Source organism: Coregonus lavaretus, assembly GCF_964263955.1.
Source record: "Coregonus lavaretus genome assembly, contig: HAP1_SCAFFOLD_1274, whole genome shotgun sequence".
Taxonomy (NCBI): Eukaryota; Metazoa; Chordata; class Actinopteri; order Salmoniformes; family Salmonidae; genus Coregonus; species Coregonus lavaretus.
In genome coordinates this window covers 60,089-130,184 of record NW_028158400.1, presented here as the reverse complement: position 1 = coordinate 130,184, position 70,096 = coordinate 60,089, and the positions used below count along the sequence as shown (strand labels likewise).

Genomic DNA, 70,096 nt, shown 5'->3' with positions numbered 1-70,096 from the left:
GAACCACAGATGACTGACAAGGGAAGGCGTGAGAAAGAGAACGTCTGATAAACATGCACAGAATCCCAAATGGCTGCTAGTTCCTACTACCTATGCACTTGTGGAGATCTAAGAGGTTTGGTTAGGTGTAATCAACATGGTACTCTGATACACAAGATCAAGGGTGTCAAACTCATTCCATGGAGGGCCTAGTGTCGGCTGGTTTTTGGTTTCTCCTTTCAATTAAGACCTAGACAACCAGGTGAGGGGCGTTCCTTAATAATTAGCAACCTTATTTCATCAACTACAAGGGAGGAGCGAAAAACCATAGACACTCAGCCCTCTGTGGAATGAGCTTGACACCTGCACTAGATCATATGAATGAGTTTGACACGTGCACTAGATCATATGAATGAGTTTGACACGTGCACTAGATCATATGAATGAGTTTAACACGTGCACTAGATCATATGAATGAGTTTGACACGTGCACTAGATCATATGAATGAGTTTGACACGTGCACTAGGTCATATGAATGAGTTTAACACGTGCACTAGATCATATGAATGAGTTTGACACGTGCACTAGATCATATGAATGAGTTTCCATATTCCCTATGTGTCAATGTACAGCACAGGGTGTCAGGTTTACTGTGTTGTTAATGTGTATGATGTATATAATGGGAGGTTTTTTCATTTTTCTAAAGTGATGCCAAAGGAAAAGTTCCATCCTTGGATGGACAATAGAATTTGTATTGTATTCTATATGCAAATGTACTACATGCAGGGGAAAATGCATAAATGTTTATTAAACTATGCATCAGTTTGAAATAGTCATGTTACAGCAGGTGTGAGTCAAATAAACCACTTCCTCATGGCTAAGAATGGAGGTACCCTGAGAACTGAGTTGTAATGTAAACTATGTGCTGCCCTGCCCTCCTGTGTTCAAACAGAAGTGCAGTGAAACATGTTGCAGGACCAGATTTTATTGTAAAGGTAAAACAAAATAATTAATTAAAAATCATAAAATAAAAACAGGAAAAAGCAGAAATGAACAAAAGATACATTTGAACTCACACCTAACAAGGTGCACAATTAATGTCACACCATTTACAGTAGGAAAGTGGATACATTGTAGTAAAATATAGTAAACATATACCTTAAATAAACATTGATTAATGTAATTCACAAAAAGCATTTTCACATAAGGCACTTCATTGATACAGCCAGACAGAAAAAACATGGATTTGACAATACAAAGCTACTCTAAGTTTACTATCACCCTCTGATTAAAACAATAACACACAACTATGAGATTAATAAAGAAGACGGAATATCTAGCAGTTCAAATCTAATTAATGAAATATAATCGAACTCCTTCTAGATGCAATTATTTCTGAAAAATAACCAACATGGCTTCCTGCTTTAAAGTCTCTATATGGGAAGATCTCAATTGCATGCTCTCATCTCCTTCTCAAAACCCATTGGAGGAGAAGGTCAGAGGGGAAGGAACTCTGGCTTTCTCATCCAATAGGTTTTGAGAAAGAGACGAAGAGAGAGGATGCGAGGAGTATGCATTTGACACCTTCTCAATGACTTTGGTGCACCTTCTCTTATCACACCTCCCTTCAGATCTCCCTCAGCAGAATCCCATAGGCGCTCCACAATCCTCCTCCCTTCTTCCTCAGATGTGCCGTCATTAACTGGAACAAGCCAGTAGTCAACTCTCTTACAGATCTTCCGTTGGCCTGGGTTGATGCGGTTCTGAAGGACCATCCTGTAGGTTTTCCCGTTCGCCTTCGACAGAAAGTCTCTAGCGTAGCCGCTGGCTTGGCTGAGGTCAGGAGTGGAGTAGATCCTGTAGTGTCTGAGGGTCTATGATTTTGCTGACGTTTGCAAAAAAGTGTGTTAGAGGGAACTTGGCTCTGCTTGCGGAAACATCTGGAAAGCATTACTACATAGGCTTCTTGGAATAGAGGATATGGGGAGATATGTGGAAGGCCAGGGATTGGTTTATTAAAATCACGCCATATTATGTTACTTAGGATATAAATACCAGGTTCTGAACAAAGGGAGAGGGGGAGACAACATATTGGATCAACAGATTGGCCGTTTCTCTCCAGATATAACTGCAGATATCTGTAAATTAATACTGTGAACTTTGATACAATAAAATCTTTATAATCAAAGAACAGTGTAAGCGGACTTCTTATCATCACAGCATAATTAGCAACGTTGTCTTGGACACCACAATCCCTCTGCCGTAGAGCTGCCTAGCTCCTGCTTTATAGTGGGACTTGATGATGCCTTTAGCCCCGTCCTCGCTGGTACCGTGATACGACACTGGCCACTCCCCGGTAACCGAGTGTGTCCGGAACCCGTTAGGACCGAGCCACGTGTTATCTTCGTATTTGTCCAGAACCTTCAACGCGATACGTTTCCATCCACACGGTCGCTTGTAGCCCTCACCGCCTCTCACAAAACACTCGGAGTCGGAAATGTTGGTGAAGTCATAATCAAACTTCCTATCAAAGAATTCTGCCTCGTCCACGTAGAGTTCAGTGTCTGTTGCCTTGCTTTTGTCCTCACTGAAGAAAAGCTTTGACACCCCCCATGCCAACCATGACACAGGGTTGAGCCACTGCAGGAGAGAGGTGACGCCCAGGACAGAACCGATGAGAAAGCCCTCCACAGTCAAAAGGTTGTCAGGCATCTTGCCAGGGTTGTTCCTCTGAAAGTTGGACAAGGGCCTCACCGTGGCTCCCAAGGCCACTGATAGGGCCTCATAGCGTACACCCTCGTCAAGCATGGCTGGTCTGAGAACAGTTGTTAACAGTGAAAGCCTCTCAAACATGTAAGGATATCTGTTTGTAGCTGATTGAAAAGCAGTCGTTAGCAGCTAACACCTCAAACTTATCTCAGGCGCTCCGTTTGTATCCAATCTCAGCAAACTAACCAAATGAAAAGCCTTCTGGCTACTACACAGGTACTGCCTCCACCAACAAAATCATTGACAGACTTTCAGTTTCATTTTTAGGTTTGTTAGAATTGGGAGGGACATGCCATTGGTCTTGGGCAGAGGACCAGGCTTATAAACATGAAGTCAATAACAGAGTAGCTGGAACGTAACTTTACTCTGAATACAAAGAAACCAAATGAAAACAACCTCACCAGGCCTGTAGACACGGTAGTTTCATCTGATAACTCCTCTCTATCTCTCTCACTTGTATGTGGTGTAGTGTTGTTTCTCTCTGTGTGAATAAAGATCACTTTTTGGATTTAATTTGCAAAATAGGGGAGGGGAGATAGATAATTCTGGTGTGTGTGTGTGTGTGTGTGTGTGTGTGTGTGTGTGTGTGTGTGTGTGTGTGTGTGTGTGTGTGTGTGTGTGTGTGTGTGTGTGTGTGTGTTTGTGTGTGTACTCACCGGCCTGTTGGCCTGGGCCAGTACCTCTGGGTTTGGTTCACTAAAGTTTGGCACCTCAGAGAAAACCATGCTAAACCTACAGCACAACACAGATCAATACCTGAACTAAATCTACAACACATTAACATCCAAGCCAACCGTTTGTGTGTCTTACTCTCCTATCTTCTGCAGGTCTCCTCCTCTATCGAGAGAGAGAGAGGGGTATGTATCAGATGTTGAACATGCTCTGCTCACACATACTGTGATGGTCCGGTTCCTAAACCACACAAAAACAACACCAGACACTATCGAACACAAAGCTTTTACTATCTCATCCTGGAATATACAAGGTCTGAGGTCATCTGCCTTTGGCCTAAAGAGCAGGAACCCGGACTTCACCAAATAAATTGGAAACACAGACATTGTCATCCTACAAGAAACATGGTATAAAGGAGATGGACCCACTGGTTGCCCTCTAGGTTACAGAGAGCTGGTAGTCCCATCCACCAAACTACCAGGTGTGAACCAGGGAAGACTCAGGGGGTATGCTAATTTGGTATAGAGCAGACCAAACCCACTCTATGAAATTATTCCAAACAGGAACATTTTACATCTGGCTATAAATGAATAAGGAAATGATCTCAACAGAGACAAATGTCCTCCTGTGTGCTCCCTATATCCCCCCAAAATAATCCCCATACTTTAACGATGACAGCCTCTCCATCCTAGAGGGGGAGATCAACAATTTCCAGGCTCAGGGACATGTACTAGTCTGTGGCCACCTAAATGCCAGAACTGGACAAGAATCTGAAACCCTCAGCACACAGGGGGACAAACACCTTCCTGGAGGTGACAGCATTCCCTCCCCATATGCCCCCCTAGACACAACTACGACAACATAGCCAACAAAAACGTGTCACAACACCTGCAGTTACAACCTTTATAGAAAAGTACGTCCTCCTGAGTCTTCTTGACAAACAACAGATGTGTGGAATGGGTCTAGAGGTGAAGTTTTGTATGTAAGAAAGGAGTAACCCCCCAGCCAGATAGCATTTGCTGTGTTGGCTGTTCTAATTGTATAGAAACCAGGGTTTGGCCCCAAAGACAAGGTTTTTCTTATCAGCTGTCCACACCAGAGACATCTCCTCCATGGAACCTCATAGTACACAAACACCAACTCTTTCTATGGAATGCAGGCTGTAGGTTTTATCACCAAGCCATCATAAATCAATTGCCAGCGCCAAGCCCCAGAGGCCCAACTCAGTCCACACAGACACAGATGAGAGAGTACTGAGCAACCTTATTCGATGCATAAACAGTATTAAAATGTAATCTTGTAATTTTCTACCATACACCCCTATCAGATCACAGCAAAATCACACTCTACTTGAACAGAGCTATGCTCAATTTTGAGGCATCAAAGCCAAAGGAACTGAATAATATTAAGAAATGCTATAGATGGAAGGAAAATAGTGTGGAAATCTACCAAAAAATAATTAGACAACAACAAATTCAATCCTTTCTAGACAATTTCCTGGACAAAAGGTTTCACTGTAATAGTGAAGGTGTAAACTTAGCAGTAGAAAACCTAAACAGTATGTTTGACCTCTCAGCTTCCCGATCAAACCTAAACATTTCATGCAGATAACCTAAGAAAATTAACAACAATGACAAATGGTTTGATGAAGAACGCAAAAACCTAAGATAGAAATGGAGAAACCTATCCAACCAAAAACAAAAAGACCCAGAAAACCTGAGGCTACGCCTTCACTATGGTGAATCACTAAAACAATACAGAAATACACTACGGAAAAAGAAGGAACAGCACGTCAGAAATCAGCTCAATGTATTTGAAGAATCCATAGAATCTAACCACTTCTGGGAAAATAGGAAAACTCTAAACAATCAACAACACGAAGAGTTATCTATCCAAAATGGAGATGTATGGATAAACCACTTCTCCAATATTTTTGGCTCTATAACAAAGAACAGTAAAAACATATACATGATCAAATACAAATCTTAGAATCAACTATTAAAGACTACCAGAACCCACTGAATTCTCCAATTACATTGAATGAACTATAGGACAAAATACAAACCCTCCAAACCAAAAAGGCCTGTGGTGTTGATGGTATCCTCAATGAAATGATCAAATATACAGACCACAAATTCCAATTGGTTATACTTAAACTCTTTAACATCATCCTCAGCTCCAGCATCTTCCCCAATATTTGGAACCAAGGACTGATCACCCCAATTCACAAAAGTGGAGACAAATTTGACCCCAATAACTACCAGGGGATATGCGTCAACAGCAACCTTGGGAAAATCCTCTGCATTATCATTAACACGGGGGGCCAGTATGAAAAATGTATGGACTCACTAATTGTAAGTTGTTCTGGATAAGAGCGTCTGCTAAATGACTCAAATGCAAAAATGCAAATTAACAGCGAAAACAATGTACTGAGCAAATGTCAAATTGTATTTTTACCAAATTACCGTACAACAGACCATGTATTCACCCTGCACACCATATTTGACAAACAAACAAAACAAAACAAAAGCAAAGACTTCTCATGCTTTGTTGATTTCAAAAAACTTTTTGACTCTATTTGGCATGAGGGTCTGCTATACAAATTGATGGAAAGTGGTGTTGGGGGAAAAACATACGACATTATAAAATCCATGTACACAAACAACAAGTGTGCAGTTAAGATTGACACACACATTTCTTTCCACAGGGCCGGGGGGTGAGACAGGGATGCAGCTTAAGTCCCACCCTCTTCAACATATATATCAACGAATTGGCGAGGGCACTAGAACAGTCTGCAGCACCCGGCCTGACCCTACTAGAATCTGAAGTCAAATGTCTACTGTTTGCTGATGATCTGGTGCTTCTGCCACAAACCAAGGAGGGCCTACAGCAGCACCTAGATCTTCTGCACAGATTCTGTCAGACATGGGCCCTGACAGTAAATCTCAGTAAGACAAAAATAATGGTGTTCCAAAAAAGGTTCAGTTGCCAGGATCACGAATACAAATTCCATCTAGACACTGTTACCCTAGAGCACACAAAAAACGATACATACCTTGGCCTAAATATCAGCGCCACAGGTAACTTCCACAAAGCTGTGAATGATCTGAGAGACAAGGCAAGAAGGGCCTTCTATGCCATCAAAAGGAACATAAGATTGGACATACCAATTAGAATCTGGCTAAAAATACTTGAATCTGTTATAGAACCCATTGCCCTTTATAGTTGTGAGGTCTGTGGTCCGCTCACCAACCAAGAATTTACAAAATGGGACAAACACCAAATTGAGACTGCATGCAGAATTCTGCAAAAATATCATCAGTGTACAACGAAAAACACAAACTAATGCATGCAGAGCAGAATTAGGCCGATACCCGCTAATTATCAAAATCCAGAAAAGAGCCGTTAAATTCTACAACCACTTAAAAGGAAGCGATTTCCAAACCTTCCATAACAAAGCCATCACCTACAGAGAGATGAACCTGGAGAAGAGTCCCCTAAGCAAGCTGGTCCTGGGGCTCTGTTCACAAACACAAACAGACCCCACAGAGCCCCAGAACAGCAACACAATTAGACCCAACCAAATCATGAGAAAACAAAAAGAGAATTACTTAAACAGAGAGTACACAGTGGCAGAATACCTGACCACTGTGACTGACCCAAACTTAAGGAAAGCTTTGACTATGTACAGACTCAGTGAGCATAGCCTTGCTATTGAGAAAGGCCGCCGAAGGCAGACCTGGCTCTCTAGAAAAGACAGGCTATGTGCACACTGCCCACAAAATGAGGTGGAAACTGAGCTGCACTTCCTAGCCTCCTGCCAAATGTATGACCATATTAGAGACACATATTTCCCTCAGATTACACAGATCCACAAAGAATTCGAAAACAAACCCAATTTTGATCAACACCCTTATCTACTGGGTGAAAAACCACAGTGTGCCATCACAGCAACAATATTTGTGACCTGTTGCCACAAGAAAAGGGCAACCAGTGAAGAACAAACACCATTGTAAATACAACCTATATTTATGTTTATTTATTTTCCCATTTGTACTTTAACTATTTGCACATTGTTACAACACTGTATATATACATAATATGACATTTGAAATGTCTTTATTCTTTCGGAACTTCTGAGTGTAATGTTTACTGTTCATTTTTATTGTTTATTTCACTTTTGTTTACTATCTACTTCACTTGCTTTGGCAATGTTAACACATGTTTCCCATGCCAATAAAGCCCTTAAATTCAATTGAATTGAATTGAAATTGAATTGAGAGAAAGAGGGAGGGAGAGAGAGATACAGAGAGAGAGAGAGAGATACAGAGAGAGAGATAGAGAGAGAGAGATACAGAGAGAGAGAGAGAGAGAGAGAGAGAGATACAGAGAGAGATACAGAGAGAGAGAGATACAGAGAGAGAGAGAGATACAGAGAGAGAGAGAGAGAGAGAGAGAGAGAGAGAGAGAGAGAGAGAGAGAGAGAGAGAGAGAGAGAGAGAGAGAGAGAGAGAGAGAGAGAGAGAGAGAGAGAGAGAGAACCATGGCTGTGTGGTTGGAGCAGCACCAGAAGGAGGTAGTGATCCTGTCCTGTTCCCACTTCCACCTGCTGAGTTACTCTGAGCACCAGGCCCTGGTCTCCTACATCACTCAGCTGTTTAAAGACAAACTCTGCCCCCAACAGGTACAGGATAGACAAGACCCCACTACTGGCTGTCTCAGTCAGGGTTGGGGTCAGTTCAGTTTTCAGGAAGTGGTGTCAGTTGGGGGTGAGTTCAGTTTTCAGGAAGTGGTGTCAGTTTGGGTGAGTTCAGTTTTCAGGAAGTGGTGTCAGTTTGGGTGAGTTCACGTTTTCAGGAAGTGAAGTGCCCATTGTTTTCTGTCTTTATTGGCATGAAAAGTGAATAACCTCACAGATGTGTGCGTGTACATGTTTTACTATACTTGTGAGTACCAAAAGTCCTCACAAAAATAGTAAATTAAATTAAATTCAGAGAAGTGAGGACATTTTGCCAGTCCTCACTTGTAAAAAGGCTATTAAGGGGTTAGGGTTTAGGACATTTTTTATTTTGAATGGGAATCAATTGGTCTCCAAAAAGTCCTCAAGTATAGTAAGCCATAGCAGTGTGTGTGTGTGTGTTCTGACAGCTGAGCTCTTTGATTGACAGCTCATTTCTTCACCTCGGGGCTGAACCTGACGGAGGATACTGCTGTGGTGGTCTGCAACCCCTGTCTGACGATGAGGAAGTTAACGATGAAGAGTTTCTCCCTGCTGCTGGACTGGGTGGAGGAGCAGACTCCTGGACCGGACCTGACCGCTGTCAACATCATCTGTGGAGACTTTGTGGGTCTCAACAACTTTGCCTCTGTGGTTATTGGGCTCAATAAGAAACTGCTGAAGACAGAGAACCACAGATGACTGACAAGGGAAGGAGTGAGAAGGAGACCGACTGATAAACATGCACAGAATCCCAAATGGCTGCTAGTTCCTACTACCTATGGAGATCTAAGAGGTTTGGTTAGGTGTAATCAACATGGTACTCTGATACACTACACCAGGGGTGTCAAACTCATTCCATGGAGGGCCTAGTGTCTGCTGGTTTTTGGTTTCTCCTTTCAATTAAGACCTAGACAACCAGGTGAGGGGCGTTCCTTAATAATTAGTGACCTTATTTCATTAAGTACAAGGGAGGAGCGAAAACCCATAGACACTCAGCCCTCTGTGGATTGAGTTTGACACGTGCACTAGATCATATGAATGAGTTTGACACGTGCACTAGGTCATATGAATGAGTTTGACACGTGCACTAGGTCATATGAATGAGCTTGACACGTGCACTAGATCATATGAATTAGTTTGACACGTGCACTAGGTCATATGAATGAGTTTCCATGTTCTCTATGTCTATGTACAGCACAGGGTGTCAGGTTTACTGTGTTGTTAATGTGTATGATGTATACAATGGGAGGTTTTTTCATTCTTCTAAAGTGATGCCAAAGGAAAAGTTCCATCCTCGGATGGACAATATAATATATTCACAAACCTTCCATAACAAAGCCATCACCTACAGAGAAATTAACCTTGAGAAGAGCCCCCTTAGCAAGCTGGTCCTGGGGCTCTGTTCACATACACAAACAGACCCCACAGAGCCACAGGGCAGCAACCAAATCATGAGAAAACAAAAATATAATTACTTGACACATCGGAAAGAATTAACAAAAAAACAGAGGATGATGTCTATTTTTTTCATTTTTCTAAAGGAAAAGTTCCATCCTCGGATGGACAATATAATTTATATTCTATTCTACACTGCTCAAAAAAACAAAGGGAACACTACAATTACACATCCTAGATCTGAGTGAATGAAATAATCTTTTTAAATACTTTTTTCTTTACATAGTTGAATGTGCTGACAACAAAATCACACAAAAATTATCAATGGAAATCAAATTTATCAACCCATGGAGGTCTGGATTTGGAGTCACCCTCAAAATTAAAGTGGAAAACCACACTACAGGCTGATCCAACTTTGATGTAATGTCCTTAAAACAAGTCAAAATGAGGCTCAGTAGTGTGTGTGGCCTCCACGTGCCTGTATGACCTCCCTACAACGTCTGGGCATGCTCCTGATGAGGTGGCGGATGGTCTCCTGAGGGATCTCCTCCCAGACCTGGACTAAAGCATCCGCCAACTCCTGGATAGTCTGTGGTGCAACGTGGCGTTGGTGGATGGAGCGAGACATGATGTCCCAGATGTGCTCAATTGGATTCAGGTCTGGGGAACGGGCGGTCCATAGCTTCAATGCCTTCCTCTTGCAGGAACTGCTGACACACTCCAGCCACATGAGGTCTAGCATTGTCTTGCATTAGGAGGAACCCAGGGCCAACCGCACCAGCATATGGTCTCACAAGGGGTGTGAGGATCTCATCTCGGTACCTAATGGCAGTCAGGCTACCTCTGGCGAGCACATGGAGGGCTGTGCGGCCCCCCAAAGAAATGCCACCCCACACCATGACTGACCCACCGCCAAACCGGTCATGCTGGAGGATGTTGCAGGCAGCAGAACGTTCTCCATGGCGTCTCCAGACTCTGTCACGTCTGTCACGTGCTCAGTGTGAACCTGCTTTCATCTGTGAAGAGCACAGGGCGCCAGTGGCGAATTTGCCAATCTTGGTGTTCTCTGGCAAATGCCAAACGTCCTGCACGGTGTTGGGCTGTAAGCACAACCCCCACCTGTGGACGTCGGGACCTCATACCACCCTCATGGAGTCTGTTTCTGACTGTTTGAGCAGACACATGCACATTTGTGGCCTGCTGGAGGTCATTTTGCAGGGCTCTGGCAGTGCTCCTCCTGCTCCTCCTTGCACAAAGGCGGAGGTAGCAGTCCTGCTGCTGGGTTGTTGCCCTCCTACGGCCTCCTCCACGTCTCCTGATGTACTGGCCTGTCTCCTGGTAGCGCCTCCATGCTCTGGACACTACGCTGACAGACACAGCAAACCTTCTTGCCACAGCTCGCATTGATGTGCCATCCTGGATGAGCTGCTCTACCTGAGCCACTTGTGTGGGTTGTGACTCCGTCTCATGCTACCACTAGAGTGAATGCACCGCCAGCATTCAAAAGTGACCAAAACATCAGCCAGGAAGCATAGGAACTGAGAAGTGGTCTGTGGTCACCACCTGCAAAACCAGACCTTTATTGGGGGTGTCTTGCTAATTGCCTATAATTTCCACCTGTTGTCTATTCCATTTGCACAACAGCATGTGAAATGTATTGTCAATCAGTGTTGCTTCCTAAGTGGACAGTTTGATTTCACAGAAGTGTGATTGACTTGGAGTTACATTGTGTTGTTTAAGTGTTCCCTTTATTTTTTTTAGCAGTGTACATGCAAATATACTACATGCAGGGGCAAATACATACATGTTTATTGAACTCAGATCATCAGTTTGAGGAATCTTTATTTCAAACATTAACACTAGCAACACCTTGAAAAAGTCATATTACAGCAGGTACCCTGAGAACTGAGTTGTAATGTAAACTATGTGCTGTCCTGCCCTCCTGTGTTCAAACAGAAGTGCAGTGAAACATATTGCAGGGCCAGATTTTATTCTGGAGGTAAAACAAAATAAGACTTAAAATAATAAAATAAAAACAGGAAAAAGCAGAAATGATGGCAGATCACTGAACAAAATATACATTTGAACTCACACCTAACAAGGTGCACAATTAATGTCACAACATTAACAGTAGAAAAGTAGATTTATTGTAGTAAAATATAGTAAACATATACCTTAAATAAACATTGATTGATGTAATTCACAAAAAGCATTTTCACATTAGGCACTTCATTGATACAGCCAGACAGAAAAAACATGGATTTGACAATACAAAGCTACTCTAAGTTTACTATCACCCTCCGATTAAAACAATAACACACAACTATGAGATGAATAAAGAAGACGGAATATCTAGCAGTTCAAATCTAATTAATGAAATATAATCGAACTCCTTCCTTCAAGAGGCAATAATTTCTGAAAAAGAAGCAACATGGCTTCCTGCTTTAAAGTCTCTATATGGGAAGATCTCAATTGCATACTCCTCACATCCTCTCATCTCCTCAAAACCCATTGGAGGAGAAGGTCAGAGGGGAAGGAACTCTGGCTTTCTCATCCAATGGGTTTTGAGAAAGAGACGAAGAGAGAGGACGCGAGGAGTATGCATTTGACACCTTCCCTATGACTTTGGTGTACCTTCTCTTATCACACCTCCCTTCAGATCTCCCTCAGCAGAATCCCATAGGGGCGGATGGAGCGCTCCACAATCCTCCTCTCTTCTTCCTCAGATGTGCCGTCATTAACTGGAACAAGCCAGTAGTCAACTCTCTTACAGATCTTCCGTTGGGCTGGGTTGATGCGGTTCTGAAGGACCATCCTGTAGGTTTTCCCGTTTGTCTTCGACAGAAAGTCTCTAGCGTAGCCGCTGGCTTGGCTGAGGTCAGGAGTGGAGTAGATCCCTCTGCCGTAGAGCTGCCTAGCTCCTGCTTTATAGTGGGACTGGATGATGCCTTTAGCCCCGTCCTCGCTGGTACCGTGATACGACACTGGCCACTCCCCGGTAACCGAGTGTGTCCGAAACCCGTTTGGACCGAGCCACGTGTTATCTCCGTATTTGTCCAGAACCTTCAACGCGATGCGTTTCCATCCACACGGTCGCTTGTAGCCCTCACCGCCTCTCTCAAAACACTCGGAGTCGGAAACATTGGTGAAGTCATAATCAAACTCCCTATCAAAGAATTCTGCCTCGTCCACGTAGAGTTCAGTGTCGGTTGCCTTGCTTTTGTCCTCACTGAAGAAAAGCTTTGACACCCCCCATGCCAACCATGACACAGGGTTGAGCCACTGCAGGAGAGAGGTGACACCCAGGACAGAACCGATGAGAAAGCCCTCCACAGTCAAAAGGTTATCAGGCGTCTTGCCAGGGTTGTTCCTCTGGAAGTCGGACAAGGGCCTCACCGTGGCTCCCATGGCCACTGATAGGGCCTCATAGCGTACACCCTCGTCAAGCATGGATGGTCTGAGAACAGTTGTTAACCGTGAAAGCCTCTCAAACCAGTAAGGATATTTGTTTGTAGCTGATTGGAAAGCAGTCGTTAGCAGCTAACACCTCAAACTTCTCTCAGGCGCTCCGTTTGTATCCAGTCTCTGCAAACTAACCAAATGAAAAGCCTTCTGGCTATTTTTCACAGGTACTGCCTCCACCCACAAAATCATTGACATACTTTCAGTTTCATTTTTAGTCTTGGCAGAATTGGGAGGGACATACCATTTGGTCTTGGGCAGGGGACCAGTCTTATAAACATGAAGTTAATAGCAGACTAGCTGGGACGTATCAGTACTCTGAATACAAAGAAAGGAAATCCTGCACACTGTAAATGCTGCTCCTAAGTGCTTTATTCCTGTGCCACAATTAAATTGTTTGACAGCAGTAGCCTTCGTCAGGCCTTCATTGCTTGTGTTACCTCACTCCCCCCTCTCTCCCCTGAGCTTTCGCTTACCTCCAGCACACACACACCGCAGACTTTGAACTGATCTGAATTTATATGAAGGCTAGTTAACTTGTGAATCTTATTATGTGAGCTTTAACTCAAACACTTTTAATGAACTAGCATAGGTCTACTATTTATTTATTTTATCTCTGACTTTTATAGCCTACTGGTCTCATAGAGAGCTACTCTCTCACTTTATTATGTTGGGAGGAGTGACTCTTTGAACATCCGCTGGCCAGCCCTAACCCGTTTGGCTTGTTTCTTGTGCTTTTCTTTCCATGACTCCTGTGCGCTTTGTTGACTATGAACTTGCTTGTTTACCCGACCTGGGCCAGACAATGTTTGTTCCCACGCTCGCAACTCGGACTCTCTATTGGTTACACAGACTCCTGGCCTCCCATCCTGTTCTAATCCTCTCTTGCCAGCCTTGTATTCATGTTATCTGATGAAATTCCTGTACAATATGATCTTGTTGCCATCTGATGCACATGAAAATATCATAAGAAATTCAACAGTGCAAAGTCCTCCCTGTCCTCTGCTGTGCCCTGATTGTATTGCTGCTGATAATATCTGGAAATGTTATTGTACACCCTGGCCTGTCTACTGTTGCTAGCACCAATTCTGACTAATGCTCTGATTTCTGCTTCAATGATTTCTGCTCTCGTGAAAGCCTGGGTTTTCTGCATGTTAACACTAGAAGCTTATTACCTAAAATGTGTGGGTTCACAGCTCCAATCCAGATGTGTTAGTCATTACTGAAACATGGTTAAGAATGAGTGTTCTGAACACTGATGTTAACCTTTCTGGTTATAATCTTTTTAAGCAAGACAGATCCTCCAAAGGTGGTGTAGTGGCAATCTTCACCAAGGAACACCTTCAGTTCTCAGTTGACTACACCAAGTTTGTCCCCAAACAATTTAATTTGCTGGTTTTCAGCATCAAGCTTTCAAATAGCTCTTTGTTGACTGTTATCGTCCACCATCAGTTTTCTCCTGGCCCCTTACACTAAGTCTGAATTTGTCCTGCTAGGTGACCTAAAATTGGGACATGCTTAAACCACCTGACCAAGTCTTAAAACAATGGGACTCCCTAAATCTCTCTCAGATCATTGCCAATCCCAGAAGGTATGATCCCAAACACCAAGAAAATGCTACTCTCCTTGATGTTATCCTCAAATAATCCTGATAGGTATCATTCTGTTGTTTTCTGTAATGACCTTAGTGATCACTGTTTTACGGCCTGTGTTCGTAATGGCTGCTCAGTTAAACGACCTGTCCTGATTTGTCAGACGGTTGATGAAAAACTTTAATGGGCAAGCCTTCCTTCATGACCTGGCCTCTGTCTATTGGTATAGCATCAGCTTGATCCCCTCTGTCGAAGATGCTTGGACCTTATTTTATTGATATTTTCAGTAGTATTGTTAACAAGCACGCCCCCATAAAGAAAATTAAAATTAAAAACAGGTTCCGCCTCTGGTTCGACCATGATCTGGCAGAGTTACTCTATGTCAGGAACACCATTTGGTGAAAGGCTCGGCATACAAATACTCAGGCTGACTGGCTATCGTTCATTTTTTACGCGTTACGTGCTTCAGCACTCGCCGGTCCCGTTTTGTGAGCTTGTGTGGCCTACCACTTCGCGGCTGAGCTGTTGTTGCTCCTAGATGTTTACAATTCACAATAACAGCACTTACAGTTGTATGTGTGCAATTCAGAGGGTGAATGGGCAAGACAAAACATTTGAGAGCCTTTAAACGGGGTATAGTAGTAGGTGCCAGGCGCACCGGTTTGTGTCAAGAACTGCAACGCTGCTGGGTTTTTCACGCTCAACTGTTTCCCGTGTGTATCAAGATTGGTCTACCACCCCAATGACATCCAGCAAACTTGACACAACTGTGGGAAGCCTTGGAGTCAACATGGGCCAGCATTCCTGTGGAACGCTTTCGACACCTTGTAGAGTCCATGCCCCGCCGAATTGAATCTGTTCTGGGGGCAAAAGGGGGGCTGCAACTCAATATTAGGAAGGTGTTCTTAATGTTTAGTACACTCAGTGTACGTGAAGGAAAAAGGACAGGAGTCACAGTTAGTCAATGAGTTCTGTGATAGGAGATGTGTTTCTTACTGTTTTTAATGGTTTACTGTCTTTAAGTAGACTTTATTCTGGAAGGTCTGGTGGATGCATGGCCTTTTCCCATCAGGACTGGGTCTTAGTGTGCTTTGGGAGTAGATTCATCTGAGAACTCGCCCCTCTATCTCTCTCAGATCCACGTGGTAGGGTGTTGTTTCTCTGTGTGTAATTCATATGAAAGGACACTTGGTCACATGCATCCTCTAGCATCTGAGGTGTTCCAGAAAAAGGAAAGAGAAAGTCCTCTAACCTGGTGTCACTCTTTTTTGCCTCTTTCCAAGAAACAACTTCTACCTACTCCAAATGAAAGGGGAGCCGGTATGGACCGTGTTGAAATAGTTGGAGAGAGTTGATTAGCCAGGGTAGTTTTTGAACATTACTTCAAACCCCCAAAATCATTTAGTTCTGATTTATTTATTTATTTGAACCAAATATGTAACATGTTATCTTCCTTTGAAAATTATGACCTAGGCCATGTTAACAAAAATTATTTAATTTGCAAAATAAAAACAATACAACAAGGCCCAAGTCAGACGTAAAATAGGGGTTGATTTGGAATCCGACAAGTGTCATTTCCTCTTTAGCCCTCGCCGTGGGTCCCTGCCGTTGCCCATAGATAGTGTGGGCTTGGGGGCGGTGCCAGGACCTCCGGTGCCACGCCCAGTCTGCCGTCCTGCACTCCCATAGGTTGGATTCCGGGAGAGCGGAGAGCATCCATAGGAAGAGTATGTGAGGGTGGGGACTGAGGGGGTGGAGCTTTGACTGACAGAATAACTGTTCTGGGACTCAACTTTAGACTGGAGAGAGGGAAGGAGAAGAGAGGAGAGGAGAGGAACGGAAAGGAGAGGAGAGGGGGATGAGATGAATAGAGAAAAAAGGAGGAGAGGAGATTTAGAAAATAACATGTATAATAACAAAATGTATAGATCATTCCGGTGTGTGTGTACTCACCGGCCTGTTGGTCTGGGCCAGTACCTCTGGGTTTGGTTCACTAAAGTTTGGGACCTCAGAGAAGACCATGCAAAACCTACAGTACAACACAGATCAATACCTTACCTAAATCTTGAACACATTAACATACAAGCCAACCGTTTGTGTCTTACTCTCCTATCTTCTGCAGGTCTCCTCCTCTGCCTGTGTAGAGAGTCAGACAGCCCTTCCACGGGGACGCATAGCTGACGAGAGAGAGAGAACAAAATAAATGACTGTGTAGATAGATAGATAGATAGATAGATAGATAGATAGATAGATAGATAAACATACCCTCGTGTGAGGCGGAGGATGTCTCCTGGCTGGATGAGTCCACCCACCTCGTCCCATACAGACAGGGTGATGCACCCACTCTTATCAGCCACCTGACAGGAGAGAGGGGGGAGGGAGCAATTATCCCACTTTACAGGAGAGAGGTCGAGAAGGTCTGCATTAAGGAGAGAGTGGAAAGGCGGAGGATGAGACTGAAGAAAGATGGAGGATAGGGAGAAAATCATGAGGACATTAACCCCACCTTGCAGGAGCGAACCTCATGCCCATCCTTTGTTTTAGTCACCCTTCCTTCAGGTAGAGGGAAGGAGAGAGTGAACAAAATGTGCATTCATTCATTAATCACCATATGAAACACAGAAAAATGGAACTGTCATTCACCACTCACCCATTTCCAACACGATAAAGATTACATTAACATTTTTCAACCCCGACTTTATGTCTTTTATCAAGAATTGACCATCGTTTGGCACAATGGCGGACATATTTGATAAAGTCACTGAAGCGAGACAAGAGAGACTAGTATAGTGATCGTGTACATCGTTCAAATCAGAATCTAATTAATTTCCAGCTGTCAAAATTAAGGAGACGAGAAAAACACATGCTTTTCAAGGGGGCGTGTTACGTTCAGAGATAATTCCCCCGTAATAAAGAAGAAAGTCTCCATATAGTTATTTCGGAAGCCTATTAAAGAACAAATTGCTTATTAAAGAACAAATTGCTTTTGTCGATGTACTTGCCGTATGTTTTCTTCAATGCAACTGCAAACACTAAAAGCGAACAATCGTCACGAACAGGATTCGAACCTGTGCGGGGAAACCCCATTGGATTTCGAGTCCAACGCCTTAACCTCTCGGCCACCGTGACTGTGCATGTTCTGAGCGACAACATTGCTATAGAAACCTTCTCACGATATTGGAATATTTGGTTAGATATTTTATTAAGAAACTAGTTACGTTAGATAAGCGGTATTGTAAGAGAGCGCTGGTTTCATACTGCATCCTTGCTTTTCTTTGTAGCTATGTACTGTAAATAAACTGAAGGTAAGTAATTTTCCCTTTTCCAGTACTGTAGTTTGCCAAATTGCCACAGGGTGGCGCCTATGCACTGCCGACGAGATGGGTGAGGCCAGGGCCACACAAAAATGCACATTAATTAAAAACAAAATCATAGACCATATCAGGGTTCTATAGCTATCTATGTTCAAAAGGTTTATAATGTAATGTCTACAATGTATATTGTAAAATATGACATACATGTAAATAAAATGTAAAGGAAGAACAACAAAAACAATGAAAAGTTAATCTTTATATCAAAACAGCTGAATCTTTATATCAAAACAGCTGAATCTTTATATCTAAACAGCTGAATCTTTATATCAAAACAGCTGAATCTTTATATCAAAACAGCTGAATCTTTATATCAAAACAGCTGAATCTTTATATCAAAACAGCTGAATCTTTATATCTAAACAGCTGAATCTTTATATCTAAACAGCTGAATCTTTATATCTAAACAGCTGAATCTTTATATCAAAACAGCTGAATCTTTATATCAAAACAGCTGAATCTTTATATCAAAACAGCTGAATCTTTATATCTAAACAGCTGAATCTTTATATCTAAACAGCTGAATCTTTATATCAAAACAGCTGAATCTTTATATCAAAACAGCTGAATCTTTATATCTAAACAGCTGAATCTTTATATCAAAACAGCTGAATCTTTATATCAAAACAGCTGAATCTTTATATCTAAACAGCTGAATCTTTATATCAAAACAGCTGAATCTTTATATCAAAACAGCTGAATCTTTATATCTAAACAGCTGAATCTTTATATCTAAACAGCTGAATCTTTATATCAAAACAGCTGAATCTTTATATCAAAACAGCTGAATCTTTATATCAAAACAGCTGAATCTTTATATCAAAACAGCTGAATCTTTATATCAAAACATCTGAATCTTTATATCAAAACAGCTGAATCTTTATATCAACACAGCTGAATCTTTATATCTAAACAGCTGAATCTTTATATCAAAACAGCTGAATCTTTATATCAAAACAGCTGAATCTTTATATCAAAACAGCTGAATCTTTAATTAATCTGGCCTGTTGGCCTACAAGGTTGTAACATTTCTACTACAGAAAATAAATAACGATTTTAGCTATGTTACAGATACAACTTTCATAAATACATTCATTTATTTAAATTACAACAATTACGTAATCCTACAAACAACTGTATTAAAATTGCACATAATATTGAGTAAATATTTAAGGGGCACAAATCTATTAAAAATATTGAGAGTTCAAGCCAAAACCCGATATTGTGTGTGTGTGTGTGTGTGGATTATATGATGGGGATCTGGGCCTTCTCGTCCTGTTGCTTCTTTACTTCCTGTTGGTACCTAGAAACACAGAGGGACAGGGTTGACCTCCGACCTTAACAAAACAAAACAAAGGTTCAAACAGACTATAATCATAGGTCTCAGAGTGCAAAGACAAGTTGGCAGGCATGCTATCCTTTACATTCAGAAAAGGACCCTGGCAGACTTTATCAATTTATCCATATCTCTGTTTTTAAAGTGTAACCAAATGAAAGAAAATGACCATGATTATAGAGTAACGTATGTTTTTTATATGAACTTAAGTGATCTTGCAAAATACAACTCAAAATGCCAACTTGTCTGTAAAAAGTTTCAAACTGGTATAGACACCATGTCCAAGGACAATGGACTGTCATAAATACTTCTGTTTGTGACCAAACACAGTTTGAACCTCCAATGCAGTACTGTATATTTATTAACAATGTTATTGTCAGACCATGGCATTGATTGACATACACTCCATCAGATTTCTGTGTCTATGTCCCTACTTGTCTCCTTATAGGGTTTGATTGAATAGGGACCCACTGCCATGCATGTCAGTTTGCATTGTTCTGTATCTAACTATGGAGTCTGTCCCACTCACATCCAGATTCTAACAAATTGGTTGGCTCCTGCCAATCCAAGAAAACCGTTGACAAAAAAAAGACCCCAGTTCTTCGGAATGATGACAAGGGAATATCGGGACCAAATGACACCTGGGAAATAGAGGGGTGACAAGACAGGTAAAGAGACAGGTAAAGAGACAGGTAAAGTTGGAATTTGTTACTATTGTATAATGGATGTAAATGTCAAATATTGTCTTTCCCCACTTTCCCAAAATGTCCATTACCTGTGACCATGAGTACTCCAGACTGAGAGACACTCAGTTTATCAGCTGGCCGTGTCATATCAGCCATGCCAGCCATAACCAGGCCCTGTAGAGTTAGAGGTAGAGGTAGAGAGAGAGATACAGATAGAGAGAGAGAGAGACATACAGAGAGAGAGGGAAAGAGAGAGAGAGATAAAGATAGAGAGAGAGAGATAGAGAGAGAGAGAGAGAGAGAGAAGAGAGAGAGAGAGAGAGAGAGAGAGAGAGAGAGAGAGAGAGAGAGAGAGAGAGAGAGAGAGAGAGAGAGAGAGAGAGAGAGAGAGAGAGAGAGAGAGAGAGAGAGAGAGAGAGCGAGAGAGAGAGAGAACGACAGGGGGGATCACACAACCATGCATTTTTTTGTACTACATCATAGGGCTATTATATAATGCCCAGCATAGGAGACACTGTTTAAATGTGTAACACATCATTTGGAGGGTCGGAGAGTGAAACATTAACTGTATGGAATATTAAGATTAGACAGAGGGAGAGAGAGAGAGAGAGAGAGAGAGAGAGAGAGAGAGAGAGAGAGAGAGAGAGAGAGAGAGAGAGAGAGAGAGAGAGAGAGAGAGAGAGAGAGAGAGAGAGAGAGAGAGAGAGAGAGAGAGAGAGAGAGAGAGAGAGAGTCACACAACTATGCATACTTTTAGCACCATTATAAGATGTCCAGCACATGAGACACTTCTTAACTATATCAACTCTTACCCATTTACACACTGGTGCCCAGAAGAAAACTGTCTTTGGACCTACAAAGGGAAACATAACAGTGTTTATTTGGAAAGGTTAGAAAGGAAAGTTGAGTACAATTACACAAGGTTACAATGATTCACGTGAGAGTTAGTTTTATATAAACAATTGGTTGATACCGCAACAGAGAGATCACACTGGGCCCACACTGTTTGAATCAACGTTGTTTCCACATCATTTCAATGAAATTAAGTGGAACCAATTTGGAATAGATGTTGAATTGACGTCTGTGCCCAGTGGGATATACCGAAGCAGTTAGGCCTGAAGACGTTCCATAAACAGATAAACGTTGTGCAGCATTAAACTGCGAAATCATTTGATTTGTTGCTGAGGAGTGAAATATAAAGATACAGCTCAAATAAAAGAGATAAAGTGAAAGTGAAAGTGACTGGTATCAGTATCTTCCTAAGGTTTTCTCCTGCCCTCATCTTGCCAAGGGCTAAAACATGGTGGTTGGACGTCATTTAGCTTCACACCTATTGTCCATTCATAGTCTTCCCTTCTCTCGTCTATTTGATAGCTAGACTTGTTGTTTTATAAACTATAATAACATGGTTTTACTTAACTGATTTCCTTTTAATCTTTGTTCTGATTTTAATCTCATATCGACTTTCCTCTGCATCATTATACTCCCAAACTATTTTGATATTAATTAACAACATCCCATGAACCAGGAATTGAGAACCACTGCTTGGAACAACCTTCTGTCTACCCCCTTCAAGACACATTAACACTCTTCTATAGTTCAGCCCTAACTCCCCAGGGCTGAGAGAAGAGCCCCTCCCTCATCAGCATTCAGATCAGCAGCATCAACACTGTTTGTCCTTATTCACCTCTAAGTTAAATTCAGCTACAGATTGACGTCAATGCTATACCAACACTGCTGTAATAAAACTATGTTCGTCCCATTTAAGATAACCTCAATGTCAAGGTTGCACATGGCTTGCTAGCCTAGGACTGACTAGTGCTGACAAAGGGTCCCCCATCCAAAGTCCATGCACTGCTACTATAGGTTTCAACTCAATCTAAGTTTAGAGCATTCATTCATATGACCATTTCTGTATTCCTGTTGATACAAATGTTTAATGCTCTTGTTGTTTGTCAATAAATGATAGCAGTCAGTTTTTCTCCTTTTTGAAAGTGTCCATCCCCCACAAAAAGTAAATTGCTGTTTTAAATGGTAGAGTTTATCCAGAATTATTGGAAGAATTATTTTCCAGAATTATCCAGAGGTATGCATTAAGTAGGCACAGACAGCAGGCGTCATTTCCATATAAATATTCAAAATATTGAAAATGTGTATAAGAGGTGAGTATTCAGTCTGTACTGTAAGATGGTGAGACAGTTAGAACAGTGGAAGTGGTGCAGATCTCTCATGTTGAGGTGAGCCTGATAATAATGATTTCCTTACCTGCTGGATGGTTGTAGAAAGGTCTCAGTTTACCAGGTAGTAGAAGCTCTATCTGGTTAAGAATCCTGTGGTATGAAGCTCTAACTCCCGCTAAAGCCATGTCTGGAGACTGGAGTTTTATTTCCTACTTTTGTTGAAATTGGTACCGACAGTTCAAAATAAAGAAATAGTATGTGCTGTATTGGAGAACTAGTACACCCTGTCATTGATTGGCTATACTAACTAGAACAAAGAATAGCCTGTATGAACCCATTGGCAGAAAGCAGGCTCATCTACCCATAGTGTCTTATCTATTATGTAGGAGTGTTACCAGAGGGGGCGGTACTGAAATCTAAACCCCGCCCCAAACAAACTGCTATTGGTAGGGAGAGTTAGCCCACCCTATGAGCCCACCCCATTTTGCAATTCCTAGAAAACAAGGCCACATTCAGTTGCCAAACGCGGTCTATAGTTTGGTCTACATGTCGGAGAGGCATGTTTGTTCTATATTACATATTTCTATCTGAACGTTCCAAAACGTTGTATTGTGCTGAAGTGCCCCACATGTGATTGTGGACTGTACAAGGCAAAGACACAATGTAAACAATAAACTGATGAAGCCACACTTCTCTTTTCACTTAGCTCAGTGTGATGACGTTGGCCGTTAACCTCATGCACATGAGAAAGGTTTCTTCAAGTCAGGAACAGTTTTATCTCAAATGGATAATTTATTTTCAATAAATATATACATACCACAATGTCCTAAAATCAGACAAAGCGCTAAAAGGCTAAAACAAAGAGTTAATGTTAAAAAAGATAACATTAACCATCATCAGACTCAAACATTCCCCATCTTTAAAGTATTGTGTGAATCTGTAAATGTTTCTTAGCCTAATCTTACCATGAACTAATCTTACCATCATCTTCACACAGACGTGCTGTCATCATCACATACTTACTAACAGCATGAATTGGGATTTGCAGAGGGAGGGGTGTTATTGAGTTGGAAGATTCTGTGGTGGTTGAAGTCCTCAAAGATGAAATTGCATTTAATCAAGTTAATCAGATCCACTAGTTAGTAAGTGTCACCAGTTCAAAATAATCCAACAATGGATGGGCCTCTGCTAACTGCTTTCTTTTTAATTCAGAAGCCCCTGCTTCCTGTTGCTTCTTTACTTCCTGTTGATACCTAGAAACACAGAGGGACAGGGTTGACCTCCGACCTTAACAAACCAAAACAAAGGTTCAAACAGACTATATTCATGTCTCAGAGTGCAAAGACAAGTTGGCAGGCATGCTATCCTTTACATTCAGCGAAGGACTCTGACAGACTTTATCAATTTATCCAAACCTCTGTTTTTAAAGTGTAACCAAATAAAAGACAAATAGATAAGTCGCTCTGGCTAAGAGCGTCTGCTAAATGACGTTAATGTGCCCTTGAGCAAGGCACTTAACCCTAATTGCTCCTGTAAGTCGCTCTGGTTAAGAGCGTCTGCTAAATGACTAAAATGTAAATGTAAATGTAGTAGTTATAGAGTAACAGGTTGTTTTATATGGACTGTAGTCTAGTGATCTCTACAACCTTTAGGACCGGTTAGCTAACTCTGTCAAATGTAGCGCACGTTCCAAAGCAGTAGACGCCACATACTTATTTAGTGTTGTACCCATAGAGACAGAACAGGATCTACATTTATCTCTGTGGTTATATCACTCAGTTGACAGGAAACAGAAGGCTTGGCATAAAATGTGCCTGGTTTAAACCACAACAAAGAAGGCAAAGCCCAAGGACAATGTCACTAGCTGTCATAAATGTGTGACCATGCACACTTTGCCCTTCAGAGCAGTACTGTGTGTTTAACTAGCCTGTTGTCAGACAATGACTGACATACAGAACATCCCGTCAACAAATTATTATGATTTTCCACCCTAATATGGTTTGATTGAATAGGGCCCACAGATATCAAATCAAATCGAATCACAGTGTATGTAAAATTGCAGGCCACATGTTGGTGTGTAGCGCTGTATCTAACTCTGTCTGTTCCACTCACATCCAGATTCTAAAGAGTTGGGTGGCTCCTGACGCTCCAAGAAAACAGTTGCAACAAAACAGAAACCAATTCTTGGGAATGATGACCAGGGACCATCTGGACCAAATAACACCTGTAAAATAGTGGAGAGACAGGTAAAGAGACAGGTAAAGAGACAGGTAACGAGACAGGTAAACAGACAGGTAAACATACAGGTAAAGAGACAGGTAAAGGGACAGCTAAAGGGACAGGTAAAGGGACAGGTAAACAGACAGGTAAAGAGACGGGTAAAGAGACAGGTAACGAGACAGGTAAAGGGACAGGTAAAGGGGCAGGTAAAGAGACAGCTAAAGGGACAGGTAAAGAGACAGGTAAAGGGACAGGTAAAGGGACAGGTAAAGGGACAGGTAAAGAGACAGGTAACGAGACAGGTAAAGAGACAGGTAAAGAGACAGCTAAAGGGACAGGTAAAGAGACAGGTAAAGGGACAGGTAAAGGGACAGGTAAAGGGACAGGTAAAGGGACAGGTAAAGAGACAGGTAAAGAGACAGGTAAAGGGACAGGTAAAGAGACAGGTAAAGAGACAGGTAAAGAGACAGGTAACGAGACAGGTAAAGAGACAGCTAAAGGGACAGGTAAAGTTGGAACATCTGAATGTTGTTTCTGCTTCAGAAATGTATTACTGTTGCATAATGGGGCGGCAGGTAGCTTAGTGGTTAAGAGCGTTGTGCCAGTAACCGAAAGGTCGCTGGTTCTAATCCCTGAGCCGACTAGGTGAAAAATCTGTCGATGTGCCCTTGAGCAAGGCACTTAACCCTAATTGCTCCTGTAAGTCGCTATGGATAAGAGCGTCTGCTAAATGACTAAAATGTAATAAAAATCCAATATTAGCTTTCCCTACTTTTCTCATAATGTTGTGTGTGATTTCCACATGGTGCGAACACTGGGCTCCGATGCAGTCCAATACGAGAGACTCAACTCACTTCCCACCACTCATAGATAGGACAATGATATCCTATCTTGTGAACTCAAGGAACTTTAGAGTTCATTAACAAATGTTAAGAAACCACCTAGCCAGCCTACAACTATCACTTCTCTTGTCATGTCCAGGGGTCCTAGGCCTGGCTAACTGACCTGTAACCTGATTGAATGTGTGCATTAGGTGAGGGCTAAGATTATGTCAGTGTTGTAGGTGGGGGTACCGGCTAGGAGACATCTGACCAGGATCAGGGTTAGTCAGTGTTGTATGTGAGGGTACCGGCTAGGAGACATCTGACCAGGATCAGGGTTAGTCAGTGTTGTATGTGAGGGTACCGGCTAGGAGACATCTGACCAGGATCAGGGTTAGTCAGTGTTGTATGTGAGGGTACCGGCTAGGAGACATCTGACCAGGATCAGGGTTAGTCAGTGTTGTATGTGGGGGTCCCGGCTAGGAGACATCTGACCAGGATCAGGGTTAGTCAGTGTTGTATGTGAGGGTACCGGCTAGGAGACATCTGACCAGGATCAGGGTTAGTCAGTGTTGTATGTGAGGGTACCGGCTAGGAGACATCTGACCAGGATCAGAGCTAGTCAGTGTTGTATGTGAGGGTACCGGCTAGGAGACATCTGACCAGGATCAGGGTTAGTCAGTGTTGTATGTGGGGGTACCGGCTAGGAGACATCTGACCAGGATCAGGGTTAGTCAGTGTTGTATGTGAGGGTACCGGCTAGGAGACATCTGACCAGGATCAGGGTTAGTCAGTGTTGTATGTGGGGGTACCGGCTAGGAGACATCTGACCAGGATCAGGGTTAGTCAGTGTTGTATGTGAGGGTCCCGGCTAGGAGACATCTGACCAGGATCAGGGTTAGTCAGTGTTGTATGTGGGGGTACCGGCTAGGAGACATCTGACCAGGATCAGGGTTAGTCAGTGTTGTATGTGAGGGTACCGGCTAGGAGACATCTGACCAGGATCAGGGTTAGTCAGTGTTGTATGTGAGGGTCCCGGCTAGGAGACATCTGACCAGGATCAGGGTTAGTCAGTGTGGTATATGAGTGTACCGGCTAGGAGACATCTGACCAGGATCAGGGTTAGTCAGTGTTGTATGTGAGGGTACCGGCTAGGAGACATCTGACCAGGATCAGGGTTAGTCAGTGTTGTATGTGAGGGTCCCGGCTAGGAGACATCTGACCAGGATCAAGGTTAGTCAGTGTGGTATATGAGTGTACCGGCAAGGAGACATCTGACCAGGATCAGGGTTAGTCAGTGTTGTATGTGGGGGTCCCGGCTAGGAGACATCTGACCAGGATCAGGGTTAGTCAGTGTTGTATATGAGTGTACCGGCTAGGAGACATCTGACTTGTTGGTTCAAGTGATTGTGACCAAAATATTTATACATAAAGGAAAATACAAAGGCACAGCCCAGCACCTGACCCGGTTGCTGCTGCCACCTAGGGTTGGGTTTGGAAGTGGAAAATGGATTGTATAACTATGCCCTGCTCACTACCTAACTCCATACCATAACACAAATAAACAGCTAATGACTTCCAGTCGTGGAAAACTTCCTGTAGTTGTTTGTAACTAACCGTATCCAAGGACCAAAACACGATGATCATCTCTAATTCAAAATAGTCTGAGACAGTGTGGTCTCAAACAGGCACGGGTCATGTTGTGTAATTTAAGGACAGCGCTATCACACAGGGACATACCGTTACAGTCCGTGTTAACAGTCAGTGGGGCTTTTACAAAGCAGCAATGGAAAACCGATGATGCAGGGGCTGGTGTGAAAGTTCCATGCCATCATGTCTGAATCCATGCCAGTAATTCTATCAGTGAACTGTTCCTCTGAAGGGTCATCAAGCAATACACACACACACGCATGCACACACAACACACACTGTCCTCATTGCTCCATTACCTGTGATCATGAGTACTCCAGACTGAGAGAGACTCAGTTTATCAGCTGGTCGGGTCATATCAGCCAGACCCGCAAAAACCAGACCCTGTAGAAAGAGACAGAGAGGAGAGAGAGAGAGAGCGAGAGAGAGAGAGAGAGAGAGAGAGAGAGAGAGAGAGAGAGAGAGAGAGAGAGAGAGAGAGAGAGAGAGAGAGAGAGATACAGATCACACAACCATGCATATTTGTACTACAACATAGGATCATTATATAATGCCCAGCATATGAGACACTGTTTAAATGTGTAACACATCGTTTGGAGGGTCGGAGAGTGAAACATTAACTGTATGGAATATTAAAGATTAGACAGAGGCAGCATACAGGAGCTTATAAAACGTGACTTAATTCTCTAGAAGCGACCTCCATCTCAATCAGTTCACGTGACAGACAGGAATTTGTAGACGCAGGTCAGGCGTTACTAATTCATTATTATTAACTCCCATTTCCACGCTTACATGCAATTGCTTCTTATGAGTTCCTGTATGCTGCCTCTGTGCGGTCTTAATTTCTTGTGTGGCTCAGTTGGCAGAGCATGGCGCTTGCAATGCCAGGGTTGTGGGTTCGATTCCCATGAGGGACCAGTACAAAACTGTATGCACTCTGGATAAGAGCGTCTGCTCAATGACCAAAATGTTGAACTCTCTGAACCCTCTAAACGCTCTCAGAACCCTCAAAATACCCTCTGAACCCTCTAAACACTCCCTGAACCATTTAAACTGCTTCACTGCAAATATTTTTACACTTACCCATTTACACACTGGTGCCCAGAAAAAAATTGTCTTTGGACCTACAAACGAAACAAAACGTGATTTAATTATTAAGGTTAATTATTACAAGGTTAGCAATGACAGTTGCGTTGAATACATAACGTTACAGTGGTTTACGTGACATTTAGTTTTGTGCAAAAAGTTGATTGATTCCACAATAAAGGTTTTAAGATGAAGCGACATTGAAAGTGACTGGTTAAATCACTTCCTGGATAATTCCACCTGTTGTCATTCTCATGCCCTCAGCTTGTCTCTGTCCTCCTTCCACTGGTCACCCTGTACTTTAATGCCTTGCCAATTGAAAACTTCCCAACTTGATAATTTATTGAAGACTGCCAGCATGTAGTGGCATGCACGTCGTTTAGCTACATACCTATTGTCCATTCATAGGCTTCTCTTCTCTTGTCTATTTGATAGCTAGACTGGTTGTTTTTTAAACTATAAATTGTTATTAATGTGTAATGCTTTTACATCTCATACTGACTTCCCTCTGCTTTATCATGGTGCCAACCTATTTTGATATTAACAACATCCCATGAACCAGGAATTGCGAACCACTGCTTTGAACAACCCTCTGTCCACACCCTTCAAGGCACATTATCACCCATCTACAGCTCAGCTCTAGCTCCTAGGGATGGACTGGGACCAGAAATCAGCCCGAGCATTTCTATCACACAGGCCCATTCTTTCCCTTGAGGCTTCCACACTTGCCCATTTTTCACCTTGAGACCCCAGTTATTAGCCAAATAATTTTAATTTTGGCAAAACCCACAATTTTGACAGGCACACTAGGCTAAAGATGGACCAGCCCATCTGGCATTTGCCAGAATTTCCCTATGGCCAGTCGGTCTCTGTTATCTCCCCAGGGCTGGAAGAAGGGCCCTGTGTACTAGCTCATCAACATTCAGATAGTCTGCATGTGACAGACAGAGAGGGCAGTCTGCATGTGACAGACAGAGAGAGCAGTCTGCATGTGACAGACAGAGAGGGCAGTCTGCATGTGACAGACAGAGAGGGCAGTCTGCATGTGACAGACAGACTGGGCAGCATCAAGACTGTTTGTCCTCATTCACCTCAAAGTTATAATGAGCGACACACTCGTCATGTCACATTGAAGCAATTCCAACACTACTAGAATAAAACTATGTTTGCTCCATTGACGATAACCCCAACACAGAGGTCACTCGTGACCAGGGGTCCATTCACAAACCCCAATACACTGCTACTGTAAGTTTAGAAACACAATTTTTGTTCACTCATTCATATATATTGAACATCACTCTTCTTTACCAAATAGAAGAGTGGAATACATCCAGAGGTGATGATGATAAATGATCTTATCTCATTTTCAAAATATTGAGAAAGTGTATTCTGAAGATGAGGAGACTTTTAGACATTAAACCATAGACACTGTGAGATACAGAGTCAGCCAGGTAAGTTGGACCTGATGCTATAATATTGATAATGTCCTTACCTGCAGGATGGTTGTAAATGGGTCTCAGTTTACCAGGTAGTAGAAGCTCTATCTGGTTAAGAATCCTGTGGTATGAAGCTCTAACTCCCACCAAAGCCATGTCTGGAGACTATTACCAACAGTTTAGTATCAAAGTAGTATGTGATGTGCTTTATTGTACCAACGGTACACCCTGTCATTGGGCTACTTGAACAGATCAGACGGAATATATTGTGTGTGTGGGGGGGGGGGGCACTTGAGGGGTTGTACTGAACTGTTAACACCCTTCCCACAACCACTAGTAAGCCCATCCTACTTTTCACTTTCCAAGAAAACACACGTGATTGGAAATGATACAATGTAACAACAGAAGCCAGACACACTGACTCTTGGACACACTTTCAAATGACATGAAACACATTATCAACTGACACAATGGATTTAACACAGGTAGGAAGGTGCGGTTTCTGTCTGATGAAACTAGAATCTATGGTTATTATTATAATATGTATTATAAGCTTATTATATAAATACTGTGGCACTTTGAGATAGTGTTTCAATGAAAAGCACTTTATAAATTCAATGTATTATTATTATTATCTAGTCACTAATTTCTACCATAAGAATTTCACCTTGACCAAAATTAACACATACTTTCACAGGCTAATTCACAGGTCGATCATTTTCTGCTGCCTATTGAAATCACTGGCCACTTTAAGAAATTGAACACTAGTCACTTTAATAATGTTTACATATCTTGCATTACTCATCTCATATGTATATACTGTATTCTATAATATTCTACTGTATCTTATTTCAGGCCGCTATGTCATTGCTTGTCCATATATGTATATTTTCTTAAATTCCATTCCTTACTTAGATTTGTGTGTATTGTTGGGTATATGTTGTGAAATGGTTAGATATTACTTGTTAGATATTACTGCACTGTCAGAGCTAGAAGCACAAGCATTTCGCTACACCCGCAATAACATCTGCTTAACACGTGTATGTACAAATATAATGTTATTTTATTTGACAAAGGGCTCAAGAAGTAGAGGGGCTCGAAACAGGGAGGGACGTGGAGTTTGGAGGTGTGGGGCAAATCTGGGCATGCGCAGTGCTCATGTTCCATGGCTACATACCATCAGCACGAACTTCTTCATGAGAAACTAACGTGAAACTTCTCCGTGTGTTCTACAGATTTGTTCATTCGAGAAAATCTGCCAGCCAGACGACGGTACAAAATTGAGACAATTGTAGCGACTGAACTATAACAGAAGTCCTGAAAGAAATTCATTTGTAGCCTAATTTGTAAGACACCATGACTTAAACTTATTCGGTAGAAATATTTCAATAATACTTTCACAAAGTGTTTTGTATGTGAGGCGGACAGTGTTTCGACATCATGCCCTGTACCAACAATCTAATTTGGGATATTAGGAAACGCACCATCGGTTCCAACAAAATAAACAACTTTACAAGGAGTAACTACTTAGGTGAGACAAACGTTTACATTAAATATTTAATGTACAAATGTTCTAAATACTACTTTATTGTCATAAAAGTGTACTGTATGTGTCACTGTGTAAGTAACATGTTTTACAACAGTCTACTGCCTTGCACTAGGAATTTATCTTAGACACAGTTATTTTATTGGTATTGTTTGATATAAATTCATACTTTAAACATTTGTGTTGGATAAAATAATAATTTTGTCTCCAAGGGGTCCCAAATGATTAAATTGTGTTAGTTAGAGGGACTACCTTATGGGATACCTAACACTGTTCTTATGGTATCATAATGATTTCCTTCAGGAAGAAAAGAGTTTGTACAAAGACTGAAACTTGAAGCCACTCTTGATGTACATGAGGGCTCTGTAAGTATCAACATGCGTTACAGAAATGATTACCAGTGTAAATGCAGTGTGATAATTGTATGATATCATCCTGTGTTTTCAAACTGTTATTGTTTTTCATGACAGATCAATACAGTATGCTGGAATGACACAGGAGAATACATCTTATCTGGATCAGATGATGACAAATTGGTCATCACGAACCCATACAACCGAAAAGTAAGACTAAAACATTGCTTATTATCAAGTAAGGTACATACAACACATGCTTCAACCTATTGTTCATATGGACTCAGAAGAGACAGACAGACAGTATATGTGCAATATAAAGTCCCCCATTATGTTTCCACTCTCCAGGTCAAGGCATCCATTACATCATGGCATCGATCCAATATCTTCAGTGCCAAGTTCATGCCCCAAACCAACGACAGAATGATCGTGTCCGCAGCAGCCGACGGCAAGATCTTCCTCACCAACGTAGAGAGGGGTTCCAACATGGACCCTGTGTTGCAGTATCACTGTCATAACGGTGCCGCCTACGAGGTGAGGGGTGCATCTGTGTTATCGCCATCTGTGTTATCGCCATCTGTGTTATCGCCATCTGAGTTGAATTCAATAGAGAGTTGATTCATGTATCTGATCTATCACATCTGCATCAAATTGGGGCGGCAGGTAGCTTAGTGGGTAAGAGCGTTGTGCCAGTAACCGAAAGGTCGCTGGTTCCAATCCCGAGCCGACTAGGTGAAAAATCTGTCAATGTGCCCTTAAGCAAGGCACTTAACCCTAATTGCTCTGGATAAGAGTGTCTGCTAAATGACTAAAATGTAAAATGTACCTCCACGTCACACCTGTTATTGCTGTGGAAGGTAGGGATGGTATGTCGACCATAAATAAGTCATTGGCATTTTGCTGCAGTGAAAGTAATCTATTCTAAAGCCCACAGACCATATATCAGTAGACAGGAATTCCAATTCTATTTGACGTCCCAATCAGAGCAGGTTCTATATCTATTCTAAAACCACTCTATTTCTATTGGTAGATATTGACGGTACCTAGTGACCCTCACTCTTTCCTGTCCTGTGGAGAGGATGGAACAATCAGGTGGTTTGATGTCCGAGTTTCTCCTGGCTGCTGGCAAACTAACTGTAAAAAGGTAGGTACGCATTATGCCAATACAGCTAAACTCTTTTACAGGCAAATTAACAATTCTTATGTAACTATGATGTTATTACTACCGTATTATTGTGTCGTTACATATGTATAAAGGCAGCTTCTTTTTACTAATGACTTTTTCCCACCATTTTTGCCAACAGTTTTACCGACTACTCAAACAACCGTTTATGCTGATGTCAGAGTTCCCTGTATGAAGATATCTTGAACTTCTGTTGTCTTTTTTAATTAGGACATCCTGATTGACTGTCGGCGAGCAGTAACATCCATGGCCATATCCCCTGTGGAATCCTTCTATCTGGCTACTGGCTGCTCTGACAGCTCAGTCCGTATCTATGACAGGAGAATGCTGGGTACCATAGCAACAGGTATGCACAACCTCAACGGCGGCTTCAGGTAGCCTATCTGTTAGAGCATTGGGCCAGTAACCCAAAGGTTTCTAGTTTGGATCCCCGAACCGACAAGGTGAAACATCTGTTGATGTGCCCTTGAGCAAGACACTTAACCCTAATAGCTTCAGGGTCGCCATTGATAAATAATGGCAGACTCTGGCTGTGACCCCACTCTCTGAGGGTGTCTCAGGGGGAGTTGAGATATGCAAAAAACACATTTTCGATTCACACATGGGTAAACAGGACAAATATAAGCAAGCACCCACCAGATAATAATAATTATTAACTCAAGGCAATCAGATAACTAAAACCTGAACTAACAATTCTATCAATATCAATAGTCCTGAAGGAATCCTACTACCACAGTACATAACATAGTTAATCACTGTTTGATTGTCTTTGGGGTCAGTGGTGAGAATAACATTTTCTCCTGAAGGTCTGTATGGAAAATAATCATTTCCTATATACGTCTCATCCACTCTGCAGGTTTTCAGACAGGAAGCGGAGTGGCAGGGATGTGTGCGATGTTCGTACCGAGGCACCTGGTCAACAAGTCATGTCGCGTGACCTCATTGGCCTACAGTAGGGACGGCAGGGAGGTGCTAGCCAGCTACGCCTCAGACTATCTCTACCTGTTTGACCCTAAAGATGACAAGGGACGCGAGCTGAAGGGACCGTCGCAGGATAACAAGGTGAGAACCATCCTTTCACTTACTGTGTATCACAGCACTAAATACTGGATTCAATTTGAATGTAGTTTGTGTTTACACAACGACTGTCCTCTCACACCAATTTCTGGAAGCTTCTACGACATGACATGCAGTGTGTGTGTGAGTTGACAAAGGGGGGTGATGTGTTGTCCCGTCTCTTGGCTATTTTTGGCTCAACAGTCTGCTGAATCTGTTCTGGGAAAGGCATCTGAGCTGTGTTCTCACACACACAGCTGCTGAACACATAAGCCAGGGGGCTTCTGGGTAATCAGCAGGGTGAGGCAGCATATTTTGTACAGAACTTGATACATACAACAGAACTTGATACATACAACACCAGGTAACGTCACATTTCCTGTACAAACACCACAGAACTAGTGTATCCTAAGTGCACTAAGATGAAACCTCCCTGTCCCCCTCCTTCTTGTGTATGAGACCCCTGGAACCGCCTGCCAGAGCCTAAGACAACCTGGCAGTGAGGGCTGGGGAATGGGAGCCCCCAATGGAGGGAAGAGGAGGGTGGGTGGGGGGGTCTCAGCCGTAGTGAAAGGGCGGTTATTTTGGTTAAGCCTGTGCTGTGAGTGATGAAATGTCACTGTGTTTCTCTCCTAGCAAAAGGAGCCTCTGCAGAAGCGTCTGCGTCTGAGAGGAGACTGGTCAGACACTGGACCCCTGTCACGGCCAGAGAGCGAGAGGGAGCGGGCCGGTAAGAGGAGGTCCCCACTCATCTAGACACACAGCTGACAACACGTGTGCTATCCATGACAGAAGTGCACTGTCACTTGGTCCTATTGCATGGATTAACACACATACACACAATACAATTATACATAAGTATGATATTATTAGATTATGTAAACTTTCCCATCACTGTCTATGAGTAATATGTCAGATGGATTTTTAACCCTCTCCCTCCTGTGTCCTATAGGAGAGTCCAGGCCTGGTGTGTCTCTGATGCAGAGGATGTCAGACATGTTGTCACGCTGGTTTGAGGACGCCAGCGAGGCCCAGAACAACAGAGGAGCCCGTCCTCAGACACAGACACGACCCAGGGTAGACCCTGCAGCAGCAGCACCTCCAGCTCCACAAGGTAGTGGGCTTCACCAGGAGGCTATGGTGCTAGGGAATCAAGCCCCGTCTCAACCAACATCAACAGCCAGCTTCTCCTCTGACTCCTCCTCATCCATGGAGAGCCTGAGGAGCCGTAGGAGTGGCATTGGGACAGGAAGTCTCCAACCGTCTTCTGGGGAACCAGACCTGAGTCTGACACACAGCAACCAGGGCACCACTAGCAGCACCATCCAACTGGACTTCTCCAGCGGTGGCTCCAGCGACCAGGGGGAACCCCCGCAGATGAGGGGCCCAGAGCAGGTGTCTGACACCAGGCAGACCTCATCCCTCAGCCAGTCGGAGGTGGAGGGCATGGGAGAGGAGTCCACACCACAGCCCCCTGGGGAATGGATGCAAAGGTATGGTACTATGATTGCATTGACTGAGGCATAGCTGGCCTACACAGTTAATCAATTAACTACTAGAGCAATGTCTGGCTATTAAAGTGGATGTGTTGTTCCCTTCCTCCCATAGATTTAATTTGAGAGGATCAGAATTAGGTGAAAGAGTACTCAGGTAATTATTTACCGTTGCAACAACAATTAAGAATGACTTCTTCCTTACTAATAATGGATGTGTGTCAGATCAGTAGTTTAAATAACGTTGATAGATCCGTTTTAACTAGCATGCAATGCTGATGTTGGGCGTTCCCTTGTTGCTCTGTGCATTCAATCAAACCTGCAATACAGTATTACACTTCTCACATGGCTGGAATTTGATTGGATTTAATGACTCTACAGACATGTTGTATATCCTTCCGAAAGGCGCTCTGCTGCTGCACGGATCCAGGAGATTTTCCGGCGGCGGAAAGAGAAGAAAGAGTTGGCGGATTGCGAGACTCGCCGTGTCGGGAAGCCCTCAGTAGAAAAGGTCTACAAGGGCCACCGTAATTCCAGGACTATGGTACAGTACAGTAAAACACTACTGAGGATTAAGACAAGCTTGAAGTGATGATTTAGTCCACCAGAGGGGGACCTTGAGCAAGGTCACAGATTTTTTTTATATGTGGGGATAACGGCTTCAACTTCTTGTCAGCTATATTTAACGTACAATGCTTTAGTTATTTAGAAGTAGCTATGTGGAATACTCATTTGAGCTTTTGTTGTTGTTGTTTATAGACCAATCAGTGTTGTTTCTGGGGGGACCAGTTTGTTCTGAGCGGCTCAGACTGTGGTCATATCTTCATCTGGGACAGAGAGACAGGGGAACACCTAATGCTGCTGGAGGCAGACCAGCACGTTGTCAACTGTCTGCAGCCACACCCCTACGAACCACGTGAGTCCACTACTTCTGACACTCTCACTAAAGATGGTTTAGTGAACACCCAGTCTGGCTCTTGCAACTTAAAGGCTCGAAGGCCGTGACTTTCCATTTTCCCATTGAAAGTACAGGTAACTGCCAAAATAAGGGAAACACTTGAGTAAATGTGGGATACAAAGTATATTGGAAGCAGGTGCTTCCACACAGGTGTGGTTCCTGAGTTAATCAAGCAATTAACATCCCATCATGCTTAGGGTCATGTATAAAAATGCTGGGCAGGCTACTATTTTGTCCACCATGGCTATGCCCCCATAGGATGACACTGAATGGTTTGATGAGCATGAAAACGATGTATGCCATGGCCGTCTCAGTCACCAGATGTCAACCCAACTGAACACTTACGGGAGATTCTGGAGCGGCGCTTGAGACAGCGTTTTCCACCACCGTCAACAAAACGCCAAATGATGGAATTTCTCGTGAAAGAATGGTGTCGCATCCCTCCAATAGAGTTCCAGACACTTGTAGAATCTATGCCGAGGTGCATTGAAGCTGTTCTGGCTCGTGGTGGCCCAACGGCCTATTAAAACGCTTTATGTTGGGGTTTCCTTTATGTTGGGGTTTCCTTTATTTTGGGGTTTCCTTTATGTTGGGGTTTCCTTTATTTTTTACCTGTATATTCCTTTTTTTCTTGTTCTGTTCATTTCAGTTTTAGCCACATCAGGGATAGATACCAACATCAAGATCTGGTCACCGATGGAGGAATCCCCATCATTCAACAGAGTACTCGCTGAAGAGGTGTGACATTATAAATACATGTATTCGTGTCACAGGAGGTTGGTGGCACCTTAATTGGGGAGGACGGCTCGTGGTAATGGCTGGAGTGGAATGGTATCAAATACGGCAAACACGTGGTTTCCAGGTGTTTGATGCTATTCCAGTGGCTCCGTTCCAGCCATTATTATGAGCCGTCCTCCCCCCAGCAGCCTCCACTGACTCATGTGCTTTACAATCAAACACAGATGTGTGGATGGAGGAATGAAGTGCTCTCATCATAGTGACATTGATGAAGCCATTGGAACCTCTGATCTCCTTCTGATACCTGGTGCTCTGTGTGTCCTGTAGGTCACCTTCCGTAATGAACTGATGCTGGAGGAGACCAGGAACACCATCACTGTCCCTGCCTCATTCATGCTGAGGATGCTGGCCCAACTCAACCACTCCATCACAGCAGGTGAGCACTACACACACACACACACACACATTCTTCCAACCCCATCCCAACCCTACATCCTTAGTGATAACCTGATACAGAATGGCTATGGCTTCTATCTTAAGTGGTTATAACATGTGTTATAACAGCAGTCACTGACTGGGAATATTGTTCATCTCTTTCTTTCCTCTACAGAGTCTGAGGACATTGAGGAAGAAGAGTAGGCCTATCCATGGCTTTCATACTGGACTGTTGAATGTGTGAAGTAGAAACGATACATTATCTCTTTGGAATCACTTTGTTGCTATTATAGTGGTAATGTTACCATAGGGATTGGAGTGTTGGACCTCACCTAGTGTAGGTTAGGGGACATTAGAAGAGATTGTGTTGATTTTTGATGCAGTAGTTTTTATAAATATAGTTTATATTCATATGTAGATCAAGGAATGTTTTATACCTATTTATATATTTAGTTGAGGTGTCCAGCCTCTCCGTCTGGCTATGAGAAGTGTTCTCTAGATGACATCTCTTTATTCTCCTCTGTACTTTGTGAACCTCAGGCCTTTTTGTGAGAAGTTTTATTACGTCCAGAACACTGTCACATTTCATCTTACCTTGTCTGTGGCTTTTCCTGATACTGTGCAACGACGGCTCCGGTTCTGACTGTTGTCAATGCGCTTGTTTACCAAAGAGAATGCATTTAATTTAAGGATTTATGAACGTTACAAAAATAATAAAAGCGTAAGGTTGCCTCAAACTCTCAAGACTTGAGTTGTTGTTTTAAATACATAATGATATTACAATGCATGCTTGGTGACATAAGCACTAATGTTTGTATTCAGAAACAAGAAACTAATGTTCCACATTTGTTATTAACATTTTATACTACACAACTATTTGTTTGTTGAAAAATAAAACATATTACACATAAGAACAAAAAGAGAGAGAATGTAGTGATGATGAAGTAAAAACTAATATGTATTGTAAAAATATAAAAGAAACATTCATTGATCCGTAAAAAGCCTACTATAACTAGGTGCTCTATTCAATCAGATCCACTTTAGCCGCCATTTGCATAGCGGTTGTTTTGGTGAAGTCGGTGGTGGAACTGTGTTAGAGCTGTCAGATCCACAAGCGGCTCCTGGCATTATACCTAAAGCGGACATTGCCTTTGGCTGCATGGAGTCGCGTTAAAGAGAAATCCCATGCAGCCTTGTTCACAAATTTGAACACTGGAATGTGAGATGTAATCTACACCTCCATTAGGCTGATAGAAATCCTCATTATTTTTGTTTGATTTTCGATTTGAGCGTAATTATTCCTATAAAGCCTACACTTTCTCATTCTGAACTTCTAATGCGAGTGGGATGGGTGTGGCTTCGTGACCATGATCAAGAGCAGCTGCTCACCGATTTGACAGCTCCAACACAGTTACACCGCCAAAACATCAGCTGTGCGGGTGTCAGCTATCGCCCGTTAACACTTGATCTGATTGAATCTAGGCCTTAGTAGCATGGCATAAATATGTTAACAACATGATTGAAGATGACAAGATTCTCATTATGACTAAAGAAAGAAAAAAACGTGCAAGGTGCTTTTGAAAGAAGACAAAAACCTGTTTCCAAATATTGACTTCTACTGTATAAGTTCATGGTTTAACAGTATATTAGAACAATGCTAATCATTTTACTATTTTAGGTTATGCTCTTTTAACATACGGATGCAGCACATTGTGTAACGTGTAAGTTATAACAGCACCTACAGTACGTTTTAGTCTTTCAGTGACCACCAGACAACACAGAATCAGCTCTCAGTGCACATAGTCATGATTTAAAGCTTCAGTCATCTGCTACAGTGCTCAGCCGTGCTTTAACTACTGGGATTTGTATTGACGGTAAAAAAGAAGAAGCTAATTTGTATTAATACAGTATAGTTGAACCACTTCTTCAGTAGTAGACCTATATTCAAGACCAGTGATTATAGTAATACTAATATACTGTAAGTATGGCCTCCATGTCAATCACTTACATATGCTTTTCATTTTTTACCCATGTAGAATGTATGGCTAGTACATAGTACCTAGATATTAGATGGAAATATTTACCTTAAGACACTTGACAAATCTATTGCTGATCAATCAAATCTTTGCGACATTTGATTCAATGGATAAAAAAATAAACTCTATTCATATTCATAATTTGTAACATTTCTAGCAGTTCAGAATGTAACATTGATCGCTTATCCATTGACTTACTTCGGTAGTTAAGGCAACAATTGTTAAAGTGACCAAGGAAAAGTAGATAGTAGGCTGAGAGTACCATTATGCAACATACACCACAAATAAAGCTTTGTGTGACAAAAAATTGTAAATTACAAACAAAGCCTAAATATAGGCGAACTACACATTTTCGTTAAACCCATAAGGCTATCATATCATATCATATCATAACATTCAATGGTCATTAAACCCATAAGGCTATCATATCATAACATTCACATTAAACCCATAAGGCTATCATATCATAACATTCAATGTTATACTCTGCAAATGTTTTTAGGCCTGCACACAATCCATGAATGATGTGCTTGATCAAGTGAAGCCGTACAACACACCGGTATAGTGAGAAGACTAGGGTTGGGGTCAATTCCATTTCAATTGAGTCACTTCAAATCCATCCTGAATTGACTGAATTGAAATGGAATTGACCCCATCACTGGTCCTGACGTGTTCCTCTTTCTAGTACTGCGCCATAAACAGATAGTCATGTATTTGTGATCTGCTGCAGCTCATTGAGGGGAGGAGAGTCTCTGCTAAGGCAGTCTGACTCGTTCTCTCCACTGTCAGTCTGGGCCGCTGGCTGGGATCTTCTCCTCAACACCAGCTTGTGCAGCCCGGCCATGAGGAAGATCACTGCGATCACAGCAAAGTAGATGGCGTATATGAGAAACTGTGACACAGAGAGAGAGAGAGAGAGAAAATATTTATCAAGCTACGTTAGTGTTGTAACAGTAATACTACCCTTTCTAAAAACAAACCATATTTTACATCCAAAGATCATGGATAGTATTGTCTTTAGATAAGTTACCTGTGGGAAAATGTCCAGGCCCAGCCCGACAGTGTCCACTACCACAACAGTAAGCAGAGTCTGAAGCAGCAGGGCGATGAAAGTGTTCACTCCAAACACCAAGGCATATCGCTGCATGCTCAGGTTGGCAGCAATCTGAAACCTAATGGAGCAGAAAATATTTTCTTTACAAATACAATTAAAAACATAAAAGTAGAACTTACACAGAGAATAGACAGTTGAAAGATTAAATTGAATACACAGTTAAGAGATATCATAGGTAGACAGCTAGCTACAGTAGAAGTCTACAGTAATGATACAATTGAGTCCAACCACCTCATCATTAATAACAAACTTTAAATCCCTGGATATCATATGGTTTTCAGGGGGTGTCTGTCCGTCCTACTCACGTAGCGATGGTTATGAGCAGCATGTAGGTGGCTCTGAAGACCACATAGGAGGTGTAGCACACCCAGATGTTCCTGATGGTGTCCATGAGGTACACAGCCACAGCCATGACCACTGAGAAGATGCAGAGAGACAGCTCTCCCCAGACTGCCCAGGAGACCTTGATGGAGCCCACCCCGAAGGCTGCTAACGCACCTAGCCATAGACACCAGGGGCGCGATCAGTCGGCAGACAAACAGAAAATGCTTTGAAATGGAAATGAATTTGATTATCGTCTGCTTCCAGGCTGACATGGAAGTATGGTAACGCAAGACTATTATTTGATCAGTTCAAGTAGTAGCTTCTTAGGTTCACACTCTGGAAGGTCCTCTGGTTCTAATTCATCTGAAATGGTACTACATCATCAAGTTTACCTAACAAGGTGGAGACTGTCTCTACGTATCCATTGTAGATCTCAAACTCCTGGGAAGGCAGGACCTTCTCCCACAGGGCCTGAACATAGTTGACCAACTGGAAGTAGCCACAAGTAGAGAGGGCCCACCACACCGACCAGGCCAGGAGGGCAGGGCATGAGTAGCACTGCAGGAAGTCTTCCCATAGGATCCTTAACACGTCCACTAAGCCACTGCTAGCGCCACCACCATCACTGGCCGTCACCACCTGAGTGAAAAAAACAGTACACAGGGTTAAGTAAGAATTTGCGTAAGAATCAACAGACTGAACTGCTCTGAAAAAACAGCTTCCTGAAAGTTAGTGATGAAGCAAGGTTTTTGTTCAATGTCTTTTTTGCAAATGTTCTAGTATTGCAACGGTCAATGTGTGTCAATCAGGATTGTGTCAATCTAGCAGCTTTCAGTTTGGGACAGCAGAGTTGCATGAGATCCATTAATAAACAACAGTTAATGGTTTTAACTCTCAGAGCTGCAACACAGTTCAACAACAACACTACTCAGTCCTTCAAAGAGGCTCACCATGACCTGTCTTACCAATAACAATAAAAAGATCACACAAAAAAATGAGTCTCACCATGGTGACCTCATCAATCTTCAGAGGCACTTTGCTCTCAGGGTCCTCTGCTTCATCCATGGGAATCCTGCTGTTTTGGTGCGCCGGCTTCTCCCCGTCTATCCCCAGGCTTTTATGGAAGAACAAGCTCTTACCGGGCATGGGCAAAAACCAGGGCGCCACAAAGGCCAAGATGGCCGACACCAATGTGACAACACTGAGGTAGAACAGCGGGATCTGAGCCACAGACACTAGCAGCTGCCCAGCCAGCGAGCCAGCGGCGGAGCCCAGTAACGTAACACTACGACAGTATCCAGTCACTCTCTGGTACTGGGCCGGGTCTACCACACTGTAGATGTAGGAATAGTAGGCTATATCTGTGGCAGTGGCGAGGCCAAAGAAGAACTCCAGAAGCTGCATGGCCAGCACACCCTGGGCCTTCACTAGCATAAAGTAGGTCACTACCAAGCTCACCGCCTGCAGGATCAGCACAGGCTTGTAGCACAGGTAGTCCGTGGCCAGGAAGACTGGGAGAAGTAGCACAAGGTAGGAATAGGTCCATATTGGGTAGATTTCATTTACAAGCTGTAGACAGAGGATACGTAGACAAAGTCAGCCATGTTATTGTAATTCACTCCTACGGACAAAATAGATAAAAACTTCCAATGGACAAAAATGTCATGTAAGTCTAATATTCGAAGTTGCTGCCTGTTTAGCTATTACAAAACAATCACCAGATTAGTTAACTAACTAGGCTACCTTTCTTCATTGGTGCCAAAGGGGAAAAGCAATTCTTTTCGGATTTTAGACTTTTTTCAAAGGATTTGGACCACATGAGCTAGTGGTCCTATTAAGAAAATATTTCATGGATTGCAGTCAAACTGGATTAGCACGAGGACACTGAAACAATGTTAGCAAGATAATGTTACAGAATAGATAACGGTTCTCTTGGTTGTATATTGGTGATAGATTAGCATGTGATTGCATTACAGATATTCAACATGTAAACAATACGTTATTTTATAGTTAGCTAGCTAAATGTAGTTGCTTGTTTCACAACGAACAAGAAGCTAATGCTAGCTTACCTCGTCCTTCCACTTACCTGTGTTTCAGTAAGGTTTTTATCAGGTCCCATCAAAAACGCAGTAAAGAAAGGCTCAGAAGGTCGGAGATTAGAGAAGAATCCATAAACACAAAGTAAGATCGTGGGATATAGTTGAGACATGTCAACAAAAAAAACAACATAACATGACCTCCACGCACCACTGACGCTAGTAGATTTGATCTGACAGCAATATTGAAAAGCTATCAAGTGAACATATTATGCGTCGCAGTAAAATGACGACAAAACCTTCGGCCAATTAAATGAGAGTAGAGGCAACAAAATAAATGCATTTTTATTTATTTTTATGATGCACACACGCTGGTATACTTACCAAAGCTATATTACATTTTCTAAATCAGATTCTGCCCATTATTATTGATGTATATTATCGATGTGTATATTGACGTTTTTGATGTGTATGCAGGGCTCATCTGTAAAAGAGACCTTGATTTCAGCATGACTCACTGTCAGAATAAAGGTTCAATAAAATACGAATTATTATATTTGAACAGTCAATCTGGCTACATACTCATTACATAACCTCATCTATTCATAGACCAGGCACACATTTTATTCTAGCTATCAATTTGCTGAGAAAAATATATAATTTCAGATGCCATATGTGCTTTATAATACATGATCTCTGGCGTTCACCCAGTGGTAGGTCGTTTTATAACGGCATAATGTATACATGAATATAATCCAGCATATAAATAATATTGGGGCTTTTTATTGATATAAATGTACATTACTTTAAAATGTTCGGTGTGTTAACACTGAGCAGTTACACAAGGAGTCTATAGGCTCAACAGATAACAGAGAAAGGACCACAATGCCTGTCCAGATGATTATTGGGAAAAAAAATAAAGTACTCTGGAATCAGGTACTCAGATGTTATTTTACAATCAATATTTCAGCATTAATGAGTGAGTTATACATGCTGTTAAGAGAAGAGTACTATAGTTAACAATGAATGGACCGTGCAGACCCTTAGCCAAATGTGGATGAACCTTTGCAGAGGTTAAGAGAAAAGTCTTGGATGGTTTCTGACTGCCTGAAGTCTTTATATATTTGAGAAGACACAGTCAAACTCCTGATGATATACTGTGTCTCAGCATACTCTGGTGATACAGGTAACCTTGCGAGTCATCACACAAAAGAAACCCTCGCATTCGTACAACACAATCATCATGACGTCATCTCTATGGGACAAGACAGTGGAACTAGGAGCAGGGTAAAAGAAGAAGAGCAGGGCAAATAAAACCCTAAAAAAGGGACATCCACCCCACTTACAGGAACCAACGATGGCCCTGGGCCCAGTAGACCATGTACAGTTTAGCATTAAGACAAACCGGCATCAGTCTGAATCAGTAATGAGGTCCAAACATTAGTCCAGCAAAGTGCATCACACTGAAAAAGCTATAGTACGAAGTGGCCAAAAAATAGTTCGATTTCTATCAACAACGCTTATAAAGATGTTTAATTGGTAAGCATTTGAGAGGACATTAAAGCGGCACCATTACTATGGTAAAAAAAATGATTTGTGTGGTTATAAAAGCAAATGGAGAAAACTTGAAAGCATATCTGTCAGTGAATTAATGTAAAATAAATATATAGTTATCTTTGAATGTTGTTATGTGCAGAGATGGCATTTGCCAAGTACAGAGTGAGAATCTTCCAGACAAAAACACTGCGAGATCAGTCACCACATAAAGCCATTACATCATTGGGATTACATCATTACCGACATGTGTAGACACCTATCAACCCCTCAGCGTTCCAACGATTCAACCTATCCCCACGGAAAGAGTGTCAGAGTACCCAGAACATTCCAAGAGTCATTCCCAGAGACAACATTTCGTACCCCACTAATGCTGCCAGCCAGAAGACAGATTCCTTCTACACTCAAAGATGTTTGCAGGAGTAGCCTACACCTCTGTAGGATGGAGCTACATGGTGAAGTGCCTTGTGTAGTCGTATTCTATCGTGGGGATGACGGCTTGGACAAACTTCAAGAAAATCAACAGATACCTGAAACATTAAGTTAAGGAATAATGTGTAGGCAAGAATGGAAGAGAAACAGTATTAGCAAGATCACTTCTATTCACAACTCACCTTAGCTTGGGTTACATTGAATTATACCATGGCATTGTTGAATACTCATTTCACTATAAAGCACAGTATATCAGCACGGTAGAATTCAACTATAGCCATTGAAGTCTACCTTCTTTGAGCTGCGTTTGAAAGCAAAAGTCGAATTGAAAACGTTGAATTCGATTTTCATAACAGCAAGCTACATTTACATTTACATTTTAGTCATTTAGCAGACGCTCTTATCCAGAGCGACTTACAGGAGCAATTAGGGTTAAGTGCCTTGCTCAAGGGCTACGACTGATGATTTCTTTGTTTGGTTACCAAGGCAACTACTGTAGCTATCTAGTAAACTTGCTAGCTACTTCAGTGGATGTTGAACACATTTCAAGCGGTAAATGTGTTAAATTATTGCCATGGTATGAAAGGAATAAACGGGAGAGGCTGGGAATATTGTGAATATTATATCATTATGTAAGGGAAAAAACTCGGGGCTCTATGCGTTCTCTTGAAATTAATGCAACTCCGTTAGCGCGTCGTGGAACACACCTTCCACAGAACACATAGCCCCTCGATTATCCCTCACATAATGATACATATTAAATCGCCAAGCTGCATTAAAAACACTTGACTGACTTCAGCTCAGCGTACAATTCACTTAAAGGATGCATATGAACTCCAAGTTCTCCTCCCCCTTCCGCCACGGTCTCGATTATCCTTTTCATCACTTCAGCATGTCTGGAAAACAGGAAGTGGCAACATTCGTTTACAGGACCATAAGTGCTCCCTCAATGAGTAGTAACGTCGGATCAGGGCCCATACTCAAAAAGCGTTTCAGAATAGGAGTTCTGATGTGGGATCAGTTGTGCCTTTAGATTATAATGAATAGAAAGGGGGACCTGATCCTAGATCAGCACTCCTCACATTTTGAGACACTGACAGCATGTTCATGATCTCTTGCTTTTACCTGCAGGGATGCACAGAGCACATGGCAGGGGGTGGTAGGTGGGGGTGATTTTCGATGGTGACCGTTTTCTTCACATGATCCTGGCTGATGTCCTCGTACATCTGATCCACTGTCAGGGGCTGTCTGTCCTGTAGGAGTGAGAGGGAAAATGGTAAACAGAACATAGAACCCAGGAACTCGGTTTCCCAGGTAAGTCAAAGACATCATTCTTCCTCAGCTGTAAGAACGCACTTTTGGATGTACGTCCTCAATAATATTCACAATGCAATCCAAAAGGACACACAGCAGTATCTAAATGCCAACATGTTTTGTAACTGACATAGGATGCACTTTTTGGTCTACCCTAGAAACCCAATTACACTAAGCTGACTCCGTACTGCTCAGAGCTAGTTTACAAGGTACAATAAGTGCGTTACCTCATCGTATCCAAACAGCCAGAGTCGAGGAGTCTGATAATATTTGTCATATGTGATGTAGAGGTCATAGGTTCGAGTCTGCAGGATGTCATCGTTCCCAGCCTCTCCCGTTTTGGATTTAGACAAGTCCACCATTTTACTGGTGTCCAGGGTGGCCTAACAGGAAGTGAAAAATGGGGAATAGAGACACTTCCTGGAAACGGATGCGATGTACAATAAAAGATACAACAATACTGTGAACTTCTGACCTCATCTGTTTCCAGTAGTCCACTCTCCTCATACTCTGAAAGAACAGAACAAGACACAAACTGAACCATTACATTACATTACTAGTGAAGTATAACCACAGATAGAACAATGAGACAGATATTTCACCAGATGTATAAATGTGAAGCATCCGCTTGGCGTTTCCACTCACTACCAACTATGGTAGTGAGAGGAAGCCCAGTGGCCGGCAGTGGGAAAAGATGGATTTTGGTCCGACATTCTGCTAATTCTCTCATCGATGAAACATTTGATCTCAATTCAATTTTCTGTTCACAAAACTAAAATATGTTACGAACAGTCAAGTAAGTTTTGTAGACTTTACCCTTTGCCAAAGTAAAAAAAAATTGCATTGTTTAGGAGTGCAAAGGCGAATTTAGTTATTGCACACGCGCACTTCACAGTGTATGTGTTCCCTAATGGAAAAATGCATGTGTGCTAGAACACACTAATAGGATCTCGCTAGCTCGTGCTTGGCTCTGCCCACCTCCTTGCTTGTTCTGCCCACTATGACTCATTTGTTCCCATTTGAAAACGACAGGCTGTGGACTATCTTGGTTTAGTTATACAAATCTTTGGTATATTCCTTGAGAAGTATAGAGTAAGATACCTTCCATATCTGCTGCCTCGCCTTCATCATCATCATCATCACCGTTCCCACTAGCACCAGAGTTCACATTCATGTTCATGTTGTCCTTTAAAAACAAAGGAATACAACTATTTAAAAAGACGCCTGCAAATGGTATTAATCTAAGGTTGTTAGTTTGAAACATTAATTATCAATGCAGATTACTAGGATACAATAACAAAATGTAAATGTTCAATCAAAATCTACCTTATTGTCCAATGAGATTTCTCGCACGGCTTCTGTAACTCCCCCTACACCTAAAATATAAATTTGAAACATCAACATTCCTGGACAAACAAACCCAAAAGCAAATTGTATTTCTAATGTATTCCTGAAACTGCACTCTGCAGCACATCAATAATTAAGGCATATTGCACTACAACAAAAAAGACCCAAGAAAATGAACCATTGTCACACGAAATGTCTAAAGTGTCCAACCTGAGTTGTGGTAGGTGTCGACCCATCCCCCATCGCCGTCATCCTCCTCTATGATGGCTTCCAGTTCATCACAATACTCCATCTGTTTACAGCGCTTGTAACAGGGAACTGTAGGCACGCACACACACCAACAATATATATTACTACAGCAACAATAAGGACAAGTAACAGTATTGTAGACAAAGTTCACACAGTTCTTACCATTGCGAGTTAATAGGAACTGCTTATCCTTGGGTAAATATGGCTTCACCTTCTCCTCTTCCCCAGACACCCTGGAGGGAATAAACATGATGTGACATCTGGGACTACTGTGCTGTCAAAACATCATACTGTAGTTGATTCTATATTTGGAGAGACAGCATAACATCAATCCAGAGTTATTACATGCTCATATCAGACTAATTAGATTTGAGAAGTGCAATTTAGCTGACTACAATATCATATCAGAGGTGGGTTAAAGTCAATTTCAATTCCTGTTAGTTTAACTGGACATAGGAACATGTCCTCATAACAGTGTAATTCAATTCTGGAATGTACTGGGATTTAGAACATGGGCATTTCTTCATAAGAGTGTAATTCAATTTCAGAATTGACTTGGATGGAGCCAACCCTTGTCCTGGGGTAGCGTGTACAATATTAGAGTATCAATCTTACTCCAATGGACACTCACCATTTCCATGTGGGGCAGTGATGAACAAGGTGATCTCCAGCAGCTACAAACTAATGGTGAGAAAAGAGAGATTTAATAGGAAGTTGTGATAGTTCAGTCAGATGACAATTATTCTGTGGGCCTTTTTGGCATTATGACACTTCTGGAAATCTCTTTCAGTTGCACTTATTTTCCCAAATTATGAAAGGCTACATACGTGTGACTTATTGGGCTTTTAAAAGTGACTCCGTTACAAATGATTCGAAAGACACATTTCTCACCTCTTCTGGAGTGATAACTCCAGTCTCCTTGAATTTGGATTCCTGTCAGACAAAATAAAGAAGGGATATAATTGTTGTGTTGGCAGAGTTTGATATCTTTAACTTTTCCTTTGTGTGACTGCCTGCAAACTATTTAATTACAGAGGAGGTTAGACATTCCATTCTTAATTACTTGAAGGTCTCAAACATTGACTGTCACATTTCTCAAATGTGCTTAACTGGAATCATGTGAAGCTAGCTACAATGACATATTGATAAGACAGTCATCAACGCCAAGAAACCTCAAAATATGTAATATACTGAGATTATACACTGCAACAGGATTGTGAACAACGAATTGTAGCTACATAATACATGTTGTTGAGAGCACTTGAGGGAAGACTTCCCGATAACGCATGCTAGCATGTTAGCATGCTCCACATCATCATTGCTGAGCGATAGCAAGCTACAGTAGCTAGCTAGCGAGCCAGCTAATTTAACTTACCTTCAGTACTGGAGTGAAAAACTCGGCCACACCAAGGGCCGTGCCTTTTACGGAATTAATGGCGTTCTGCATGTTAGCTATCGGATCGATCCCCCAACAGATGTGAGCGTCTTCAAACGCGGAAGGACCGTCTGTTTTCAGTTGTTTTCACCAGCACAAGCATAGCTTGTTGACTGCATTTGTCAGCTACAGATCACATGACTTGTCATTTGAGGATCCCCTTCCGCTGTTAAAGTCTCGAGAGATTTGTCTGGACGGCTCAAGGGTTGCCAGATCATGACAGATCCAGGCATCAAGGGAAAGTTAAAAAAACATTTGAGTTCTTCAATCTGGAATAAGACCTTTGATTCACACAGTCTACTCTGAACAGTTGATGTTGAGATGTGTCTGTTACTTGAACTCTGTGAAGCATTTATTTGGGCTGCAATTTCTGAGGCTGGTAACTCTACTGAACTTATCTCTACAGCAGAGATAACTCTGGGTCTTCCTTTCCTGTAGCGGTCCTCATGAAAGCCAGTTTCATCATAGTGCTTGATGGTTTTTGCGACTGCATTTGAAGAAACATTCAAAGTTCTTGAAAATGTCCGTATTGACTGACCTTAATGTCTTAAAGTAATGATGGACTGTTCTCTTTGCTTATTTGAGCTGTTCTTGCCATAATATGGACTTGGTCTTTTACCAAATAGGGCTATCCTCTGTATACCACCCCTACCTTGTCACAACACAACTGATTGGCTCAAACACATTAAGAAGGAAAGAAATCCCACAAATTAACTTTTAACATGGCAGCCCTGTTAATTGAAATGCATTCCAGGTGACTACCTCATGAAGCTGGTTGAGAGAATGCTAAGAGTGTGCAAAGCTGTCATCAAGTCAAAGGGTGGCTACTTTGAAGAATCTCAAATATAAAATATATTTTGATTCGTTTAACACTTTTTTGGTTACTGCATGATTCCATATGTGTTATTTCATAGTTTTGATGTCTTCACTATTATTCTACAATGTAGAAAATAGTAAAAGTAAAGAAAAACCCTTGAATGAGTGGGTGTGTCCAAACTTTTGGCTGGTATTGTATATATTTTGTTTATATATATATTTTTGGGGGTTGCCTGTTTTGCATGTGATTTTGGCATTAATACGTGTCTAACATCAGTTTGCATAAAGGCGAAAGAAACGCACACCTATTTAGGCGAGGTGCTGGCTGACGGCGTAAAACACTTGAAAAATAAAAGGAAAGCCGCACGCTCTAGCCGCACACTTAATATCCTAATAACCAACGTTTCGACAGACAAGCTGTCTTCATCAGGGTATAATGACAAACACTGCGGGTCACTAGTTTATATAGTGTCAAAGGACACACGCAGGTATCTGTAATGATGGCCGGGTGTGGCCTAATAGCATTGGCCAATTCACAGATAAAAACAACATTAAAAAAACATGGATAGCATATGATCATAGATACTTGGCTACATAGGCCCACAACCTTTACAATGAATAGCAAAATCACAAGAATGGCTTCAAATCAAAGTCTACATTGAGACCAAAGGGAGCAAGGGTCTTTAAATGAAAGATCCAGGCAGCCTCTCGTTTTAACAATAAGTTGTCGAGGTCACCCCCTCCCCTAGGGAGGGTGACCTGTTCTGACCTGTTCGTTGCCGATATAACGTAGGGAAGAAATCGAGTGGTTCGCTTCCAAAAAGTGGGCTGCCCATTATTGCATCTGAGCTCCTAGAGTGTGCGGCTTTCCTTTTATTTTTCAAACATCAGTTTGCAAACAATATATATATATAAAAGAAATTGAGTTAATAAAGCCGCATACAAACATGGTCTCTTTTTTGCTTTCTTGAGTAAAGCAGCTCCAAAATGCAGGAGTTTCAGCCTAGCTCAGTGCTTTCTGTGGTGGTGGGGCAGCCAGCGGAAAATACAGAGCGTAGGGGTTGGTAATGTTCTCTAGTTGCGCCGTGATTGGCTCAGTGTTCTGTCACTCATGGGGACAATACGTCACCGCAAAATCTACAGGGAGAGCTCAAAAATGCAAGCCCCTTGGGTGCTGCCATAGATTTACATTAGAAGTGTCCACCAAGAAGGCTCAAGGTCATTGGCCACAGATAAAATGACGTCAAATCACATTATATCTACCGTAGCTTTGATTGGACTGATCATGTCAACATCATACTTTCAAAATCTTAGTTAGCAAGCTAGACAAGCAGTCATCATCATTGATCAAGTCGACAATCTACCGGCAAATCCTTTTCAATCCTTGTCACATGAAGAGAAATTATAGATAAAACATATCAGTGCTCATCGGCCATTGGACATAAACATTACTCAACAAGTTGAAAAGAGCAAATTCAACAATAAGTGATTTGGAAGGAATCAGTGGCTAACTGCAAGCGTTGAATAGCAATCACTAGCCTGCTATTCAGTGGAGAGGGTGTGTGGTCCAAGTCTGGGTTTAAGGGTCTCTTTTCCAAGCTTAAAAGGAGAAACATTCACAAACAAGCCCCCTGATGGGAGACCATAATATACAAGGAGATTCTCAAAGCTGCTAATGAGAACCTTGACGACCTTTTACCTAGCCAGTGGGGATTCCGGTGGGGTACGCCCACCCAGGTAGTGGCAGTGCTGGCAACACTGGCTGCAGTAACCCATGGGGAGGGGGTCACACTCGGACAATCAGAGAGGGGGTTTATCATTGTGGCCCAGGTGGCACAAAATAATCAAAGGTCTGACCACATGGAGATGCTTGGGAAAATGGTTACAACAGGGGATCAGAGTGTTTGTGTCTCAGGTGAAGAGGGTGGATCTGATCTCCATCACCTAGGACTTGACATAGATTAAGTAGATTAATCAAATCTCACATTGTTATCAATTTCTGCTCAATCTGCATGCTTTCTCAATCAGCTTTAACTGTATGTGCACTCGTAGATCAAGTTATTTCTCGAGTTGGGCTCTGGGATATAACAGCCGTTGAGTATCTGATTTTATGGTGGATTGTGGAGGAGGGGGGTTGAGTGTGTTGGAGTATGTGAGTATGTGCGTGTGTGCTTGTCTGGCATCTGTTGTGGGGGGGTGGGGATGTTGGGGGGGAGGGTATGGGATTGACCACGGGAATTATTTGCTAGGATAATAATTGCTTGTCAATGAATTAAATGTAATACAATGGCAATCCGGGTTATATGTTAGAATCCTATGCGTGAACTGCCGACATTATTACGCATATTAATTGATAATGATGGAAAATAGGATATGCATAATTTTAAAAAAAAATAGTTATATAGATAGATATATATATAGAGAGAGAGGTGAGAGCATTGGAAATGCTTTTGGCGGTTAATCTGCTTCTGTTTTGTGGGTGGCACTGTGTGCTGTTTTCGATGGATGGGTCCTGGCCTCTCGGGGCCTTAGGGATACGGAGGGACGTGGGTGGGATGCTGATCACTGGGATGACGGCTCAACTTGGGATGGGGAGGGGCTTTAGCGGGGGAATTAGTGGAGAACAATTGAAGGGTTACTCTGTAGCAATGCAAATATCACGGTACAGCTATATGGACACTCAATCATTACGCTATTTTCTATTGGTAAATTTACAAACATATATAATGATAAATAGACTTGAAACTTGTATCTCATTATGGTGTATGGTGAAATAAGTATAGCCAGTTATAATTGTAATGGCTTAGCTGATAATAACAAAAGAAGAACAATATTTACATGGCTCAAAGAGAAGGAATATAATATCTATTGTATACAGGAAACTCATTCAACAATTCGAGATGAAGTAGCGTGGAAAAAAGAATGGGGGGGGGGGGGAATATACTTCTCCCATGGGCAAAGAAATTCAAAAGGGGTGATGAAATTAATTAATAGTAATTTCGATCCGAATGTGCAAATTGTCCAAATAGATACGCAAGGTAGATGGATTATTTTAAATATGTTATTGGACCATAAACAGATATGGCTCATTAACCTTTACGGACCAAATAATGATGATCCACAATTCTTTGACAATATACAGTGGGGAAAAAATGTATTTAGTCAGCCACCAATTGTGCAAGTTCTCCCACTTAAAAAGATGAGAGAGGTCTGTAATTTTCATCATAGGTACAGGTCAACAATGACAGACGAATTGAGAATTTTTTTCTCCAGAAAATCACATTGTAGGATTTTTTATGAATTTATTTGCAAATTATGGTGGAAAATAAGTATTTGGTCACCTACAAACAAGCAAGATTTCTGGCTCTCACAGACCTGTAACTTCTTCTTTAAGATGCTCCTCTGTCCTCCACTCGTTACCTGTATTAATGGCACCTGTTTGAACTTGTTATCAGTATAAAAGACACCTGTCCACAACCTCAAACAGTCACACTCCAAACTCCACTATGGCCAAGACCAAAGAGCTGTCAAAGGACACCAGAAACAAAATTGTAGACCTGCACCAGATTGGGAAGACTGAATCTGCAATAGGTAAGCAGCTTGGTTTGAAGAAATCAACTGTGGGAGCAATTATTAGGAAATGGAAGACATACAAGACCACTGATAATCTCCCTCGATCTGGGGCTCCACGCAAGATCTCACCCTGTGGGGTCAAAATGATCACAAGAACGGTGAGCAAAAATCCCAGAACCACACGGGGGGACCTACTGAATGACCTGCAGAGAGCTGGGACCAAAGTAACAAAGCCTACCATCAGTAACACACTACGCCGCCAGGGACTCAAATCCTGCAGTGCAAGACGTGTCCCCCTGCATAAGCCAGTACATGTCCAGGCCCGTCTGAAGTTTGCTAGAGTGCATTTGGATGATCCAGAAGAGGATTGGGAGAATGTCATATGGTCAGATGAAACCAAAATAGAACTTTTTGGTAAAAACTCAACTTGTCGTGTTTGGAGGACAAAGAACACCATGCCTACTGTGAAGCATGGGGGTGGAAACATCATGCTTTGGGGCTGTTTTTCTGCAAAGGGACCAGGACGACTGATCTGTGTAAAGGAAAGAATGAATGGGGCCATGTATCGTGAGATTTTGAGTGAAAACCTCCTTCCATCAGCAAGGGCATTGAAGATGAAACGTGGCTGGGTCTTTCAGCATGACAATGATCCCAAACACACCGCACGGGCAACGGAGGCTTTGTAAGAAGCATTTCAAGGTCCTGGAGTGGCCTAGCCAGTCTCCAGATCTCAACCCCATAGAAAATCTTTGGAGGGAGTTGAAAGTCTGTGTTGTCCAGCGACAGCCCCAAAACATCACTGCTGTAGAGGAGATCTGCATGGAGGAATGGGCCAAAATACCAGCAACAGTGTGTGAAAACCTTGTGAAGACTTACAGAAAACGTTTGACCTGTGTCATTGCCAACAAAGGGTATATAACAAAGTATTGAGAAACTTTTGTTATTGACCAAATACTTATTTTCCACCATAATTTGCAAATAAATTCATAAAAAATCCTACAATGTGATTTTCTGGATTTTTTTTCCTCATTTTGTCTGTAATAGTTGACGTGTACCTATGATGAAAATGACAGGCCTCTCTCATCTTTTTAAGTGGGAGAACTTGCACAATTCGTGGCTGACTAAATACTTTTTTTCCCCACTGTATATAATACATTATCAAGCCTGCAAGCAACTCAAGACAATATTATTATGGTGGGGGATTATAATACTGTTTTAAATAGCTCAATGGACCGAAAAGGAAATCACACCACAAACAATCACCCACATGCTCTTAAGGAAATTGTGAATGTCATGGATACATTAGAACTAGTAGATATATGGAGGCTTAAATATACTGATCTAGTGAGATATACATGGCGGAGACTGAATCAAGCTAGTCGTCTTGACTTCTTTCTTATCTCATTCTCGTTGGCACCAAAAGTAAAAAAAGTGTTGATAGGGGACAGAATGCGGTCGGACCATCATATAATAGGCATATACATTACTCTTACTGAATTTCCACGTGGGCGAGGATATTGGAAATTTAATCAAAGCCTATTGGATGATAATTTATTTATAATTAGAACAAAGGAATTTGTAACTGACTTTTTCCAACATAACATAGGTACAGCGAATCCCCTTTTTGTATGGGACACCTTTAAATGTGCCTTTGGAGGCCATGCAATTCAGTACTCATCTCGAAAACAAAAGCAATTTAGGTCAAAAGAGTTTATACTAAGAAAGGAAATAGAAAGTCTAACAGAACAGATAGATGGCAATAAAAACTGTAACATAGAGGCTCAGAATAAATTAGAGGAAAAACAAAAAGAAATGGAGAAACTTATTCAAGAAAGATCAAGTGTAATATATTATAAAAATAAAGCAAACTGGATGGAATATGGGGAAAAATGCACAAAATTCTTTTTTAATCTTCAACATAGGAATGCTACCAAAAATAACTTAATGAAACTGGTTACAATTGACGGAGTCACCCATAATTCACCAAATGATATTTTGAAGGAAGAAACAAAGTACTTTAAGCATATGTTTTCTTTTCAGTCGCCTCCATCTCCTCTAACTGAAGCTAATTGTAGAGATTTTTTTTCTATTGATAATGTCAAATTAACAGCCACACAGAAAGACTCATGTGAAGGTGAAATTACAGAGGAGGAACTTCTGGATGCAATTAAAGACTTTAAGTCCGGGAAAACTCCAGGGTTGGATGGCATACCAGTCGAGGTATACCAAACCTTTTTTGATATACTAAGAGGACCGTTAAGAGCATGTTTTAACCACTCCTATGTAAATGGTAGATTATCTGACACTCAAGAAGAAGGTCTGATCTCATTATTACTGAAACAGGATACAAGTGGAAAATATAAAGATCCAGTCCATTTACAAAATTGGAGGCCCCTTACACTTCAGTGTTGTGATGCAAAAATCCTAGCAAAATGTATAGCGCATAGAATTAAAAAGGTATTGTCGGATATTATTCATTCTAATCAGACAGGTTTTTTACATGGAAGATACATTGGAGATAATATAAGGCAAGTATTGGAAACAATAGAACACTGTGGAAAATATGGTAAACCAGGCCTGCTATTCATAGCAGACTTCGAAAAGGCATTTGATAAAGTTCGACTGGGGTTTATATATAAATGCCTGGAGCATTTCAATTTAGGAGAATCTCTTATAAAATGGGTCAAAATCATGTATAGTAACCCTAGGTGTAAAATAGTAAATAATGGCTATTTCTCAGAAAGTTTTAAACTGTCAAGAGGAGTGAAACAAGGTTGTCCACTATCGGCATATCTATTTATTGTGGCCATTGAGATGTTAGCTATTAAAATCAGATCCAACAATAATATCAGGGGATTAGAAATGCAGGGCTTAAAAACAAAGGTGTCATTGTACGCAGATGATTCATGTTTTCTTTTAGATCCACAACTAGAATCCCTCCACAGCCTCATAGAGGATCTAGATACATTTTCTAACCTCTCTGGATTAAAACCAAATTATGACAAATGTACTATATTACGTATTGGATCACTAAAAAATACAATTTTTACATTACCATGTAGTTTACCAATAAAATGGTCTGATGGTGATGTGGATATACTCGGAATACATATCCCAAAGGAAATAAATGATCTCACTTCAATAAATTTTAATAGAAAGTTAGCAAAAATAGATCTTACTACCATGGAAAGGAAAATACCTGTCAATTTGTGGAAAAATCACCCTGATTAACTCTTTAGTATTATCCCAGTTTACCTATTTGCTTATGATCTTGCCTACGCCTAGCAAACAGTTTTTTAAATTATATGAGAAAAAAATATTAAATTTTATTTGGAACGGCAAGCCAGACAAAATTAAAAGAGCATATTTATATAATGAATATGAATTCGGAGGACAGAAATTATTAAATATTAAAGCATTAGACCTATCACTAAAATCTTCAGTCATCCAAAAGTTATACTTAAATCCGAACTGGTTCTCAAGCAAATTAGTAAGATTGTCTCACCCACTGTTCAAGAAAGGCCTTTTTCCCTTTATTCAGATTACAACCTCTCACTTTCAGTTATTTGAAAAGGAAATAATCTCCCAAATGTCACTATTTCTAAAACAAGCCATAGAAAGTTGGTTGCAATTTCAATTTAATCCTCCAGAAACGACAGAACAAATAATGCAACAAATATTGTGGTTAAATTCAAATATACTAATTGACAAAAAACCTTTATTTTTTGACAGAATGTTTAAAAAAGGTATAATCTTCGTAAATTATATCATCGGTAGGACTGGTGGAGTTATGTCGCACATGCAGCTAACAAAAACATATGGAAATGTCTGCTCTACCCAAAATTACAACCAAATAATTGCAGCCTTACCGCAAAAGTGGAAGAGGAAAGTTGAAGGGGGAGAAAGTAAGGAACTTGTCTGTCGGCCTTGCATTAAAGAACATAATTGGTTAAGGAAAACTGTGATAAATAAAAAAGTATATCAGTTTCACTTAAGGACCAAAGGATTGACAGCCGTCCCATATAGATTGCAAAATAGTTGGGAAGAGATCTTTGACGTACCGATCCCATGGCATAGTGTTTATGAACTGACATGCAAAACGACACCGGATTCAAAAATTTGAATCTTTCAATTTAAATTATTATATATAATTCTTGCTACCAATAGAATGTTATTTATATGGGGGATACAATCTTCCCAGCTCTGCAGATTTTGCTGTGAAGAGACAGAATCATTAGATCATTTGTTTTGGTTCTGTCCATTTGTAGCTTGTTTTTGGACACAGGTCCAGGAATGGCTAAAGGATTGCAATATTTACCTGGAACTAACCTTGCAGATAGCATTACTGGGTGATCTGAAAAGTCATAGTCAATCAATCAATAATATAATAATACTTTTAGCAAAAATGTTTATTTTTAATTCACAATCTGTAGAAGCAATGAGAATAGAAAGGTTCAGAACTTTTGTAAAACATCACAGTACGGTTGAAATATATATGGCAAATAGAAATCCTATATGGATGGTGTTAAGAGATAGATGGGAGGTATTGAATAGAGTTGAAGGATGGGACTAATAACAAATAACAACAAATAATAACAAAGATAGCTAATACTGTAAGCATACTGTGTCCATAATAAGTATATAGGTTGTATGTTGGGAGCTTTTGGGAAAGAGCACAGTTAGAAAGATATGGCATTTAGAAGCAAACCGGATGGACATCATGAAAATGATCGGAGAGGTTGAGAGTAGAAGAAGTTCAGGAGCAAAAAATTAATAAAAAAAATATATTTATATATTTATATATATATATATATATATATATATATATATAATAGAATTATTGTAAAATTAACTCTGTCCATAAGGTGTAGATAGTAAGTATAGACCGGAAGTAGAGGCCTGGGCATTGTTGTTCACTAATTTACTCCAAGTAGGGAAAGGATGGTGGGGTTGAAAAGTAATAAAGGGGAATATATATATATTTAAAAAAAACATGGGGGAATGGAAGTGATGCAGACAATTACATTGATAGAAGATACAATCTATCTGCAATATTAAGCTGATCCATTCCCCCCCCCAAAAAAACAATTAAAAAAAAAAAACATTCACAAACACCAACTTTCACATATAACACCATGGGCCAGAAAAGGTTGAATACATTGGCCATGCTGTCAATCCAACATGACTTCTGCCGCGTTCCAAAGAACTGGAAAGTCGGAACTGGGAAATCTCAGACTTCAGTGAGTTCAGTAAGCTGTTAGTAGCCTTAATAATTTGGTCCCTTTCCCCCTCATAACTTAGCCTACTGTACCGACTTGGTGGTGCACATGTAGCCTATAGCCTGTTTTAGAGAAATGTCCTCTTCGAATATTGTAAGAGCTTTCACTGTCTGTTTATATGCCCCCTTTATTTATCCTACGGTTCTGACTTTATGTACAGGGAGAATACTGTAAGAACGGCCCATGTTCTGAATTCGGTCGCTGTACATTTCAAAAGTGCTGAACACTTTTTTTTGGCTTGCTCATTAATGTCTCAATTGAAATGACAGATTGTCTCTTATCTGCTCATCGTTCCCTTATGCCATAGTTTGTACATCTCACATTTTAGTCATTTAGCAGATGCTCTTATCCAGAGCGACTTACAGTTAGTGAGTGCATACATTATTTTTTTAATCATGTTTTCATACTGGCCCCCCGTGGGAAATTAACCCACAACCCTGGCGTTGCAAACGCCATGCTCTACCAACTGAGCTGCATCCCTGCCGGCCATTCCCTCCCCTACCCTGGATGAAGCTGGGCCAATTGTGCGCGCCCCATGGGTCTCCCGGTCGCAGCCGGCTACAACAGAGCCTGGATTAGAACCAGGATCTCTAGTGGCACAGCTAGCACTGCGATGCAGTGCCTTAGACCACTGCACCTGTCACGAATTCAGCCGAGGCTGCCCCTCCTCCTTGCTCGGGCAGGCTTCGGCATTCGTCTTCACCGGAGTACTAGCTGCTACCGATCCATGTTTCTATGTTCTACTTGTTTTGTCTGTATTGGTCTCACCTGTTTCCCATCTTGTAATTATGTCTTCCCTATTTAACCCTCTGGCTCACACTGTGTGTTGTGCGTGTTTGTCCATGTTTTGGTTGTCGTATGTGAGCGGGTTTGTTCCTCCCTGCGTGGAGGTATGTTCTTTAAGATACCTATGAGTAAAGTATGTTTTTTGAGTAGCTCTGTGTCCTGCGCCTGACTTCGTCCTACCGCATTACATTGACGCCTTGACAGAAACATGCACCAAAATATGGAGTCAGCAGGTACATACATTTCGTCCGGATCAATGGAGAAACGTGTCCGACAGCAGGCGACCATGATCCAGACTCTCGGCACTGCAATAGAGCGTGTGTTGAACACTATGGAGCGATGGGAGAGAGGTGGTGGTCCTACACCTCCTCCAACTACACAACCACCCACACCGCTGTCCACCCCTTCGTCACCTGGGTCCAGTGGGATTCGGCTCTCGCTCCCAAGGGCATACGATGGTACAGCTGCCGGGTGCCAGGGTTTTCTGCTCCAGGTAGAGCTCTACCTGGCTACCATCCACCCGGCTCCCTCGGGATACGAGAGCGTGTCAACCCTCATCTCCTGTGTGTCTGGAAGAGTGCTCGAGTGGGCCAACGCTGAGTGGGGAGGAATAGACGTAGCGTCAGTACGCTATGAGGATTTCACCCGCCGCTTTCGGGCGGTATTCGATCATCAACCGGAGGGGAGAGTGGCGGGGGAACGTCTATTCCACCTCAAACAGGGGAGGAGGAGCGCACACGACTTTGCACTGGACTTCAGGGACACTTCAGGGACGTTCGTCGGGAACTGGCCTGCAGGGACACCACCCTTAACCTGGACCAACTGGTGGACATGTTGATAAGGCTGGATAACCTGTTGGCAACCCGCGGACGTCCGGATCAGGGGCCGTCCATTCCATCCCCCAGCACCTCCAACCCTACTCCTATGGAGCTCGGAGGTGATGCACTTAGGGAGACCGGAAGGAGGGCCATCTCCTGCACCAACTGTGGCCGCGGAGGACACACTGCTGGTCGGTGCTGAGGAGGGTCTTTCAGGAATCGAGGCGGTAGGCAGAGCACTGGTGGACCGTCTCAGGTGAGTAGGCACCCGACTCACCCAGAGCTCCCTGTTGCGCATATGTGTATAGATGTTGTATTTCCAGAGTTTTCCCCTCATTCCCAGCATAAGGCGCTAGTAGATTCAGTCTCAGCTGGGAACTTTATTGATCGTCAGTTTTCACGTAGTTTAGGGATTCCTATTGTGCCTGTTGCTGTGCCTTTCCCTGTACATGCCCTAGATAGTCGCCCTTTAGGGTCAGGCCTGATTAGGGAGGTCACAGCTCCACTCTGGATGAAGATGCAGGAGGGTCATGAGGAAAAAATTAGTCTCTATCTGATTGATTCTCCTGCGTGACCAGTGGTGTTGGGGCTTCCCTGGTTAGCCTCTCATGACCCCACTATTTCATGGCAACAGAGGGCTCTCAAGGGATGGTCTAGTCAGTGCTCGGGGAGGTGTGTAGGTGTTTCCGTAGGGGCAACTACGGTGGAAAGACCAAACCAGGTTTCCAACATGCACATTCCGCCTGAATATGCCAATTTGGCTCTCAATTACCACCCCATCGACAGGGGGATTGTGCGATAAACCTCCAGGTAGGCGCTGCACTTCCCCGGAGTCGCGTGTATCCTCTGTCACAGGAGGAGACGGTGGCTATGGAAACCTATGTCACCGAATCTCTGAGGCAGGGATACATTCAGCGTTCCACTTCCCCTGTCTCTTCGAGTTTCTTTTTTGTGAAAAAGAAGGATGGTGGCTTACGCCCGTGCATTGACTACCGTGGTCTTAATCAGATCACTGTGAAGTACAGCTATCCACTACCTCTGATTGCTAGTATGACGGAGTCATTGCACGGGGCGCGCTTCTTCACTAAATTGGATATCAGGAGCGCGTACAACCTGGTGCGTATCCGGGATGGAGATGAGTGGAAGACAGCATTCAGTACCACCTTTGAGCACTATGAGTACCTCGTCATGCCATACGGGTTGATGAATGCTCCATCAGTCTTCCAATCCTTTGTTGATGAGATTTTCAGGGACCTGCACGGACAGGGTGTTGTGGTGTATATTGATGACATTCTCATATACTCCGCTACACGGGCCGAGCATGTGTCCCTGGTGCGTCAAGTGCTTGGTCGACTGTTGGAGCATGACCTGTATGTGAAGGCGGAGAAATGTCTGTTTTTCCAAGAGTCCATCTCCTTTCTAGGGCACCGCCTGTCCGCGTCAGGGGTGGAGATGGCGATTGACTGTATTTCGGCCGTGCGTAATTGGCCGACTCCAACCACGGTGAAGGAGGTGCAGCGATTCTCGGGTTTTGCCAACTACTACCGGAGGTTTATCCGGGGCTTTGGTCAGGTGGCAGCTCCCATTACCTCGTTACTGAAGGGGGGACCGGTGCGACTGCAGTGGTCAGCTGAGGCGGACAGGGCTTTTGGTCATCTGAAGGACCTGTTTACCTCGGCTCCAGTGCTGGCTCATCCGGATCCCTCCTTAGCATTCCAGGTTGAGGTGGATGCGTCCGAGGCTGGGATAGGAGCTGTACTGTCTCAGCGCTCGGGTACGCCACAAAAGCTCCGCCCCTGTGCTTTCTTTTCTAAGAAGCTCAGTCCGCCGGAGCGCAACTATGATGTGGGGGACCGGGAGCTGTTAGCTGTGGTTAAGGCTCTGAAAGTGTGGAGGCATTGGCTTGAGGGGGCTAAACACCCTTTCCTCATTTTGACTGACCATCGCAATCTGGAGTACATCCGGGCGGCGAAGAGATTGAACCCTCGCCAGGCAAGGTGGGCCATGTTCTTCACTAGTTTTGTTTACTCTTACTTACAGACCAGGTTCCCAGAACGCTAAGGCAGACGCCCTGTCCCGACTGTATGACACAGAGGAGAGGTCCATTGAGCCCACTCCCATACTTCCGGCGTCGTGTCTGGTGGTGTGGGAGGTTGATGCGGACATCGAGCAGGCGTTACGTACCGAGCCCACTCCCCCCCCAGTGTCCAGAGGGTCGTATGTACGTGCCGCTCGAGGTTCGCGATCGATTGATCTATTGGGCTCACACGTCACCCTCCTCTGGTCATCCTGGCATTGGTCGGACAGTGCACTGTCTTAGTGGGAAGTACTGGTGGCCCACTTTTGCCAAGGATGTGAGGGTTTATGTTTCCTCCTGCTCGGTGTGCACCCAGTGTAAGGCACCTAGACACCTGCCCAGAGGGAAAATACAACCCCTACCCGTTCCACAACGGCCGTGGTCCCACCTATCGGTGAATTTTGTTACGGACCTTCCCCCCCCCACAAGGGAACACAACGATCCTGGTCGTTGTGGATCGGTTTTCTATGTCCTGCCATCTCATTCCTATGCCAGGTCTCCCTACGGCCCTACAAACTGCTAAGGCCCTATTTACACACGTCTTCCGGCACTACAGGGTGCCTGAGGATATTGTATCGGATCGGGGTCCCCAGTTCACCTCAAGGGTCTGGAGGGCATTCATTGAACGTCTGGGGGTCTCGATCAGCCTGACCTCAGGTTTTCACCCCGAGAGTAATGTGCAGGTGGAGAGTTAACCAGGATGTGGGTAGGTTTCTGCGGTCCTATTGCCAGGACCGGCCGGGGGAGTGGTCGGGTTTTATCCCCTGGCAGAGATGGCCCAAAACTCACTCCGCCACTCATCCACTCACCTTTCTCCCTTTCAGTGTGTGTTAGGTTATCAGCCGGTCCTGGCACCTTGGCATCAGAGCCAGATCGAGGCTCCTGCAGTGGATGAGTGGTTTCGGCGCTCGGAAGAGACCTGGAACACTGCCCATGTACACCTGCAGTGGGCCATCAGGCGACAAAAGGCGAGTGCCGACCGCCACCGCAGTGAGGCTGCGGACTGGGTCTGGCTCTCGACTCGAAACCTGCCCCTTCGCCTGCCCTGCGGTAGCTGGGTCGGCGGTTTGTGGGGCCATTTAAAGTCCTGAGGAGATTGAACAAGGTTGGTTATAGGTTACAGCTTCCTCTGAATTACCATATTAACCCCTCGTTCCATGTGTCTCTCCTCAGGCCGGTAGTAGCTGGTCCACTCCAGGAGTCTGTGGTACGGGAGGTTCCTCCGCCCCCACTGGACATTGAGGGGGCACCGGCGTATTCGGTCCGGTCCATCTTGGATTCGAGGCATCGGGTGGGGGGCCTGCAGTATCTCGTTGGGAGTGGGAGGGGTACTGTCCGGAGGAACGGTGCTGGGTCCCTAGGAGGGACATCCTCAATCCCTCCATGTTGAGGGATTTCCACCGTAGTCATCCGACTCGCCCTGCTCCACATCCTCCTGCCCGTCCCCGAGGCCGGGGTCGGCGCACGGCCGGAGCCCCGCGTCAAGCGGGGGGGGGGGGGGGGGGGGGGGTACTGTCACGAATTCAGCCGAGGTTGCCCCTCCTTGCTCAGGCAGGCTTCGGCGTTCGTCGTCACCGGAGTACTAGCTGCTAACCGATCCATGTTTCTATGTTCTACTTGTTTTGTCTGTATTGGTCTCACCTGTTTCCCATCTTGTAATTATGTCTTCCCTATTTAACCCTCTGGCTCACACTGTGTGTTGTGCGTGTTTGTCCATGTTTTGGTTGTTGTATGTGAGCGGGTTTGTTCCTCCCTGCGTGTAGGTATGTTCTTCAAGATACCTACGAGTAAAGTACGTTTTTTGAGTAGCTCTGTGTCCTGCGCCTGACTTCGTCCTACCGCATTACACTGATACCTTGACAGCGCCACTCAGTAGAAACCGCATTTGTTTAAGCAAGTCAGCCATAGCAGCTATCTTTTTTTTTAAAGGCAGTAATTAATGCTGAATTAACTGTTTTGCTGCCAGACAAGGCTCCGCTGATAGCCAGGTGTAGCGGTGGTAAGGATTCACTCAAATGGTGCTGAAAAGAAAGCTCTGCTGTTGGGAAAGCTTTATGTAGGCCCTAACAGTTTGTGGGCATCATTTGTCACCGTTATAGTGCAATTCATGTATTTGTTAGTGTTGTGTTGTATAGTGGCTTTGCTGGCATGCATCTGAAACATTTTTGGGGAGTTTGCCCCACCAAGATGTACATGCTAAAATCGACACTGCATACAGGTAACTGCCAAAATAAAGGAAACACCAACATAGTAATCACGAGTTTCCAGAACAGCTTCAATGCAACATGGCATAGATTCTACAAGTATCTGGAACTATATTGGCGGGATGTGACACTATTCCTCCACGAGAAATTCCATAATTTGGCGTTTTGTTGATGGTGGAAAACGCTGCTCCAGAATCTCTCAAGTGTTCAATTGGGTTGAGATCTGATGACTGAGACACACACACACACACACACACAGAAAAACACACCATTTAAACCCCCTATGCTCCTTTGAGACCCCTATTTCAAAGTCACTGAGATCTCTTCTTCTAGCCATGGTAGAAACAATTATGGGCAACTGGGAATTTGTATACAGGGGAGTGATGAGCTCTACAGCAGACTCGCACAACTCAATTGCTGGTTGAAAACTGTTTTCTGTCCTTCCCAAAATATATTTGTAGATAATTGGCCCTCTTTCTGGGACTCACACACAAACAGGACCAAGCCTGGCCTGCTGAGGAGTGACGGACTCCATCCTAGCTGGAGGGGTGCTTTCACTTATTTATCAACATAGACAGGGCTATAACTCCTCTAGCTCCACAATGAGATAGGGTGCATGCCAGGCAGCAAGCCAGCCTGCCAGCTTAGTGTAGTCTGCCCCTAGCACAATCAGTGTAGTCTGCTCAGTTTTCCCCATTGAGACCGTGTCTGTGCCCCGTTCTAGGTCGGGCAAAAATAAACATGGCGTTGTTCGCATCAGCAATTTCACTGGTATAAAGCCTTCCTCCATTCCTTTCATTATTGAAATATATTGTGATAATACCTCACATCCACAGGAGGCTGCGGAGGGGAGAACGGCTCATAATAATGGCTGGAATGGAGTAAATGGAATGGTATCAAACACATGGAAATGTGTTTGATGTGCTCGATACCATTCCATTTATACGTTCCAGCCATTACTATGAGCACATCCTCCCCATTTAAGGTGCCACCGGCTGCCTGTGCTCACATCTCAAAATAGGACTACTTAATGTTAGATCCCTCACTTCCAAGGCAGTCATAGTCAATTAACTAATCACTGATCATAAACTTGTGATGTGATTGGCCTGACTGAAACATTGCTCAAGCCTGATGAATATACTGTGTTAAATGAGGTCTCTCCTCCTGGTTACACTAGTGACCAAATCACCCACGCATCTTTTGAGCTTCTAGTCACGTAATCTATGCAGCCTACACAATCACTTTTTATAGCTACTGTTTATAGGCCTCCTGGGCCATATACCGCATTCCTCACTGCGTACCCTGAATTCCTATCGAACGTCGTAGCCATGGTAGATAATATTAACATATTTGGTGACTTCAATATTCACATGGCGAATTCCACAGACCCATTCCAAAAGGCTTTTGGAGCCATTATCGACTTAGTGGGTTTTGTCCAATATGTCTCGGGACCTACGCATTGCCACAATCATACCCTGGATTTAGTTTTGTCCCGTGGAAAATATATTGTGGATCTAAATGTTTTTCCTCCTAATCCTGAACTATTGGAGCACCATTATTATTACATTTGCAATCGCAACAAATAATTCACTCAGACCCCAACCAAGGATTATCAAAAGCCTAGCTATAAATTCTCGGACAACCCAAAGATTCCTAGATGCCCTTTCAGACTCCCTCCACCTACCCAAGGACGTCAGAGTACAAAAACCAGTTAACCACCTAACCGAGGATCTAAACTTAACCTTGCGTGATACTCTAGATGCAGTCGCACTGCTAAAAGCAAAAATAAAATTGTCACAAGAAACTAGCTCCCTGGTATACATAAAATACACGAGCCCTGAAGCAAGCTTACAGAAAATTGGAACGGAAATGGCGCTCCACCAAATTGGAAGTCTACCGCGCAATATCAAAAAGCCCACACTGCTGCTCAATCAGCCTACTTTTTCCAACCTGAGGAGAATAAAACCGATTCAAAATAGATTTTTGATACTGTCGCAAAGCTAACTAAAAAGCAGCATTCCCCAAGTGAGGATGGCCTTTACTTCGATTGTGATTAACTCATGAACTTCTTTGATGAAAAGATCATGATCATTGGAAAGCAAATTACGGACTCCTCTTTGAATATGCGTATTTCTCTTACTGAGTCTGCACAGAACTGCCAGGACCTCGGATCAACGGAGACACTCAAGTTGTTTTATCCTGTATATCTCGACACATTCACGAAAATAGTAATGGCCTCTAAACCTTCCAGCTGCCTACTGGATCCTATTCCAACACAACTACTGAAAGAGCTACTTCCTGTGCTTGGTCCTCCTATGTTGAACATAATAAATGGCTCCCTATCCTCCGGATGTGTGCCAAACTCACTAAAGGTGGCAGTAATAAAGCCTCTCCTGAAAAAGCCAAACCTTGACCTGGAAAATGTTAAAAACTATCGGCCTATATCGAATCTCCCATTCCCCTCAATTTTGGGGGGAAAAAGCTGTTTCTCAGCAACTCACTTCCTTCCTGAAGACAAATAATGTATACGAAAGGCTCCAGTCTAGTTTTAGACCCAATCATAGTACTGAGACCGCACTTGTGAAGGTGGTAAATTACATTTTAATGGCGTCAGACCAAGGCTCTGTGTCTGTCCTCGTGCCCCTAAACTTTAGTGTTGCTTTTGACACCATTGATCACCCCATTATTTTGGAGAGATTGGAAACCCTAAGTTCATGCCTGGTTTAGATCTTATCTGTCGGAAAGATATCAGTTAGTCTCTGTGGATGGTTTGTCCTCTAACAAATCAATGGTAAGCTTCGGTATTCCTCAAGGTTCCGTTTTAGGACCACTATTGTTTTCACTATATATGCTACCTCTTGGTGATGTAATTCGGAAACACAATGTCAACTTTCACTGCTATGCAGACGACACACAGCTGTACATTTTGATGAAACATGGTGAAGCCCCAAAATTGCATACCCTGGAAGCCTGTGTTTCAGACATAAGGAAGTGGATGGCGGCAATTGTTTTACTTTTAAACTCAGACAAAACAGAGATGCTGGATCTAGGTCCCAAGAAACAGAGAGATCTGCTGTTTGATCTGACAATTCATCTTGATGGTTGTACAGTCATCTCAAATAAAACTGTGAAGGACCTCGGCATTACTCTGGACCCTGATCAAAAATAATACAAGAGCAGCTTTTTTCCATCTTTGTAACATCGCAAAAATCTGAAACATTTTGTCAAACAATTATGCAGAAAAGCTAATCCATGCTTTTGTCACTTTAAGATTAGACTACTGCAATGCTCTACTCTCCGGCTACCCGGATAAAGCACTAAATAAACTTCAGCTAGTGCTAAATACGGCTGCTACAATCTTGTCTAGAACCAAAACACTTGATCATATTACTCCAGTGCTTGCCTCTGTTAAGGCTAGGGCTGATTTCAAGGTTTTACTGCTAACCTATAAAGCATTACATGGACTTGCTCCTACCGACCTCTCCGATTTGGTCCTGCCGTACATACCTACACGTACGCTACGGTCACAAGACGCAGGCCTCCTTATTGTCCCTAGAATTTCTAAGCAAACAGCTGGAGGCAGGGCCTTCTCCTACAGAGCTCCGTTTTTATAGAATGGTCTGCCGATCCATGTGAGAGACGCAGACTCGGTCTCAACCTTTAAAGTCTTTCCTGAAGACTCATCTCTTCAGTGGGTCCTATGATTGAGTGTAGTCTGGCCCAGGGGTGCGAAGATGAACGGCAAGGCACTGGAGTGACGGAACCCCCTTACTGTCTCTGCCTGGCCGGCTCCCCTCTCTCTACTGGGATTCTCTGCCTCTGACCCTATTACAGGGGCTGAGTCACTGGCTTGCTAGTGCTCTCCCATGCCGTCCCTACGATGGGTGCATCACGTCGTGCCAGGCTTTTTTCGCTATACTGGACTTGAGTGGGATGAGTCACTGAGGTGATCTTCCTGTCTGGTTTTGCGGCCCCTCGGGCTCGTGCGGTGGGGGAGATCTTTGTGGGCTATATTCCGCCTTGTCTCAGGGTAGTAAAGTTGGTGGTCTGTTGATATCTCTCTGGTGGTGTGGGGGCTTTGCTTTGGCAAAGTGGGTGGGGTTGAAGAACGATCTGGCCTTAATGGCCATGTGCTCTTATAATCTCCACCGGGAACAGCCAGAAGAGGACTGGCCACCCCTCAGAGCCTGGTTCCGCACTAGGTTTCTTCCTAGGTTCCTGCCTTTCTAGGGAGTTTTTCCAAGCCACCGGGCTTCTACATCTGCATTGCTTGCTCTTTTGGATTTTAGGCTGGGTTTCTGTATAAGCACTTTGTGACATCCGCTGATGTAGAAAGGGCTTTATAAATACATTTGATTGATGATGACCCTAAGCATGATGGGATGTTAATTGCTTAATTAACTCAGGAACCACACCTGTGTGGAAGCACCTGCTTTCAATATACTTTGTATCCCTCATTTACTGAAGTGTTACCTTTATTTTGGCAGTTGCCTGTATATCTCCATACAAGATAAAAAATATATGCAAAACATAAAAGGCAATTGCCAAATGTTTTTAATCTGAAATCTCCATTCTCCCTGTGAAACAACTCATATATTCAATAGACAAAAATATAATGGAAGAAAAAGTATGCTGCATTTTCATAATCTATTATAGGAAAGTCAATTCTTATAAAAACAACTTCACAGTTATCAAAATGCAAAAAAAGCCTTCATGAAATGCCATTCATACAATAGCTTCATATAGTTCATGGGACAAGGCCACAACCAGGCCTCAATAGAAAATGGAACACATCCTGAGGGGAACATCATATTCTCAATCCTTTAGTAACCATATCCACGGTGGTAACCATCCGGGTCTCTGTCATGACCATAGCCCCCATACTCATCCTCAGGACAGCGCATGCCAAGGGACTGCTGGATAGCCATTTCCTGTCTACGGAGCTGCATGGAGTCAACCAGATCATATATGATGGACATGGACCACATGGGAGACGGGTACCAGGACTTGACGTTGCCGTCTTTCCCCACCAGGAGCATAGAGAAGTACTCCGGGCTGATCTGGAAGTAGTTCCTGATGTCCTTCACCAGAGAGGGAGAGACGTCCTCACGTTCCACAGTGGCAGTACCTGTGACACAGGCAGGGTTGAGGGGTTAACTTTAATTGATTTCATACATTAAGAACAACATAATGTTTAGAAGAAGAAGAAAACGAAGAAGAAGAAAAAAGAAAAAAAGAAGAAGAAGAAAAAAAAGAAGAAAAAAAAAAAGAAGAAGAAGAATACTTCAGTTACATAACCAAAACTTCAGTCATATAAGCTAAGGATTTTTCCACCAATATGGTAACAATTACTCCGTTTCTTACCGTTGATTGGATATAGCTCAAGGGTCCCGCCCATATCCTCCATGTCCTTTCCAATCAGCTTCAGCACAGACAAGTGGCGCAGGCCTGAGTAGAGCCAGTTGAAAACAAGTCATTTCACTTGCCCATTACACCACTGCACCTCTTACGCCCAATATCAAACCAATTTCAAACCAAGCCCTAGCGCCTTCCCAAAGACATCT

General features: G+C 42.7%; 8 protein-coding genes across 12 annotated transcripts in view; 2 read left to right on the top strand and 6 right to left on the bottom strand.

Annotated features, from left to right (window-relative positions):
- LOC311124048 (PI-PLC X domain-containing protein 1-like) overlaps positions 1–879 on the top strand; it is a 3,183-nt gene extending 2,304 nt beyond the window's left edge. The window contains exons 7-8 of one of the 4 annotated variants that reach the window (XM_084198263.1): positions 1–100; positions 319–879. The exon at positions 1–100 is cut by the window's left edge and continues 238 nt beyond it. In XM_084198263.1, the coding sequence (XP_084054389.1) occupies positions 1–13 (13 nt within the window). In that variant the 3' untranslated portion in view covers positions 14–100; positions 319–879. Of the gene's footprint in view, positions 140–318 lie in introns of all 4 variants that reach the window. The other 3 variants (XM_084198262.1, XM_084198264.1, XM_084198265.1) reach the window with 3 other exon arrangements.
- A 15,282-nt stretch (positions 880–16,161) lies between these two features.
- LOC311124046 (SOSS complex subunit B2-like) lies at positions 16,162–17,337 on the bottom strand (the record flags this gene model as incomplete). The annotated part of the gene is made up of 6 exons (XM_084198260.1): positions 16,162–16,389; positions 16,544–16,619; positions 16,696–16,767; positions 16,856–16,947; positions 17,097–17,139; positions 17,237–17,337. 6 exons carry the CDS (start codon positions 17,335–17,337, stop codon positions 16,162–16,164), a joined length of 612 nt encoding a protein of 203 aa, XP_084054386.1.
- An 805-nt stretch (positions 17,338–18,142) lies between these two features.
- Positions 18,143–22,516, bottom strand: LOC311124044 (mitochondrial pyruvate carrier 2-like). The gene is made up of 5 exons (XM_084198258.1): positions 22,249–22,516; positions 20,796–20,836; positions 20,073–20,157; positions 19,827–19,938; positions 18,143–19,264 (listed from the first exon to the last, which is right to left on the bottom strand). The coding sequence occupies exons 1-5, from the start codon at positions 22,346–22,348 to the stop codon at positions 19,207–19,209; spliced, it is 396 nt and encodes a 131-aa protein (XP_084054384.1). The 5' UTR covers positions 22,349–22,516; the 3' UTR covers positions 18,143–19,206.
- Positions 22,517–23,254: 738 nt separating this feature from the next.
- Positions 23,255–29,532, bottom strand: LOC311124045 (mitochondrial pyruvate carrier 2-like; the record flags this gene model as incomplete). The annotated part of the gene is made up of 5 exons (XM_084198259.1): positions 23,255–23,416; positions 24,276–24,387; positions 27,154–27,238; positions 27,938–27,978; positions 29,433–29,532. 5 exons carry the CDS (start codon positions 29,530–29,532, stop codon positions 23,299–23,301), a joined length of 456 nt encoding a protein of 151 aa, XP_084054385.1. The 3' UTR covers positions 23,255–23,298.
- A 1,040-nt stretch (positions 29,533–30,572) lies between these two features.
- On the top strand, positions 30,573–37,880 carry LOC311124052 (DDB1- and CUL4-associated factor 6-like). 2 transcript variants are annotated; one of them, XM_084198270.1, is made up of 15 exons: positions 30,573–30,907; positions 31,226–31,287; positions 31,393–31,485; positions 31,624–31,809; positions 32,306–32,419; positions 32,669–32,804; positions 33,315–33,520; positions 34,151–34,244; positions 34,467–35,007; positions 35,123–35,164; positions 35,413–35,551; positions 35,767–35,923; positions 36,615–36,703; positions 37,031–37,139; positions 37,314–37,872. In XM_084198270.1, the coding sequence occupies exons 1-15, from the start codon at positions 30,817–30,819 to the stop codon at positions 37,340–37,342; spliced, it is 2,088 nt and encodes a 695-aa protein (XP_084054396.1). In that variant the 5' UTR covers positions 30,573–30,816; the 3' UTR covers positions 37,343–37,872. The 2 variants fall into 2 exon arrangements, with proteins under 2 accessions (XP_084054396.1, XP_084054395.1); XM_084198269.1 differs by having other exon boundaries at positions 30,620–30,907; positions 35,389–35,551; positions 37,314–37,880.
- A 192-nt stretch (positions 37,881–38,072) lies between these two features.
- On the bottom strand, positions 38,073–42,893 carry LOC311124053 (thiamine transporter 1-like). Its single transcript, XM_084198271.1, has 6 exons — positions 42,699–42,893; positions 41,618–42,181; positions 41,005–41,251; positions 40,594–40,786; positions 40,205–40,346; positions 38,073–40,066 (listed from the first exon to the last, which is right to left on the bottom strand). The coding sequence occupies exons 1-6, from the start codon at positions 42,819–42,821 to the stop codon at positions 39,881–39,883; spliced, it is 1,455 nt and encodes a 484-aa protein (XP_084054397.1). The 5' UTR covers positions 42,822–42,893; the 3' UTR covers positions 38,073–39,880.
- Positions 42,894–44,163: 1,270 nt separating this feature from the next.
- On the bottom strand, positions 44,164–49,123 carry LOC311124051 (ubiquitin-like-conjugating enzyme ATG3). The gene is made up of 12 exons (XM_084198268.1): positions 48,920–49,123; positions 48,436–48,477; positions 48,176–48,225; positions 47,707–47,777; positions 47,506–47,613; positions 47,275–47,324; positions 47,050–47,134; positions 46,424–46,458; positions 46,176–46,331; positions 45,760–45,887; positions 45,462–45,530; positions 44,164–44,732 (listed from the first exon to the last, which is right to left on the bottom strand). Exons 1-12 carry the CDS (start codon positions 48,989–48,991, stop codon positions 44,651–44,653), a joined length of 948 nt encoding a protein of 315 aa, XP_084054394.1. The 5' UTR covers positions 48,992–49,123; the 3' UTR covers positions 44,164–44,650.
- Positions 49,124–68,992: 19,869 nt separating this feature from the next.
- The window catches only part of LOC311124054 (coiled-coil domain-containing protein 80-like), a 6,016-nt gene continuing 4,912 nt past the window's right edge, over positions 68,993–70,096 (bottom strand). Inside the window, exons 6-7 of the mRNA XM_084198272.1 lie at positions 69,897–69,980; positions 68,993–69,660 (exon numbers count right to left, since the gene is read on the bottom strand). Coding sequence (XP_084054398.1) covers positions 69,356–69,660; positions 69,897–69,980 — 389 coding nt within the window. The 3' untranslated portion in view covers positions 68,993–69,355. The remainder of the gene's footprint in view (positions 69,661–69,896; positions 69,981–70,096) is intronic.

Bases quoted from the DNA above. Each gene is read 5' to 3' on its own strand.
- LOC311124044 (XM_084198258.1), bottom strand. From the start codon at position 22,348: ATGGCTTTAGCGGGAGTTAGAGCTTCATACCACAGGATTCTTAACCAG. The intron at 20,837-22,248 runs GTAAGGAAATCA...TTCCCTTTGTAG, and splicing joins TTTCTACAACCATCCAGCAG to GTCCAAAGACAGTTTTCTTC. The intron at 19,265-19,826 runs GTGAGTGGGACA...CTGTGTTTCTAG, and splicing joins CAATTTGTTAGAATCTGGAT to GTACCAACAGGAAGTAAAGA.
- LOC311124051 (XM_084198268.1), bottom strand. From the start codon at position 48,991: ATGCAGAACGCCATTAATTCCGTAAAAGGCACGGCCCTTGGTGTGGCC. The intron at 46,459-47,049 runs GTATCTTACTCT...CTGTTCTTTCAG, and splicing joins CGAGGCAGCAGATATGGAAG to AGTATGAGGAGAGTGGACTA. The intron at 46,332-46,423 runs GTCAGAAGTTCA...ACTTCCTGTTAG, and splicing joins GACTACTGGAAACAGATGAG to GCCACCCTGGACACCAGTAA.
- LOC311124052 (XM_084198269.1), top strand. From the start codon at position 30,817: ATGCCCTGTACCAACAATCTAATTTGGGATATTAGGAAACGCACCATC. The intron at 30,908-31,225 runs GTGAGACAAACG...GATTTCCTTCAG, and splicing joins TACAAGGAGTAACTACTTAG to GAAGAAAAGAGTTTGTACAA. The intron at 32,420-32,668 runs GTAGGTACGCAT...TTTTTTAATTAG, and splicing joins GGCAAACTAACTGTAAAAAG to GACATCCTGATTGACTGTCG.
- LOC311124053 (XM_084198271.1), bottom strand. From the start codon at position 42,821: ATGTCTCAACTATATCCCACGATCTTACTTTGTGTTTATGGATTCTTC. The intron at 41,252-41,617 runs GTGAGACTCATT...TTTTTCACTCAG, and splicing joins AGATTGATGAGGTCACCATG to GTGGTGACGGCCAGTGATGG. The intron at 40,067-40,204 runs GTAACTTATCTA...TCTGTGTCACAG, and splicing joins GCCTGGACATTTTCCCACAG to TTTCTCATATACGCCATCTA.